Here is a 60,788-nt window from a genome sequence, read left to right as displayed (position 1 = left end):
GAGGCTGTGACCTCGGGGCCTGAGGCCTGCAGACCTGGGAGTCCTTGAAGAGATGCTGAACGGGCACACGTGGGCTGCAACCCTTGTGCCCAGCCCCCCCGCCCAGAAACACCAGGCCTGCCCCAGGCAATTGGTTCCAGTTGAGAGAGCTCACCTGGGCTTGGGGAGGAGCGCTGTGAGGTCAGCAGAGCCAAACCCCGGATGGGGCATTCGCTCTCTCGGGTGATGACGCTGTGGGTCCTTCCACCGCTAGTGCCCCAAGCCTGGTCAGTCTTTGGGGGACACTGACGATGATACCCGAGCATGAGTGTGGGTGGCTTTGGGGTGGGACCTCTGGGTGTGTGAGCTCTGAGTGTGAGGGGCACAGTGTGTGTGTGTGTGTGTGAGCTGTGTGTGCTGCAGGTAGTGTGAACTGAGTGATGCTGCACACGAGTGTGTGACTGAGAGTCTCTAGGAAGTTGGTATGAGAGACCCCTGTGTGTGCATACGTGGGTGGGCTTGGCTCGTGCAAGCCAGCGGTGTCCCAAGGGGCTGCTGTGGTCAGCCGTGCTTGGTATCCACCCTGTTCCTCCTTCTCTCGAGGGATTCCTGCTGCTCCCGGAGGCCGTGGAGGGCACTGTGCCCGTGCTTGATGGCCCGGTGGCACCCCGCACAGACCAGGGTGATGGCCTCAGCTGAGGTCTCCGGTCTGAAGACCTGGGCCCGAGGAGCTGCTCAGCTGCACAAGGTGGAGCAGCTGGGCTGAAGGGCAGCCTCAGACAATGATCCTTGAGAATCTGAGTGCCGTGTGTGATTAATCCACCTCCCTCCCCATTGGCTGACTAACCCTGAGGCAAGCTCCACTCTGGCTCTCGGAGTTGCCAGGGGGACGGAGTGCAGTTGCCCAGAGCGGCGACCAGCTTGACAACACCCTGCCTGGACTTTCCACCCTTCCCAGTTTCACTTCCCACTCCCTGGTGCTGTTTCTGGGGTCACCTTCCTCATCAACCCCTTGCACCCCCATCCTGTCCCAGGGCTGGTCCTGCCCTTCTTCCTGTTCCCACCATCCTGGGAATTTAGCTTCACTTCCATCTTCTTGGGGCCCCGATGAGCCCCACTGCCCAGGGCTCATGCGGGCCCAACCCCTCAGGGCCCACTGGCAGAGAGAGGCATCCAGTCTCCTCCTAGGAGTGTGAGGAACTTGGATGTGGTGCCATACTGTGTCAGAGTGGACACAAGGCATGCTGTGAATGGAGGAGGTGGAGAACACTGAGCTTGATAGCCCCTGGGGGGCTGTGGGATCCTGAGTTTGTTTGCTTTGGAACTGCGTGTGGGTGTGGGGTTGTTCCGGTTGGGATTGCCATGGGTACCAGGTGAGCTGGGCAGCACCACCATGAAGGCTGCCACATTCATTTCCAGAAGGGGCCTCAGGGTACAGAGGTGGCACCTGAACTGTGCACCGTGGTGTTTAGGACAGGGGAGTGGTTATTTTGCACACCGTGAGAGGTGCTGAGCTATCTGGCTGTGCTTAGAGAGATGCTGACGGAGGAGCCTGGTAGGCTGCAGTCCATGGGGTCGCAAAGAGTCGGACACGACTGAGCGACTTCACTTTCACTTTTCACTTTCGTGCATTGAAGAAGGAAATGGCAACCTACTCCAGCATTCTTGCCTGGAGAATCCCAGGGACGGCAGAGCCTGGTGGGCTGCCCTCTATGGGGTCGCAGAGTCGGACACGACTGAAGCGACGCAGCAGCAGCAGCAGCAGCAGAGAGATGCTGCGGGGTGGGGGTGGGGGAGCCGGCAGGAATGATTCCTGTAAATGGAATGCTTGAACGGTTTAAACCTCATGGAACATCCCGAGGGTGGAGGAAAAGCCCAGGACCAAAACAAGTTCTGTTACAACTACGAGTGTCCGAGTGTCCGCAGGCAGTGGGTTAGAAACTAGAAGGGAATTTGCGTCTTTCAGGGGCTGGCTCACTGGCTTTGAACAGTGGCGGCAGGCAGCCAGCAGGTGGCAGTGTGGGCTTGCAGTGGGACCCAGGACAGGGCTGTACCGTCCTTCAGGATCGCACCCCACTTTCAGGGCACTTGGGGGTTTAGGACTATACTAATGGACTCTACCTGAATTCGAGTAGGAGGGAAGAGTGACAGAGAAAGGGAACCTGTCAGACAACGGATCAACAACCAAGAGCAAAGTCTTATAGAAAGCAGAGACAAAATTTCTGAGAGGGGGAGAAAATGACTTATTTCAGTCATTTCAGCCTAATTTCCTCCCCCACACCTTCCCCACCGCTTCCTGATAGTCAAAGCTGTCAGAGTGTGGAGTGAAATGCCAGTCTTCTGGTGTTCCTGGAGCCAAGTCCTGCAAGTTTATGGCTTGTCTTGGCGGCAGTTACACTGGCCAAGTCTTGGAGAATCGATGCCATGTTTTAGAGAGGTTTAAAAGAAATTATGGCTTTTTAAAGAATCCACTAAGAATCCACTTGCCAAGCAGGAAACGTGGATTCAATCCTTGGTTCAGGGAAGTTCCCCTGGAGGAGGACATGGCAACCCACTCCAGGATTCCTTTCTGGAAAATCCCACGGACAGAGGGGCTTGGCAGGCTGCCGGTCCACGGGGTCGCCAGGAGTCAGATACAACTTAACCACTAAACAACAACAAATTAACTGGTGTAAATCACCGACTACCCAAATATCGCTGTCCTAGAAGAATAAAAAGGTTTCAGTGACTGCTGATTTTGAGAAAAGTAACATATTTTCAGTGTGCTGATATAACCCTTTCCTTACAAGTGTCAGATGGTGCCAACCCCAACATGGGCTCCTTATTCAGGTTACTTCTTACAACATTTTTTATTCATATATTTATTTTGAACACAGAAAAGATACACTGTTGCTTATTTAGCGCTTAATCCAGGGACAAGAAAAGCTGCTGGGCTCCATCCCTTCAACACTGATGAGCATGTGGGGGTTTTTGTCTCCCCCGCAACACTGGCACTCTCTAGGGTTGCAGAAGCAAGGTGTGTTTCTTAAAAGAACCTCAGCCCTGGAGTGCATTTTAAAGGCTATACAGTACAACAGACGAGAGATTATTTTTTTGCCTAGAAAACAGTACACCACAAAGGTGGACAGAACAATACACCACAAAGGTGGCGTGTAAACAAGGTCCCTTCCCCGGGCAGAGTTAGGGGCGCCAGGATGCTACAGAACTTCTGGGTGGATTCCTTTCAGTTCTGCACCAGAAGAAACGCTATTTCTACAGAAAATAAGATTCACGATTGCCTTCCTCGCCACCTCTCTTCTTAAGAAAGGGATTACTAAATTGTCTTAGCCCTTTATTGGAGGAATGGAAATGTCAGGGGGAGGCTGGTTGGGGGTGCTGCAGTGTAAGGAGCGGGTGGGGCGGGAGGTGGGGCGGGTTGGGGGGCTGCCGCTGGTGGTGCCGGCGGGGACACTCTTCATGGGCGCAGGGCTGCCACCCTCGTGCAGGCTGGGTCTGCAGGCATCGGCTCTGTTACCTGCGCGGTCTCTGATGGAAATTGCTGGGATTCAGGGGCCAAGGTCTCAGTCTGTTTACAACCAGGCCCATGTACTCCTTTCTGTGGTAGCCCCAGCAGCAAGGCTGAGATGCAACCACTGGTCCTCTCGTGGTGGCACAGTGGGGCCCACATCCCCTTGATTTCATTTGCGCCAGCACCGTGGAGGGCAGACCAGAAGGTGCTGGCTCCCAACTCCCAACCCTGAGCCCCCACCCAGAGAGCCAGCACTGCTCCTGGGGTCCGTCTCCAGCCCACTTGAGCTTAGGCCATGAATGGTCGGCAGGGCATGCACCTAGCGAGGGGCTGCTCCTTTGCCTCAGCGCCTGTCCCCAGGCAGGCCCCACCCCATCTCCTTTGAAGACCCTCAGTCCCAGGCAGTGGTTGGATGGACATGGGCACAGCCGTGACCCACTACCACCACCCCCCCACCACCACCGCGTGCCTGCTGAGGGCCCGGTCCATCACTTGTGGCTTGGAGTGGGGGCTTTGGAGATAACTCCGCTAGCACCACCAGACGGAGGGTGCTGGGCTAGGGATGGGGCAGGGTGAGGCGAGGGTCTCCAGATTGTGCCTGGGCCCCCAGTCCCGTGTCCCTCACCCTATAAGTGGCAGGTGTTGTGGCTCTTCTGGCCTGGGGTGGGGACATAGAGACAGCGTGGAGCTGAGCCTCACTGAGGCCTGTCCCGCCAACTGGGAGGACCAGCTGCCTCCTGGGGGCGGCGGGGGGCGGGGGGGGGGGTGAGTTTGGGCAGGCAGCTGACCTGGGATGGCTGAGCAGCTTCTGGGGCGCAGAGTCAGTGTTGGGGCCCAGCCTGCCCAGCGAGGGCAGGGCAGACGGCCTGGGGAGAGGGCAGAGTGAACCCCAGCCCCTTCTCTGCCCCCTTTCTCCCAGCACTGGCTCCAGGGGCGTCACTGGCAGGCTGGGGAGGAGACTGGAGGTCAGGAGAGCTTCATGTGCAATGAAACCTTCACAGGTGGGATTGTGTATCTGGCGGGGGAGACCTGTGTGCGTGTGCACGCCTGCACACGTGAGGGACATGTCTGGATGTGTGCGTGCACATGGGTGTGTCAGTGTGTGTCTGTCCAAGTTGTGTGTATATGTGTGCATGTGGGGGTGCAATGTGAGCATCTGTGTGTGTGTGTGTGTGTGTGTGTGTGTATATACACGCATCTGTGTGCCTGAAAGATGTGACTCAGCCCTGAGGGGCTGGCAGGACCTGACCACCAGGTTGCTCACATGATCCGCTCTGGGCCCAAGGCCGGGGCCTGGGTTGTGGCAGGCGAACCCTGGGAGCTCTGCAGGCCTGGTTGTGGTCCAGGCAGTGGCAGCCGGCCTGATGGGGGGCTGGGCCCACACACAGCCTCGTAAGGGGGGAGGGTGTCCATGGAGACAGTGCGGAGGCCACTCTGGCCCTGCGGCCTCTGCGCCTGCTGGTGTCGGCCAGGGCTGTGGCCACTGCCCGCATCCAGGGCGCCGTCCAGCTCGGGGCAGGAGTCGGTCAGTGAGTAGGGGGGCGGGGCATCCGTGGGGACATACAGCTGAGTGGCGCCTGGTCCCACACACTCCTCGTAACTGCAAGAGAAGAAGCTCCCTCAGGCCCTGTGTGAGCTGGCATCAGTGGCAGGTAGCGGGTTCTCTCCCCCCAGGGCTAGAGGCCTAGCCACAGTGACAGGCTGCCCTGGAGTGAAGCAGGCCAGGCCTTGGTCCCACTGACTCCAGTGAGACCCCTCCACACCCTGGGGAGGGGCACCAAGCACACTGAGACCTGGATTCTGGCCCTGACTCAGCCCTGGTGTCCCTGTGAACACAAGTGAGTGAGTCACCAAATGCTGGGTCCCAGATCTCTTAGAACAGCAGCTGCCACTGCCGAGGCATCTCCAGGTGGGGCTCCCAGTGTGGGGAGTGCTGGTGGGGGCAGCCAGACACTTCTTGGTCTCAGGTCACCCCAAAGTGCTCCTTCAAGGGTTAGGGAGGACTTCCTGGGGGCCCTCTGAACCTGAAGCTGCAGGGCAGAAAATCACCCATCCTCCGGGAAAGTCCATCCCTCCCAGTGACCCTGGGGTGGGGGAGTGGCGGTGGTGGTAAAGAGTAAAAAGGTGATGGGGAGGATGGGGCTGTGTGCAGGGCGCAAGGGGGTCCCCTGGATGGGAATTACTCTTTCCAGGTCCTAAGTGGTGGGTGGCAATGGCACCCCACTCCAGTACTCTTGCCTGGAAAATCTCATGGACGGAGGAGCCTGGTAGGCTGCAGTCCATGGGGTCACAAAGAGTCAGACACGACTGAGCGACTTCACTTTCGCTTTTCACTTTCATGCATTGGAGAAGGCAATGGCATCCCACTCCAGTATTCTTGCCTGGAGAAGCCCAGGGATGGGGGAGCCGGGTGGGGTGCTGTCTATGGGGTCACACAGAGTCAGACACGACTGAAGCGACTTAGCAGCAGCAAGTGGTGGGTGAGGTGCCTGAGAGTGGCTGCCAGGACAGGACCCAGAAGAGAATCCCCCCAGGACAGGGCCACCTGGTGGGCCATGAGCGCAACTGTAGACAGTGACACCTGTCCCAGCGGGTGTGATCGGGACTTCAGGGGCTCATACTGAGGGTGACAGAGGATGAGATGGCTGGATGGTGTCTCCAGTGCAGTGCACATGAATTTCAGCAAACTCTGGGAGATGGTGAAGGACAGGGAAGCTTGGTGCGCTGTAGGGTGTGCTGTAGTCCACGGGGTCGCAAAGAATCGGACAGGACTGGGCAACTGAGCAGCAACCAAGGGGCTTGGGCTGGACCCTCCACCTCAGCTCCTCACCCATCCTGGAGCAACTGAACTTTCCTTCTTTTCGCCTTTTGGAGTGGCCCTCGGTGACATCTGCTGAGTCACGCCCCACCTCACCCGGTCAGGAGGGTGAGGAGATGGCCACGCCCACTGAGCAGATGTGTTCTGTATTTGTACCATCTGGGGTGTTGCCAGTCCCCGTGGGGGCGGGGCTTCCTGTCCGGAGCCCCGCCCTCTCAGGCCCTCCTGCCGCCCCTGCGTGGCCTCCTTACCCGGGTGGAGAGTCTGGGTACAGCTCTCGGAGCACCATGGCATCCACGTCCCCATCAGAGCTAAGGTCCAAAGGCGGAGGCCAGTCCTCGGCGGGGCTGCAGGCGTAGCGCATCCTGTGGCTCGGGCGGCCGTATGTGTGCCCGTCGGACACTGCAGGGAATGGACGGACATTCGGCCTGGGTCTCAGGCCGGTGCCAGGGAATCTGCCTGTTCTCTCCAGCTCACTATCCTGCCCCTCCCTCACCATGAACAGCTGCCTTCATCCCCTCAGCGAGCCCCAGAATATGAATGCCGGTGCTCTACTGGGTGTGTGTTGGCAGTGGTCACAGAGAGGAAGCAGAGCTGGCCCGGGCCTGGTGGGGCTCCCAGGGTGCCGAGCAGCCTGTCCTGGGGACAGCCAAGTCGTGAGCAAGCACATCATGAGCTTTGATAGGTGTCATACTAGGGCTGTGGGAGCAGAGAAGGGCCCGACCCAGCCTGGAGGTCAGGGAGGGCTTCCTGGAGGAAAGGCTCTCAGAACTGAATCTCGTCTAGAAATTAGCCAGGGGGACGGGGCAAGCCTGGCAGAAGGAACAGAACAGCTCAGGTCAAGGGCGGTGGGGGTGCGGGGAGATGAGAAAGAAGACTGTAGTGTGAACAGGATGCTTTGAGCTGTGGAGAAGGGCTGGGGCATGACAAATGGGGAGGAAGTGTCGGGGAATGAGGACTGCAGAGGTCTCTGGGGTTAGGTCTCCCTCCCTTTAGGTTTCCCAGGGAGAAAATGGGGCTTCTATGATGAATCCTGGTGACTTGACAGACGACGCTGTCTTCTGTTGTTGTTTTTATCGCACAAGTACATCAAAGACTCTTGAAATGTCCTGAAGCTGAGAAACATATTTAACTGTGCTTGTGCAGCAGCTACCAACAGAATCTTATTTTCTTAGACCTAGTAACACTGCTTAGGAAATGCCAAAGGAGTACAGTCTTCTCATTCTACAGCTGGGGTTCAGAGAGGATCAGTGACTTGACAGAGGCCACACAGCAAATTATTGGTAGGGCCAGAGGGTGACTGGATGTCCTGGCTTCTAACCCTAGAAGCTCTCCACCTCCCAGTTTCCAATAGGTCTGGCAGAGGCTGGAGGACAGTGGGAGCTGCAAAGATGGCTGAAATGTGAGGTCTCCAGACGGCCCTGGCCTCCCAGGTAGCTCTTCCCCTCAGAGGGTGGGGCCTGAAGTAGGCGGGGCTTGTCTCCTTTGGGAGGGAGTTGCGACCCTTCTTTGAGGTCAACACCACTGTTGGGTTCCCCTTCCCATTCTATAGCCAAGAGCTCAGGGTCCTGTGGCTGGTAGAGTGTGCAGCTGGAATTCACGCATAGTCTGTACAACCCCAAAGACTGCTCCTTGCATTCTGCAAACTCTCTTTCCACTCTTGACACAATGGTGAGTGGAACAATCTGGATACAAAACTCCATCTGCGGGTACAATCCCAGGATTATCTACAGACATCATGAAAGCTCTCAGAAGAAAACTTTCCAAACAGTGGCTCTGTTTGGAGGACAGGAACAGAACCCTTAATTTTTTATGTTTGCTGTATTTTAAAGGTTTTCCGCAGTGATCACACATTACGCTTCTGCTAGGAAAAAGGACTCCAATAACATGCTGAGAAGATGCTGAAATGAGATTTGTTTCCGTTCAGGTCACAAGCTGAAGAATGAGAATTTGGGGAAGGAGTTGGGGAAGAAACTGAGGAGAGAGGAGAGCATGAAATAACTGGGTGAGAAGAGAAGTGGCACCGTGGCTGGCCACTGGGCTCCGGTGCTGGGTCCCAGTCCCACCAGAGTTGGCGGGCAGGGCCCTACCCACTGTGTGCTGGGGCGGCGGGCAGCCAGGGCTGTCTGGACCTCGGGAAAGCTGAGGCTGTTTCCTGGTGGGCACGCCTGAGGGCCGACGGGGTTGAACCACGCTGCTCTTCACCTCTGTCTCCCTGGGGTTACTTTCCTTGGGCTCCCCACAGGCTGAGCATCTTAGGGAAACTGAGGTCACCCTGAGGCATTCACCTAGCCCAGACCCCAGTCCTGCGATGACCCAGGTCAGCCCCAGACATCCAGGTGGGCAGAGCTCTCAAGGAACAGCTGGAAAGAAACTCCACTCCCCCAACCTGAACTCCCCAAATTCCTTTCTCCTTTACCCTCCTTTGTGTTCTCCTCATTAGCACGCACCCAGATAGTCCAGGGAGACCCAAATCTCTCTCTCTCCTTATTTACCCAAGTTAAGGTATACCTCTGTTCATTATTCAGCCCCAGTCCAAGGTTAGCAACCTTACACAGGCTCCAGAGAGCAGGGAGGAGGAACTTGCATCCATAAGCTTCACTGTGCAGTAGCCTCAGGATCTTATTCACCCTCACAGGTATTTGAGAGAGGGACACAGTGGGTGCCTCCTTCTTGCAGATGAAGAAACAGAGACGTGAAGTCACTTGCTCTAAACCTCCAGCAAGTGAGAGAGGGCCAGATCCATCTCCTGAAGCTCAAACTCAGGATCTTTCCATCTTACGGAAAGAGAACAAATTTCTTTCTCTCTTCCTCTCCCTCTTCTTCCTTCTTTCCTCCCATCTTTCTTCCCCAGTCTCTCTGCCTCATTCCTTCATTCACTCACTCCTTCATTCATTCTCAGACATTCACTGGCGCCTCTCTCTGCACCTGGCCAGCCTGCAGAAGGGCCCTGTGGGCAGGCAGGGGAGGACTGACTTTGCCCCGAGGGCAACGGGGAGCCGCTGCATGGCACTGAGCAGAGGTCACAGTTCAATCATGGTGCTCGTCCCATGGAGAAGGCCTTGGAGGCACTAGGCCGCCGGCTGGCAGCTGTGGGGGCTGCAGCATCAGTGACCCCGGAGCAGGTTGTCTCAAGGGGGAGAGATAATGAAAATAGTTAACATGAACTGGGCACGTACTCATAAACCAGGCGCTGTGCTATTTTAGACCTGACAATAACTTTGGGGCGGGTCCCCATGTACCCATTGTATAGATGACTCACAGAGCTGAGTGACTTTCCTGAGGCTGCTTGGTAAGAAGTGGAGATGAAGGCTGCTGTGGACCCTGGGTCTGAGGTGCCTCTGAGACGTAAGAGCCTTGGGGCATCGGGTGAGGAGGATGGGTGGGGCCTGGAGCTGGAGGGTGTGTGAGATGGAGCAGGGGTGGGTCCTCTCTCAGGACCCAGGGCCCAGGGTGGGGCTCTCAGGAACCTCGAGATTCCTCTTCTCAGGAATCTACCAGCAAGTCTGAGAAGAAGGCACCAGAGCAATGGGAGAGAACCTGGAGAGGCTGAGTCACTGGAGCCAGGGAGGGCATCTGAAGGACAGAGGGTCCCCCACGGCCAGGAGGCTGCTGCTCGTCAGAGCGTCATGGGTCTTGTGTCCCCTCCCCCCTGGCTTCTTTCCAAGCCTCCTGGCAGTCCCTGGTGTACCCCCTGAAGGCCAGGGGATGGCATCAGGGCATCAGCACCTCCAGGCCTCCTGCTGAGGCCCCAAGGAGATGCCAAAGCCAGAGCTGAGAACAGAGGCGAGGGCAGGGAGGCGGGAACCCCACAGCAGGGTCTCCACGGCGACAGGGCCGTGGGGGTGCAGTGAGTCAGCATCAGGCAGCAAAGGCCTGAGCCCAGAGCAGCCTGGCGGCGGCCTGCAGTCACCCCACCTGCTCTGAAGTCAGGGCCGGGGACTTGCTCATGTGACACTGGCCCCATGGCCCCACCACGCACTCAGGACGGACTAGCCTCTCTCTCCCGAGGCCTCTCTCTCTCAAGGCCAAGGTCGACCTCTCCACTCACTCTTGGAAGTTCCCCTGGCCCTCTCCTGAGCTCTAAGTCCCAGGCTCAGGCTCGGGCACATTCGAGCCACTCAACAAGTCCCTCTAGCTCTTGGTCTTTAAAATGGGCTACCACAAATTTTGCTGGGAAAATGGGATGGGGAGGTGACTTCCTCTGCTGTGGAGTAGGTCCCTCTGGGCTAGGCCCGTGCTGGGCTGCGAGCTCAGTGTGAGGAGAGCTACAGCTGCCCAGCGTCAGGGCACTGCTGGGGGTGGGTGCAGTGCTCAGGAGGTCCTGGGAGTGGGGACCACCCCTGCCTGAGGGGAGGGCGTGAGGAGGGGCAGAGAGGCTCTAAAAGGAGGAGGCATTTGTGCCAGCTCTGGAAGGACAAGCAGGCTTCTGTCAGATGGGGAGGTGGTGGGGAATGGCATTCTAGGCACAGGGAAGAGCGCATGCAGAGGCAGGAGGGAGCAGGAAGGAGGCGTCTTAGGTGGGTGAGCAGGAAGAGTAGAGGGTAAGGGTCGGGCTCTGTGAGGTGGGCAGGCTGGCCATCCTGGGCCTGACTGGCTCCGTCCTGGGGTAGGAGAGGCCGAGGGTGGTACTGGGCTCCTTGTTGGAGGTGGGCACGCTCTGGGCAGGAGCCTTGTGCTCCTTAAGGGTCAGGCTGGTGCTTCAAGGGCAGGAACAGGCAGGCCTGGTCTCACGGTGGCCAGGGCTGGGGAGAAGCCCTATACCACCCTTTGACCTTCAGCCTCACCCTTGGCAGACAGCTGGGCTTCCCACGCCACTGAGGCATTATGGTGAGTGCCTCTGGGCTCTTCCTGATCACTCAGGACCTCTAGGATGCAGCCTGACCACCCTGTCCCGCCCATGGCAGAGCCGCCACCTCCCTGCTGCCACCTGGGCGACAATCGGGCAGGGGGCCTGGGGGTGCCCGGGGACGGGCAGCAGCTCACCGTAGCCCTGCTCGTACTCTCGATGGCGCCGGCGGCGGCGGCGGTGGTGGCGATGGTGGTGGCGGCGGTGGCGGTGGTGGCGGCGCTGGAGCCGGGCTTGCCTGTCCCTGCGGATGCTGCCCACGATGATGGTGATGCAGGAGAGGATGATGACCACGCCTATGACTGCACTCGCCACCAGCACGGGGGACACGAGCAGGTGGCTGTGCTCTGAGCTCTCCGAGAACGTGGGGTAGAAGTAACTGGTGCGGTTGTACCGAGCTACTGTGAACAGAGAGAGACACTGAACAAACATTCTGCCCCACACCTTCCTCCTGCCTCCCTGCTGCCCTGCGAGTTATCCCTCCCTCGGTGTGCGTGTTAAGTGACTCCAGTCGTGTCCAACGCTTTGCAACCCTATGGACCATAGCCCACCAGGCTCCTCTGTCTGTGGGATTCTCCAGGCAGGAAAGTGCAGTGGGTGGCTGTGCCCTCCTCCACGAGATCTTCCTGACCCAGGGACCAAACCTGTGTCTCTTGAGTCTCCTGCGTTGGCAGGCAGGCTTTTTACCTCTAGCGCCGCCTGGGAAGCCCTCATCCCTAGGTAAATGGAGGCTATTGTGGCCCATGGACTTTATCCTGACTGCTTCTGCCAGGGAGGAAGGGAGCAGCACCTTGCCCACATCCTGCCCCTCTACATCTACAGGAGCCTCTACTAGTGAGAGTTGACCTCTTCTCCTCTCCCCTGAAGCCTCTGCCCTGGGAGCTCAGCCAACTCACAGATAGGAAAAAGGAAGCTCAGAGAGGGCAGTGGACTTGCTCAAGGTCACACAGCGAATTAGTGGCAGAGCTGAGGCTTGAACCCAAGATCCAGTGCTAGACCAGGACTCTCCTCCAACAAGGCACAAGGTTGGAAGGTCAGTGTGACTTTGCCAAGGTCTTGGGAAGGGATGGAGGATACTCAGGCATTGGAGTTTGAGGACAAACCATACTGGTTGCCTGCTTTGGGGGTGAATCCTACCCATGGGACACCAGGGAAATCAGGCGGGCCTGGGCCTGTGGGCAGTAACTGACCCAGACAAGTCAGGGGGCTGGATCTGATCAGGGAGGACTTCTTGGAGAAGTTTGGAGGTATTCCAGGCAGGGGAAGAGCAAGGGCAAAGGTGCAGAGAGGTAAGAAGGGGCTTCTAGGAAGGGGTGTGACATGGCAGAGTATTGACGATGAAAGAACCTTCTCTAGGGCCAACAGCTGGGTCCCTGAGAGCGCTACTAGAGGGGGCTTCTGGGAGCCATGGTGGCATTGTCCTCCCGCTGGATAAGATGATGGAGCCCCGAGGGCTGGAGCTCCAGGGAGGGGCTAGAGTCAGCCAAGAGCATCCACGGGCCTCTGCCCAGGGAGAAACAAGCACCTCATTAGTGAGTCTCTGAGACTGCCCCTTAATTCCCTCCCACTCAGCTGGGTTGGGGTGTGGATTTCCTCTTTTACAGATGTGTGGACTGATGCTCAGGACTGGTAAGTGACCAGCCCACGGTCATTCTGTTACTCTGTGGTCAAGTCAAGCAACCCAGGCCCCAACTTCGAAGTCCAGAGCTCACTGCCCTCTGTGTCCCTGTCCCTGGCATGCGGGTCCCACCTCCCCAGAGGGAGTGAGCTGCAGACACTCGGTGAGCCACAGGGGCAGGGCAAGCATTCCTGGGCCCTGTTCTGAAAGGGGTCCTTCGGTCTGCCCTCCCAGAGCCAAGGTCCCAGGCCCTGTTCTGCATCTGTCATGTATGATCATGCATGTATGACCATGCACGGTTACCAGGGCTTGTGTCTGAGTGCCCTCTGTATCCTCAAGCTCAGCCCTGGGTCCAAGTTTACCAAAGGTGCCCAAGGCATGTATTGAATGGGTGGCTCCAGCCTTGAGATCAGACAAAGAAGTGGCAGGGAGGCCCTGAGCTCCCTCGGGGGAATGAGGTCTCTGTCTTGGGTGTTTGAGGATACTGTACTGAGGATGCTGTTAGGAGGGCTTTGTTCCCAGGTGAGAGCCTGGACTTAGGCAAATCAGAAGCTGGAAGTTCAGCTGTGGCCATCTGTCCCTTCTTATCCCTTTCCAGCACCATTTCCAAAAGGCTCTCCCACATTCAGCCCATGGCAGGGACAGGTAGGTGAAGCAGGAATTCAGGGTTGCTGCCTGCGCTGTGAAGATGCCCGGCCAGCAGTTCTGCCCATGCTGGTAGCTCTTGAAACTTACTGACATTCATTAGGAGGGGCTGGCTTGAAAGCCTTACTTTCAGCAGCCTTTGCCTGCTGAAGTTCATTGTAAGCTGCTCCCCTGCAGGTGCATTCACTGGGGAGAGGGAGAGACCCTTGATTTTGGCTGGGCATATGTGCTTCTTGACCCCGTGATATGAGAATGTCAGGGTATGTGAATTTCTGGGATTCTTTGGGGGCCAAACACACACCACTGTTTTGAGAGCCCCTGCTATGTGTAGGGTCTGTTTAAAGAGCTTACTTCATCCCTGAAGCTATGTTCTCCCCATTTTGGAGGTGAGGATCCTGAGGCTCAAAAATATTAAATGACCCACCGCAATCATATAGCCAGTATAGGGCTAATTAATAACCATTCTCTTTTTGTTTGGCCCAGGAGCCAGCCTCAGCATCCTTTCCTTTTTTAAAACATCCTTTCCAACATAGCACTTCACACAGTGATTACCCTGGTCATGAAGCGAAGCTTGTGGCCACCTCTCTTCTAGTCCACAGTGCTGCCACTGCTGAGCCAATGATCAGGCTTTGGCTTGGACTAGGTCTGAACCAGTGGCCACTCTGTTACCATATTCTCTCTAATAAAGCGCAAGCCAATTGGCCATCCAACCAATGTCACCATCTTCCCATCTACCATGTGGCCTCTCCCCCTTAGAAGCCAATGGCAGGACTTGGGAATGTCAGACAGGCAGTCCTCCTTGGGGAGCATAGGAGCGTATGGAGTCCACGCTCGACTGGTTCAGTATGTCCCAGCTGCTTCGATGGCTTGGGACATGCTGGCCACCCCATGATCCAAGGCAGATGGGCTACTAGAAAGCTGGCCAAGGCAAGGTTGTGGGTGCCCAGAATAAAAACCTAGGGCAGGATTTGTGTGCATGCATGCCTGCCCTGCTCAGCATGCAGTGCCTTCTGCCGAGGTGCCAGTCCCATGGGGTCACCTTGAAGACGACTTGCTGCCACCTGCTTCAGCTGCTAAGGGGAGCTTCACCCTCCTGGCAGTGCTGGGCTCATTACCAGCCAGGCGTGGAGATGGCAACACCTGCATCTGCATGAAGCCAGTTTGGGAAGGCATCCGCCTGTATGGCTGGTAAGAAATTAATCTTCCAGTCACTGTGACCGGCAGAGGTAGGCGCTGCTTTAAATTATGAGGGAAATTCTTCCAATTTCCAAATTCAGGGTCCACTTCATCAACGAGATAAAAATGACTGCAGAAAAATGACATGATGCTAACACCCCTTCCCACCCCTCTGCCTCTCTGTCCCCCATACTGGCTGCAACAGGACAGAGAATGAGGCAAGCTTTGCCTCTAGCCTAGATTTTCTTCCCAAGTAGCCTCTACAAAGGTGCTGATGACCAAGAGGAAATTGTACCCTGAGATGTGGCCCTTCTTCCACACACCAGCATGACTAGCTAACTTCTGCTGAACACTTACTGTGTGTCCTGCACCATGCTTGGTACTTTTCATGTACTAGTTCATTTAATTCTTATGATGGCCCATGATGGGAACTCCAATTAACAGGTAGAGAAACTGGACCTCAGAGAGGTTAAGTGATTTGTCCAGTGTCACACAGCCCACACAGAGGGACCCAAGTCAGTGGGCAGCCAAAGCCCTGTGCTCTTAGGCAAGATGCTAGTCTGTGGCTAACAGGCACTGTGAGACAGAATTCATGTTTTTGGGATTTTGCTAAAGTGAAAATTTCCTCTCCCTAAAACTGAGCTTTGCTTCCTCCTGGCCACCTTATATGTAGCAACATAGACCATGACCTAAGTCTTATTCAGGGTGAAAGTATATCAACAGCTAAACATTGCATGTCATGGTTAGCTAAACTAAGCCTTTAAATAGCTAAACATCCCTGGGTCAGGAAGATTCCCTGGAGAAGGAAATGGCAACCCACTCCAGTATTCTTGCCTGGAAAATCCCATGGACAGGGAAGCCTGGCGGGCAACAGTTCATGGTGCCGCAGAGTCAGACACGACTGAGCACAAATATTGCTAAGTTTTGAGGGGCTGGCAGGGGTCCACTATTAGAGGATCTAGAAAATCAAAAGACCATTCTTGGGTTTTCCCTGGTGTCCAGTAGTTAAGACTCCATGCTCCCAATGCGGGGTCCCAGAATCCATCCCTGGTCAGGAACTAGATAACACAGCTGAAGATTCCATGTGCGGCAACTAACCAAGCGGATCTAAGTTGGGGGAAAAGGCTGTCCTTTATCTCCAGGGCAAAGAGGAGACGTCCAGGGGCCGGGGTCCAAGTGTTTTAGGGGCGCCCTCTGGCTGAAGAAAGGGATAGTGTATGTGTATGTTTGTCGCTCAATTGTGGCTCTTCGCCACCTCTGTCCATGGAATTCTCCAGGAAAGAGCACTGGAGTGGGTTGCCATTTCCTTCTCCAAGGAATCTTCCCAAGAAAGGGATATGTCATAAACACACGAAGGCTGCTGCCAGGCTCCAAGTGAGCGAGGAGCGAGGGTGGAGCGGCGTGTAGAGCAAAGGGCATGCGTGGAGCATGGAACGTGAGTGGGCGAGTGTGGGGCGTGCGTGGAGCGTGGGGCGTGCGTGGCGTGTAGGTGGAGCGTGGGGCGTGCGTGGAGCGTGGGTGGAGCGTGCAGGAGGTTGAAGCCCAGGCTCCCGGGCTCTGAGTGGAGCCAGGCTCAACTGAAAGCTCTTGACGGTGAGCTGTTCCTGAGAGAGTTCCTCCGCCGCGCCAAGCTGAAGTACTGTGAGCACGCCGCAGAAACAGCCCTGGTGCTCTCCCGACTCTGCGCATGGGGTCCTGAGGCTCCTGTCGGGGCTGGGATGGTGCCTGGGTCCGTGGGCCGCCGCCGGGCCAGGCAGAAGCCAGCGCTTGCGCCTCCGGACTTCTGCTCCAGGCTGCGACTGGGAACCACTGGTGAGTCAGGCCCTTAGTGACCCCGGCCTGGGGTTGGGGCCGAGTCTGGCGCTTGCCTCCTCTCTGTGTGAAATCATGGCCACTCCCATTTACAGGACACTGAATCTTGGTGGGCTGAAGTTTGTCCACCTGGTTTCGTGGCAGAGCTGGGAGAACTGGGCTACATTCCTGGTTCTGCCAGTTACCCTCTGTGTGACCCTGGGCATGTTCTCTGCCCTCTCTGGACCTGCTCACTGTTTGTCTGAAAGATGTTTATTCTTGGATCTTGAATTGTTCTTCCTGAAGGGTGGGTAAAGGGGTAGGGGAGGAGGTGGGAGCCCAGTGAACGCAATGGGGGAGGCAGTGAGATCAGAAGATTGCTCTTGCAGTCTGAAGCCACCTAGGACCACTGGCAAAGGAAGGGCACCGAGGCACCGAAGGTGCTGAGCCACCGTCTTTAGTTCTCCAGTCCTGCCCATATCTTCGGAGATGCTGGCTGGAGGAAGAAGGGGGCTATGGACAGAGTTCTGACTGATGGTCCCCGTCACAGAAAATTCTGAACACATTTGTCATGGGTCCACTTCCCTAAGTCTGGCCTCAGAAGTGCACTTCTTCTCCACTGCTGAAGCCACCAGGGTGAGGCTGTGAAGTCATTGGAGAAAATCTGGGGAAGAGGATTCAGGCGCTTTTCTTTGCTCATCAATGGCTGGTCCCAGCCTCCCAGCTAGGGTAGGGGGACACGGCAGGGCAGGCTCACTACACGTGGGCGCTTCTGAGTCCTATCCCCTTCTTTTTTTGGGCAACTTCTCAGCCCACTTGGCGATACCTATCCTCTTGTCACCAGGAGACTGTGATGGAGAGAGATTAGGGCACTGGGGGCAGGTCAGGAACATCCACACAGGGGCTGGGTCTTGCAGAATGAACCAGCAGAAGGAGAGCAGGGGAGGGAGGAAGGGGCCTGGGCAGGAGTACAGAAGGGTGAGGTCGCAGAAGAGCTCAGGGAAGGAGGAGGTGCTCCTGGGGTGAGGCTGTGGGCTGCCACATGAACACTGGCATTATGAGGCTGGGGAAATGGCTGCTTGGCGTTCAGGATTCTTCTTACAACGGAAATGTATCTCTGCAAGATGTCAAGGCCCTGACATGTTTCACTTGGCTGTTTGAGGCATTACAAGTGGGGCAGGTTATAGTGGAAACTGAGGATTAGAATGTGAAATCATCCACCCCTCCATTAATTCACTCAACCAACCGTTTATCCACCCTCCCATGTATTTATGTATCTAGGCATCTACTCAGGATCCACTTGATCATCCATGCATCCATCCATATATTCAATCATCCATCCACCCATCCATCCATCCACCCACCAGTACTCACTAAGTGCTTCTCTGCTTGGATACACGCTAGGCACTAGGAACATTATGTGAATCAGCTAAAATGAACCTCTCAAACTGTAGAAAGCACAAATACCCCAGTGCTCAGGGGGAAAGTCTTGGTAGATCATGGAGTTCTCTGCTCTCATGTTAGGCAGAGTAGCCCTAGCCCTGCTTCCCTCTGTTTACACATCAGAGTTAATAGGAGAGTGCTCCACTGCCAAGTAGAAGATTTTTAGCCACTGCATTAAAATATAACTGGAAAAATAAAAGTGACCACCCACAGGCCGTTCATGATTCTATAAATATAAGATGAGAATGATTTATTCCACTATTAAGATAGATTCTGCCATTTCAATAAACTCACCAAAATTAACTCACATGTACTTCTACGTATCCAAACTCCATAGCTTACCATCCTGTCATCCTTCACTAAAGTTTTATCTCCAGTTTGATGAACAATTTATTTGTTGGCTGGAAAACTCACTGAAACAGTATCACAGACCACTTTTCCCTGTTTCTGCAGAGGAAGTGGTGAACTGGCTGACATTACAAAATCAAACCACAGCAGAATGAGACTTTCAACTTGAACCCACACCACCAGTCTCTCATTTTCTTGCTAGAGTCATCAGTGGCCTTGAACTCATTATCTCTACTCTTCCATCATCACCTACAGTTGGCTTTTCGGCTGTTTTCCATGGAGGACACAGGCTTTAATAACACTGGCAGTCACTGTGCTTGCTTGATGTGTAGGAAATAGGGGAACTGTGTGGAGAAGCAGCTGGATGGGAGCTGGGGGCTGGCATGGCCCACCCATCAGCTAGGGAATTAGCTGTCACATCCCCATTTGCATCGTGCTGTGCTCAGTCGTGTCTGACTCTTTGCAACCCCATGGACTGTAGCCCACTGGGCTCCTCTCTCCGTGGGAGTCTCCAGGCAAGAATACTGGGGTGGGTTGCCATTTTCCTCTCCCTCATTTGCATTATGAGCCTCAAAATTGTGGCTTCAGAAAATGACCATTTACTACAATGTGGTCTTTCCAGAAAGTTCATGAATAATTGATATATAAATGTTAAATTCATGAATGCTTCAAATTATCATCAACTGTCCCCCAGCCTGGGCCAACCTAGAGAAGTGTTCTTGGGCCAGAATGGCTGAGCCCCCACCCCAAGTACTATCATCCTTGGTTTTGTTCTGGCCTTTTGCGGGTTCTGATTCTGGAACATATCACAGGACTTTGTCCCCTGCTCCGCAGTAGTTCCCTCAACTCCTAGAATTTACAAGGGCATGCGGGAAGCCACCAGGGCAGTGGTGTACTAAAAATAATACATTATGAGGAGAAAGGACCTATTCCAGGAATGCAAGAATGGTTTAAGACCATGAAATCTATTAATGTAACATGTCACTTCAGTAGGTAGAATGAGAAAAACTACTAGACCAGGCAAAGATACATACTTCTTGGCCACAGTAGATACGAATGATCTCAAATGGCTGACAGCATCACACTGAACTGTGGAGCTTTGGAGTAGTTTCTCAGCGTGTGGCTCATGGAACGTAGATTTCTAAAAACATGGAGTGTTTGTGGAGAAGTCCTGAATCCCCCCAGTCCCCAAGGTTGCTTTGCAGCCCTGAGCTGGGGCACCCCAGCCCCGGTCCTAATGCCTTTTATTCACCAGCATTCACTGTCTGAGGTGAATGGCCTTAGTGTCCTCTGGGAGAAGGGTCACTCCTCAGCCTTCTTCCTCAGGGCAGTGGTGGTGTGGGGGGAACCCCAGAGCTCCACCACCAAAGCTGACATGCATCTGGTCCTTGGATCTTGCCAAGTCACAGAGTCCTGGGTTCAGATCTTGGTCCTCCCTCTTGCAGGTGGTCTCTGGGCAGTTTACCCCTCTGAGGTTCTAGCACTTCAATTGCCCAATGGGAACAGCAATTTCTTTGAGCTAATTAAAGCACACTGCTTAGCAGGATGCTTGGAACACAGTAGGTGCTCAATATATGACAATTAAACCTTAAAATCTTAACAAAATATTCCCTAGACATAGTGCTAAATATGAAAGGCAAAACAGTAAAGCTTCAATAGGAAGACACTGTAGAACATCTTTATGACCTTGGATTTCTTAAACAGGATACAAAGGTATTAATATTAACTGTGAAACAATGGGTAAATTGTACTATATTAAAATAAAGATCTTTGGTGGGAGTTTGGGCTTCAAGGTGGGCAAGGGGCATGGGGACTGAGATGTGAACAGGATCAAGGACATAGCTAGAGCAAGGGGAAGATTTTGAAAGAGTTTCTAAATAATTTGTAACCTGCCCTGGGACACTGGTGAATGCTTCTCAGGGAGGAACCTGTCTGTACAGGTGCCTGGAACCACATAATAGATCCCAAGACATAGAAAGCTCCGCCTTCACATTCTTATGGGATCCTCCATTTTTGCACAATTAGCTCTTTCACTCTAATAGTTCTCGGTGGCATACTCAAGAGAGTAGCCACACTGTCACCTACAGGAGTTCAATGTCAAACAGTAGTAACTGAGTATAATGCATCTTGTGATGATAGAGGAAAACTCATTTGGAAACCTTGGTCTCATGTTCAATGAGGGGACCTAAAACAAAACAGCCTTTCTTCAAGTCAGTGAGAAGTAAAAAGCCCCACAGGATTCCTTTTCAGTTCGAAAATGCAAGTCTTCGCAGCAGCTGACAGGAAATGTGCGATATTTACCCGGGCTGTCTTTTGATGGTGACTCATGTCGCCAGAGCCTGTGCTACCTCTGATTACCTATGTTTCAGTATTAGTGTCACTTTAGTACTTTCAATCCTGTAAAGATTTTTGCAGCGGAAGTATAACTCTTGATTACCTACTAAACTTGGAAACAGTTTAGTTTCTTACCTACTAAACATGATCTTCATTCAGTTTTTATGATATGTTTTTGCATTCTCCTCTTCTCTAAATCAAAGCCAGTGTTGAACAAAGGGATGATGGTGGGCATGTCTTTCTCCTCTTGTGTGTGCTCCATGGGCGCACCCTCCCTGTGGCTCTTGTAATAAGACTATGGTATATAGCTGGGCCTTTCATTCTTGAGCAGTTAAACATAAATGCCACTGCAGAAGTGCTGGCTGTGCTAGGATTGGGCAGAAATTGATTTTGAAATGGTAGGTAAACATTTGTTAAATCAGACACTGAATTTCAGCCACTGTGGTGGTTGGACTACTTAGTTCAGTGTTTTTAATGCTCAGTATAATTCCTATTTTACAAGAATTTAAGGAAGACGCCATAGGTTTCTGAATATACGGACTCAGAAATTCCATACTGGCTGGGAATTTGATAGTCGTGTTGTCCTAGATAATTGGATTTTACGCTTGGTAGATATGGCAGTGTGCTAGCATCGCTCAGGTGTAATTGATCATTGTGCTTTCTGGCAAGGAAAATGTGAGAGCCGTGCCCCAGTGTGACTGTTCTTATTGTTTAGAGAGTGTTGGTGACTTGCTGTGCAAGTATACAGCCGCATGTACTGTAATTGTCCTTAAACTGTTGGGCTCACAGTCATTATTTTAGTGTTAGAGGTACTTTTGTATCTTGGAAAAAATAAGGAAAAATTTTAAAAGTTTAAGTTATTTCACAAGCAGTCTCTTTAAATTTCATTTAACCTAACACCTAAAATTTCAATAATAGACAAAAACTCGTTATTACTATCTGCCATCCAACTTAAAAGGTGCCCACCTTGGCTTTCACATTTATAAAGATGTATTCTTTGAAGTGCATCAGCAGGATCCTCTGCTCCTAAGAAGTCCAAGAGGGTATCCCCTAACTGTATGCTCTATATCATTTTATTTTCTATAAATTTTAAAGTTAAATATGAATAAAGCAAACAGTTATATGTAAGACTTGATAAATACTCTATATAAAAATTTGAGAATATCTTTGAATGCAAAGACATGGTTATAAGAGTCAAAAAATCTTCCAGGGACGTCCCTGGCAGTCCAGTGGACTTTGCCTTCCAATGCTGGGGGTGCGGGTTTGATCCCTGTTTGGGCAGCTAAGATCCCACGTGCTTCTCAGCCAAAAACACTAAACATAAAACAGAAGTAATATAGGAACAAATTCAAAAAAATCTTAAAAAAGCAGTCCACAAAGAGGAAGAAGATTTTTGCAATAATATATCCAACACAGGTCTGGTATTCAGAATATATAAAGACCACCTAAAAATTAATACTAAAAAGACCCAATTAAAAAAAAGTGGGCAAAAGGCTTAAATAATCACTTCACAAAAGAGGATATCCAGGGTGCTAGTACACTGTACTTAATAACTAGAGAAATTCAAAGGAAAACCACAAGGTGATATTTCTACTATTTTCCAGAATGGCTGAAGTGAAAAAATTCAGAGCAAGCACTGGTGACGATGGAGGGCAACTAGAACTCATATATTGATGACAGGAGAGTGGACTGGTACTGCCCTTCTGGAAAAGTATTTAGCCCTATCTATTAAAGCCAAACATATGGATGTCCCATAACGCAGAAATTCCATTCCTGGGCAGAATGAATCCTCCAACAGAAATGCATCAATATGTTCACATACTAGAACAGTGCTGTCCAATATGGTAGTCACTAACCACATGTAGCTGCTTAAATTAATGAAAATTAAATTAAAAATTCAATTCCTCAAAATTGGAGATGATTCAAAGAAACTGAAAGATGTCCCATGCTCCTAGATTGGAATAAATAATATTATTAAAATGCCGTAGTATCCAAAGCAATCTACAGATTTAGTGTATTCCATACCAAAATAGCCATGATACTTTTTTTAGAACTAGAACAAATAATCCTAATATTTATATGGAACCACAAAAGACCCTAAATTGCCAAAACAGTCCTGAGGAAAAAGAACAAAGCTGGCAGTACACACAGATTAAGACAGATAACTGACAAGGACCTTCTGTATAGCACAGGGAACTCTACTGAGCGTTCTGGGATAATCCAGATGAGAAAAGAATCTGAAAAAGAATGAATGTGTATGTATAATTGAATCACTTTGCTGTACACCTGAAACTAACAGAACATTGTAAATCAACTATACTCCAATAAATAAAAAAAGAACAAAGCTGGAAGTATAACTCTGCCAAATTCAGACTCTCCTACAAAGTTACAGTAAGCAAAGTAGTATGGTATTGGGACAAAAACAGATACATAGATCCATGAAACAGAATAGAGAACCTGGAAATAAACCCCCACACCTATGGTCAGTTAATCTACGACAAAGGAGGCAAGAATATACAAAGGAGAAGAGACAGTCTCTTCAACAAGTGGTGCTGGGAAAACTGGACAGTTTCTTGTAAAACAATGAGATTAGAACATTCCTTCACACTATATACAAAAATAAACTTTAAAAGAGTTTAAAGATCTAAAGGTAAGACCTGAAACCATAAAACTCCTGGAAGAGAACATAGGCAGAACACTTTTTGACATAAATTGTAGCAATATTTCCTTGGCTTAGTCTCCTAAAACAAAATAAATAAAAATAAAAATAAACAAATGGGACCTAATTAAACTTAAAAGCTTTTGTACAGCCAAAGGAACCATCAACAAAACGAAAAAACAGCCTACAGAATGGGAGAAAATATTTGCAAATGATGAGCCCCAAAAGAGATTAATGTTCAAAATATATAAACAGCTCATACTGTTCAATTAAAAAAACAATAGAAAAATGGTCAGAAGACTTGAATAGGCATTTATCCAAAGAAGACATACAGATGGCTAACAGTCACATGAAGAGATGCTCCACATTGCTAATTATTAGAGAAATGCAAATCAAAACCACAATGAGGTATCACTTCACACTTGTCAGAATGGCTGTCATCAAAAGGAAACTCAAATAACTAATGTTGGAGAGGATTTGGAGAAAAGGGAACTCTAGTTCAGTGCTGGTGGGCATGTCAATTGGTGCAGGCACTGTGGAAAACAGTATGGAGAGTCCTTAAGAAACTACGAATGAAACTACCATATGATTCCACTTCTAGGTATTTATCTGACGAAAATGAAAACACTAATTATAAGAGATACGTGCACCACAAAAACCCCATGGACTATACACTCCATGGATTTCTCTAGGCCAGAATAGCCTTTCCCTTCTCCAGGGGATCTTCCCAACCCAGGTATTAAACCCAGCTCTCCCACATTGCAGGCAGATTCTTTACCAGCTGAGCCACAAGGGAAGCCCAAGAATACTGGGGTGGGTAGCCTATCCTTTCTCCAGTGGATCTTCCCAACTCAGGGGTCTCGAACTGGGGTCTTCTGCATTGCAAGCAGCTTCTTTACCAAATGAGCTATCAGGGAAGCTCCCCAATGTTCATAGCAGCACTATTCACTATTACCAAGATTTGGAAGCAACACAAGTGTCCATCAACAGACAATTGGATTAAAAAGGGTATGGAATGGAATACTGTTCTGCTATAAAAAGGAATGAAATAATGCCACTTGTAGCAACATGGGTGGGACCTAGAGAATATTATTCTTAGTGAAATAAGACAAGGAAGGCAAATACTATATGAAGTCACTTATATGTAGAATCTTAAAAATGATACAAATGAATGTCTATACAAAATAGAAATAGACTCACAGATATAGAGAGCAAACTTGTGGTTACCAAAGGGGAGGAGGAAGGAACTAATTAGGGATGTGGGATTAATAGATACAAACTACCATACACAAGAGAGATCAGCAACAAGGATATACTGTATAACACAGGCAGTTGTGCCCATTATCTTGTAATAACCTGTAATGGAGTATAAACTGCAAAAATGCTGAATCAGTAAGCTGTACACCTGAAACTACCTGTACTGTAAATCAGCTGTACTTCAGTTAAAAAATTTAGTCTTCAGTTGCACTAGTCACATTTCAAGGGTTCAGTGGCTGCAAGTGGCTAGTGGCTATCATACTGGGCAGTGAAGATATAGAACATTTTCATTATTGCAGAAAGCTCTGTTGGGCAGCATTCTACTAGAACGTTCACTATTCATCGCCTCAACCTGAAGAGTACTCAGATGTCCACTAAAGTAGAATGGCTAAGTTATTTGTGGTGTATTGACACAATGGAATAGTATACATTCCATTGTGTCAATATACACAATGTGATGAGAATAAGTGATCGACATTTATACACAATAGTGTCATTGAATCTCATGACAGAATATTGAGCAAAAAAAGCCAGACCAAAAGAGAATATCCTGTATGCTTCCAAACATATAAAGGTCAAAACCTAGAAAACTTATAGTGACAGTTGTCAAGACAGTGGTTGAGCTGGGCATGGCGCAGGGGCTGGGGGAGCACATGGCCGGAGCTGTGGGCTGCAGCTCATGATGTATTTCTCGATCTGAGTGTGCTGCGTTTGTGAAGAGTCAGCTGCACACTAATGATCTGTGCATATTTCTGTATGTGTGTTTTATACAGTGGTGTGCTGGCAAACCAGCTTTTCAGGAAAAAAAAAGAAAAAAATTCCTGATTTGTAGTGTTGTTTGCCAATTCTACAGTGTAGAACTCCCATCAGGATGGATTTCAGGCTGGCTACCAATGATTAAATGGGTCATTAATCTCCTGAATATTTAGCTACTCACTCTTGTGAGCTGGTATTTCTCTACTACACAAACAAACAAAACTAACCCTAGAGAATCCCCATAAAAGGGACTCCTCAGTTCAGTTCAGTTCTTACTTCAGATATTTAGAGCTCCTCCTGAAGACTTGAGGCCCAGAGAACAAGGACTGAGCAGGCCAAAGGGGAAGGTTTTGTAGGCCTGACTGTCCACTGCCTCCATTTTAGACTGAGGGGGAACCAGGTTCTAACAACCTTTGTCCTTTTAAAGACTAGCTTGGTAAGCCAGCCCTGGTATTACCATTCCCTGATGGACAGGGAGGCCTGGTGTGCTGCAATTCATGGGGTTGCAAAGAGTCGGACACTACTGAGCGACTAAACTGAACTAAACTGTGATTGGCTTAGGGGTGGACATGCAACTAAATTCTGGCCAGTAAGACATGAGGGTGGTCTTCTGGGAACTTCATGCTGGGGAACTTCTGGGAAAAGTTGTGTCACTGCCTGGGTTGATGTTGGCCATCTTACAATGCAGCAGTCTTACAATGGAGCCATCTTACAATGGCCATTTTACAGTGGAGTAAGAAGATGGAAAGAACCTGGGTCCTCAGTGATGTTCATTTCTGACCACTGAAACTAAAGCCCTACAGCTGCTCCATCTCAGGATTTCCCTCCCCATGTAGAAATAAGGTCTTAATTTTTTTTTTTTAAAGACATGGCTTGGATCATAGTTACACTGTTTGTCTTCCCTGGGAACAGAGGAGAGCAGGCTCCTCATGGAAAGAGCGCTTCATGTGGAGTCATGCTGGGAGCATCAGCGTTTCAGCTGCAAACACGCTAGGCGACCTGGTCCAGTCCCCAGTATGCATCTCAGTTTCTGCATCTCTGGTGAGAGGCAGTTGGGGTCGAGTCCCTGGGTAAGTCCCATACGGTCAGCAGAGGATCTCTTACATCCAGTCTAGAAGGTCGGGAGAACCCATTTTCTTGCATTGCCTTGTTATGTGCCTGTGATGGGGTCTGATGAAAGGCTGGCACCTGGCTAGCCCCTGATGAGAGCCTGTCAGATGAAGTATGGCCCAGTATGCCATGCTGCATCTGCATGCCCAGCTGGAAACGGAGAGGGAAGATGTGATCTCCCCTTGGAACAGTCTTGGGAGGACCCTGCAGGAAGATCTCCTCTCACTGTGGGATAGAGGAGCCAGAGGAGAAGGATAGAACACAGCCTTCCTGACTGACTGTGTGCTCACTATCTCTCAGTCACCCTGGAAAGCGGGTCTCATGATCCCATTTCATAGCTGAATAGCAGAGGCTTGGACGATTTAAATACATTTGCTTCAATGGTTTCTGAACCTGTGTCATTCAGCTCTTGCTGTTTTTACTGTAATCGGCTATATCTCTAGCCCTAGCCCCATTCCTAGGGGAGACAAGTATTATCCGGGGGCTGAAGGGCCTGGTGGATGGGCAGAGGAAAGCTCTGGAATGACTCTTTTTTCAAACAAGGCCTGGAGGTCACCTACAGATATGGAGTCCAGGTAGGAAGAGGGAGCAGCCCTTAGAAGCTGATGAAACCAGAGCTAATAGAGGACATGGTACTTCAAATGCAGAGAGAAGCAGACAGAAGGAACTCTAGGAGGTGAAAATGTATCAGGCTCTCAGAGGGACTAGTGTGGCCAGTGCCCTGAGCTTGGGCCTGGAAGTTTCTGCTTTTAAATGCTGCCACCTCCTCTAGTGGTCCCTGGGCCCACAGGGCATGTGACTTCGCTCCTGGGGCTTCTTTCTCCTGACTGGGAAGCACGTGGTCCTGCACACTTCTGTGGTGATGTCACAGAGGATGACCAGCCTTTCCTAATCACCCTAGGCACGGTTCCAGGTACAGGAGGATAGCTAAGGTAGTATAGTCCTTGGCAGAGAAATGGCAGTGTCCTTACTCATTCCTGTTTGCAGGTAATCCTCCCCAGTGTACTTGGCTTTGGGGCGCCTTGGGTGACAACTCCAGGGATCATGCTTGCTTGGCAAGATTTCTCGATACAGAAACCAACTGAAGGCTCAGTCTCTAGATCTTTCCCTTTCCCACACTCCCAGGGTTGTGGCAGAATAGGCTGGAGTGGGGCAAGAAGGTGACAGAGAGGTCAGTTAGGAGGCCAGAACAGTGGTGCAGGTAATGACAATGGTGTCCTTGGTCCTGGGGCTTAGTGGTGGAGATGGCAAGATGGAGTCAGATTTCAAAGTGAAACTGTTAGGATTTTCAGATTGATTGGTTTGGGGTAGATGAGAAAGGAGAGCAGTAGAGACTCAGAAAGTTAGGGGCTTGAGTACATGGAAGAACTGAGCTGCCATTTACTGAGATGGGGAAGATGATGGGTAGCTTAGGTGGGGGACTAGAAGTCAAGATTTAAGGTTTTGACTTGTTCCATCTGAGATGCTCTGTAGACACCTGAGTGGACATCTGAGTGAAGATACGGGGTGGACAGTTGAATGTATGAGTCTGGAGTTCAGGGAGAGTCTGGAGCTGGAGACGTAAATTTGGGGACTGACAGTGTATGGAAACGTCTCAGTACCATGAGGTGGATGAGGTCACCCTGAGAACCCACTGCCAGGGGAGGGGGAGACAAAAACTCTGCCAGCTGGGAGTGCTCGGCAAAAGCTGGGGTACTGCTGCTGTTACCAGTACTACATTAAGAGCTCAAGCTGAGGCTGATGCCCTCTTGTCAAGTGAAGTGAAGTCGCTCAGTCGTGTCTGACTCTTTGCGACCCCATGGACGGTAGCCTACCAGGCTCCTCCCTCCATGGGATTCTCCAGGCGAGAGAATCGGCACTGGAGGGGATTGCCGTTTCCTTCTCCAGGGGGTCTTCCCAACCCAGGGACCGAACCTGGGTCTCCCTCATTCTAGGCAGATGCTTTAACCTCTGAACCACCAGGGCAGCCCACTCTAATATTAATATAAAATGATTGTGCACTTAAAACTGAGATTAGCTGTCAGATGCTGAGCACTTGCTACAGTCAGACTCTGGGATCAACCAGAGAACTGAGAGGAGGGGTAGCCAGGATGTTCATGGGGCCACAGAGTGGACTCTCTATTCAAGGGCTGGGGGTTCACGAGCTAGCTCTCAAGTTCTTCATTCTGTTGACAGTGAAGTCTCTTCAGAGGTAATACAGTAAGCAGAGCAGAAAACAATAGTATCTGGTCCACACCCCAGGTTCATCTCCAGAGTCCCAATCTCTCTCCATTTTCACCAATCTGTTGCCAAAGACTTGGGTCATGTTAAGCACTGTAGAGAGAGGGTGGTCAAAAGGCTATGACTGTCAAGTTCTCAAGCATCTTCTCAGTGTCTGGCACCAACCTAGATTCTTCTTGTGGCATGTCAAATCTGGGCATCAAACCTAAAGGCTATTATGACTGCTTACATTTTATAGATGAGCAGATTGAGGTTTCTAGATGTGAAGAAGCTTGCTCTAGATCTCACAGCTGACAAGTGTCAATGCTATGTTGTCCTTGAACCCCAGCATTGTTGACCACATCACACCACTCTGAGGGAGGCCCAAGCCCAGAGGCTTTTCCAGGCTATGAGTCCTTCTGGCCTGCTGGCAGCCTGTGCACTTAGCAGAGACAAGCCCCATCCAGGTCCTCTCTGGACCAGTGGTTGCTGCCCTCTACTCTTAGCCCTGCTTCGCTGCATCCTCAGTCTCCCCTGGAGCCCCAAAGCCCCTCCTCCCCCAGGTCTGTCCCTTGAGGCCACCCCCACTTCACAGCAGAGGAAGCTCTGTGGAGCTGCCATGTGCTCGTTGTGAAGAAGTAGTTACGAAGCATCTGTTCTTGAAGCCTGGATCCTGGGGGAATCCTGGGCTGCCCTGCCCAGCTGGGGCCAGATGGAGGAGGCTCCCACGCGTCCAGCCTCTCTGAGGAGCTGGGCTGGTCCTTCTTGCTCAGTGCTTAAGGCTGGAAATGGCTCACAGGTCTGCACTTGCAGGGAGGAGACCAGATTTCCCTCCTGCAGCCTTGTAGCCAAATCCCTCAGGGCTTCCCCTCTCCTGTTCTTGCCTCCTCTCCCTGCCTTAGTTTTTTCATCTGCCTAACTGAGACGGAGGGACATGGAGGTTTACTGGGGCTGTCTCTGTGAGAGGCTGAGATGAGCTAAGGTCCTTGCCATGTAACAGGGGTTGGGGGAGCCCAGGAAGTGGGCAGGGCCTGGGAGAAGTCGGCCCAGCCTGGTCTGATCCATGGCTGCCCAGCTCCTGAGAGGCCAGTGGATGGTCCCACTTCACCCGGTATCCAGAGCTGTGGATGCCAGCCAGACCTGTGCCCACTGCCCTGCCCCAGGTTCACATTCCCTGTTGACTCACCCTGACTTCCCTGAACTCTTAACTCCTAGCAGCCAGGTCTTGCTAGGGAAACTTTGGTGTTTGTTTTTCCTTCTGGGGACTTTCCTCTTTGCCCCTCTCAATTGGCAGGATGTAGGGGTGTGGAAACCCAAACAAGAACAAGCTATGGTTCCTGTCCTAAGTTTTCCAGATTTTAATGGGCTTTGGCATCTTCACATGTACCAAGCAAGATAACTTTGTGAGCCAAGACAGTTCAAGTGATTCCCTGTTAGGTGTCCAAATTCACAGAGCAGGAGAGGAGGTGCTAAGGGTGTGTGTCTGTGGCCGGATGATGAAGCCTGAGACGTCCGGCTTTGCCCCTCAGAGTTCCCCGGCCAGGTGAATCAGGGCATCAGGGGCTCTTGCGGTTCTGCATCCCTCCTAGAAAACCACCTGAGGGCCTCTGGTCTGTGAGCCCAGGAGGCCAACCGCGAGGAGTCCGCTTCACTCTGTTTGTTCACTTGTCTGGTTGTCTGGTTCCATGAATATCTACTGAGGCAGTGATTTCCAGGATGGGGTCTGAGGAGGGGGTTGGACTGTGGGGGAAGTCAGGAGAGAGATCTGTTGACCTACTTTGGAGACCCTAGGGTCTCCCTGGGCATCTGGTAGTGATGCAGGTGTTGGAGGGAAACTGAGGGTCACTTGTAGATTTCTGGCCTGTGGGACTGGATGGTGGTGATGGTGGTACCCTAAACCAAGACAGCAAAATCAAGCAAGCTGGCATGGAGGAGAGGGCAAGGAGTTCAGTACTTGAGCAGTGGGCTGTACTTGAGCAGTGGAGGTGGGGCTGCCCAGGGAGCCAGGCAGTGGAAGGCAGAAGGAATCAGCTCAGGCAGAAACGGGTGGAAGAGAGTCATGGGAACTGCTGGCCTATAGGTTGCAGTTGAAAGAAGAGTGAGGATGAAATGGTCTGGGGTGTACAGGGCAAGAAGGCCAGTGGGGTTGGAGTCCTGGGGGACCTGGCATCCCCGGGCGGGTGTGGGAAGAATGCACCCTCCTCTTGCACTAAAGGAGACCATGAATGGATGATCAGAGCCCAGAGAGCCAGAAAGGCTGGAGGAAAACCCCAGGGTTCAGAGTCCAGAACCCGGTGGAGGAGCCACCAGCAGGGTTGATGTGACCAACAGGGTCAGATGCAGCTGAGAACTGAAAACTCTGGGATGGACTTGGTGACACAGCCACTGATGTCATATCAGGGTGAGGGTGCAGGAGCCAGGTTGAAGCAGACTAGGGGTGCTGAAAGGGAGGATGGTGAGCACTTCTTAGCTCAGAAAAAAGGTAAAGAGTCTGACTGGACACTGTGAGGAGTAGAGAAGAATCCTGCAGAGAAGAGACGAGATGATAGAGGAAGAAGTGGGCCTGGATACCGTCATGGGACCTGGCCTACCATTGCCTGGGACGTCTTTCTTTAAGCAAAATCTGAACAGACCCCCAACCCAGAGATGTAAACAGAGCTGCTCTGGCTGAAGCAGAGGGTGGTGGGGCATCTGGGTTCTCCCCAGCTGGTCTCCCCTCACCCTCCAAGGAGCCTCACAGCTGCTCTGAGCTCCTGGAATGCACTGGCCTCAGATAACTGCTTCATTTCAGAGATGAGGATGGGCTGGCCAGAGCCACGGAGAGAGTCTGGCGGCAGAGTCAGGAGCTTCGGCTTCTCCACCTCCAGGGCCTCATCCACAGTGGGCTGCATTTATTCATTCAGCAAACATTTATTGAGTGCCTACTGCATGCCAGGCGCTGAGCCTGTGTGGGGAGAGGGGGATTCAGACAAGCTCAGTAACTGCTCCTGACCAGCCTGGGATACCTGTGACCACACCCTGGAGTCCTCAGGAGCTGCTCGCACAGAGCCTGTCCTGGGGTGATGGCCCCTGTTAGTGCAGACGGCAGGGCTCCAAAGGGCCTGGCTCAACCCTGGAAGGTTCTGGAAAATCCTCCACACTCAGCAGCCCCAGCCTTCTGCACTGCCAGCTCCTCCTGGGGGTGACAACACAATCACCCTGACCCTTTGTGGGGCAGGTGTCCCTGGGCTGACCTGCTCCCATGGTAGCCTTCTCCCCAGGCCTGAGGCTTTGACAGCTGATCAGTCCACAACAGCAGACATGGTGGTAACAGTAGCAGTAATTTACTGAGCTTGTCCTATGTATCAGAAAGCTCATTGTTCTTGACCTGTGCCCTCCTCGGTACCCATGGCAGCCAGCAGCCAGGCTGTGCTCCCCTACCTCCTGAAAACCAATCCCTGCACAATGAACGCACTGCCACCTTACTCCCCCGGCATGCCTGGTGATGGTCGCTCCCGGACAGGATAGGCCAGCTCTCCTTACCTCCGCTACAGCAGCCCCTTGATGCTCGCAGAGTTGACAGTTGGCGATTTGACTCTCTGCAGGAGAGGTTCCCCAACCCCAGGATGTAGAACATTAACCAGTGGTACAGATTTGAACAGACACTGGTGAGCAGGGTGAGGGGAGTTGACAGGCAGACAGGGAGCCTCAGCTGGGGGCCCCGATCTCACACAGACTCACAGTCCCAGCCTCACCAGGGAGATGGGATGGGGAGGTTATGCACATCCTTCCAAAATGCAGCAAATGATGGTGGCTTGGAGGGGGCTCAGGGGACATCATGGGAGGAAGCAGGTGGCTGCCAGGGAGAGAGGCAACTCTGGGGTCAGGGTGACAGCATGAGTCGTGAAGGCAGGGTTGACGATGAGTAGGGGAATAAGCCACAGGGGCTGCAGCCTTGAGCCCCAGGGTATACCTGATTGAGTTCATTGTCTAGATCCGTGGGCAATCAGGGAGCCATGAGAAGAATGTTACGGGCAAAATCATCTAGTAGCTTCATTAGATGAAAAAATGAATTATTAATAGCAAACAAGGGACTGCCTGGTGAGGCTGCTCTAGGAAGGGTTTCCTTAGACACTGAACCCCAAGGAGTGTGTTCTATGAAGCACCCATCTCAGGAGACATTCCTTGTTGTCAGCTAAGTTTGGGTAGAGCCCTGGGCTTTCTCTTTCCTATGGAGCCTCACTACACAGCACCACCTTAACGGCTCTGAAGAGTCCAGCAAAACTGACTTGTGTCACTCCGCATTTCCCACACTCATTTGACTATGGAATTAAAAAAAAAAAGTAACCTCATTAATATCCTTTGGAAGAACCCTGACCCACAGTCTGGGAAGTACTGATATGGAGGGGTTGGCACGGTGAGACATCTCCTGCAGATGGTCAGGGGTCTTCTGTGTTGCCCTCCCCCATCCGTCATATCACATCGAACCCCAGTCAGACCCCTGGAACTCTTTGGCCAAACACCCTAAAAACATTCTCTGCATCCTGACTCTGCCATGCTGGCCCCGGTCCATGGGAGGAGGTGGGGAGGAGACTTACAGGGGCAGGGGCGTTTGAAGGACATGTAATCCTTGGAGCAGAACAGTGGAGCCAGCCTGCCCACTTGTAGAGCTCTGACTTCTCGCAGGGAAGGACCCTCCGCTCACCTGCAGAGACACAAACAGGCAGGTGATGGGGGCGCCCGCATGGTACCTGCTGACCCTGCTGGCTGGGGGCTTGTGTACCCGGGGCTGTCAACCTCTGGGGAGAGGACTGTGACTTTGACGGCATGTGCCTAGTCCGTGGGGAGGGAGTGCTGGGGGCCTCTGGGCTGTGGAATATGAGGGTTCCAGGGCAGAGGTGGCACAAATGTGTGCTGGCATCTCAGTGGTCAGTGGAAGGGGGCGAATATCTCTCCTGGGTTGACCTCTGAGAATCCTGTAACTGTTAGGGCTGAAAAGACCCTTACAGATCAGCTCAATGTCCTCATTTCACAGAAGGGGAAACTGAGACCTGGAGAAAGCGAGAAGCTAGTTCAGGGTTCCACAGCTGGCTCTGGAAGGGTATTCATAGATGCCTAGCTCAAACATTATTATTATCATCATTATCATCACAACAGTTTTAAGAGAAAGATGCTTTTTTCATTCTCATTTTATAAATACGGCAGTTGAGGCTCAGAGAGGTTATGAAGCTTTCCAGGGTCACACAACTTCTAATTACAGGCTGGGACTGGAACCCAGGTTTGTGTGACTCCAAAGCCCACACTGTCAGCCAGTACACTTCCTTAGAAGGTACCTACTAGATTAAATTACCAATTCAGAAATAAAGAGCTAGAGAATACAATTGTCTCTTTACCAACACCTCCCCCCCCACACACCCCTATGTGAATATCAAGGTGTCAAGATGTCTGTGCAGTAAAGGACTGCCACGTCACTCTAGTACCTGTTTGCGATGGAGGAAACATTTTCAGAAAGTAATTCATCCTCTCATGCTGCTGGAGATCAGAGCTGATTCAGGCTCTCCTGGTAGGTCCCCAAGTGATAGGAGGCCATGGGAATATTAGGGAGTTAGGGTTCTTATTTCCTAGGGAGTGTGGTCACTCGACTTGGGAGAAACCAAACCGTGCCTTTGGATGGATGTGGAGCCCAGCAGGCACTTGCAGGGGAAGTTGCCAGTCGCAAGCCAGTGGGCAGAGCACCTGGCCTCTCTACATCCCAGGGGGAGCAGGCTTCCTTGATCCCGGGGATGATATCATTGTGGACAGAGCTTTTCCGTAAGAGGCAGTTCCAAGGTTCCCACTTGTCTTCTCCAGGGATCCTTTTTATTATATATATGTATATATCCTCTAAATGGGTTCTGTGTTTTGATGGAGCCAATTGGCTAAACTATACTAAGAATTCATTTTTTTTACTTCGTAAATAAACACCTATCTTTGGAGAGCCCAAGCTCAGAAATCCAGTTCCTGAGTGCTAATATTGACTCTCCCACTTCCTGGCAGTGTAGCTTTGGGCAAAGCACTTCACCTCTCTGAACTTCAGTGTCTTCCTGGGGAAAGCAGAGTAAGAACACTTTACCTGCCATGAGGACTGGGGTTATGTACAGACAGTCCCTGGCATGAGGTATGTGGCTGCAAAATGTTCATTCTGCTGCCTGAGGCAGGTGGAAGGGAGGGGCCATCACTGCTGCTGACCTCGGAATCCCTCTCCAGGTGACTTTTTCCAGCTCAGCCTGTCCTGGTGTGAACCCCATGCTGGCCTGACACCCACTCCCAGTCCCCATAGAAACCAAGTCAAGAGTTCTGATGGGGGAAGTGAAGGTAGATGTGATCTCCCCAGGCCTCTAGAACTGGCATGGCAGGTTGCTTGGGGAACTGTGATTTCACACCAGAAAATTCACAGAGCATCTCAGGGCCTGGGATCTGTGCTTTCTAAAAATACATGTGTGTACGTGTGTCTGTGTTCGTTTCTGCGGGTGTGCAGTGTGGCTGCGTGTGAGTTGGGAGGAGGATACACTGCTCTGACAGGCCATCTCTTGTGCCACTTCCAGAGAGGCAGAATGGATCAGGGCATCTGCTGAAATGTCTTTGGTAGCTCCAGTACCCTCAGGAAAATGCCCAAGCTTCTGCCCCAACCTCCACAGGTCCAGCCTCCATTTCCTTTTCTAGTGAGCTGGCATACAGTTGGCAGTTAGTAAATGCACAATGAATGTATACATCCTATATGGCTATCCTATATGATGCCACAAAGGGTGCTGGCCACCCCCAATGCTTCAAGGAATCATCCCCAAGGTCACACTATTAGAGGTCCCCGGTACCCCCTTTTTCCTCTCACTGGGCACTGTGACTCTGAGATTAAGATGGGTTTTCGCAGGGCACGGGGAGGTGGGAGATGAACTCCCGGGGCAGGGACCACAGAGAATCCCTGCATTACATATGGTTTTCCATGGTCAGTTTGGGTGGGTAGTGGAGATTGTGTAAGTTCCCAGGTGGCTAGGAGATTGGCAAGGGGCTGGCAGGTTTGGCCACCGGTCAAGTAGACATTTCTGTAAATGGAGATAATCTGGGCACTCCAGCTTTCAGGGTGGCTCATGTTCACCAGGCACCTCCATGTGCCAGTTAATATCACCGAAATTAAAGCAACAGGTCTCCTGAAGTAGGTAACATTTTCATATTGCAAATAAGAAAAACTCATAGGCTCATGACATAACCCACCCAAAGTCCCAGAGAAGAGATGGAGAGAGAGAAATGCAGAGAGGGACCTTGTTACCTCGCGGTTACTGCCAGGGACACCCCACACCACAGATCTGACACCCAGGTCACGTCTTCCCTCACGCCCGTCTCACTCAGCGCCCAGCATCTGAGGAGAAGCGCATCCCTCCCTGTGACTCATCTCCGACTGGATCGCGGGCAGACGGGCGGCCGGCAGACTGCAGTTTTCCAGGTTCTGAAGTGGCTGAATGGTGGGCGGTAAGTCCACGTCACTCCCACTTCGCTTCGCGTCCCTGCTCCCAGAATCCCTCCGCTCCGTGGCTCACCGTGACACTCCGATCTCGATCAGTGAGCTTGTGGTTAAGGGGACCGGCTCCGTATCCCGGGCAGAAGCAGCCGGGTAACTGCGCGAGACAGGATGGTTCGCGCATGCGCAGCAGAGGCAGCCATACTGGAGGGTTGCGCTTCGCCAGGGTCCGTGGCGAACTGGGCAGGGCCGCACAGTGGCTGGCCTGGGGGATGGGCCACGTCTTTGCGATGCGTGCTCAAACCACGGCATCTCAAAACAAATCCCCATTTTACACAGAAAGGAGCCTCAGAAATGAGGGAGGCTGGTCTTGAAGTGTGAGAACCAGCTGATGGTCCCTCTAATGGAGAAAAAAATCCCATGGCAAGTGCAGATAGATGTCATTACAGGTAATACCTCAGAGATAACTGTGGTTTGGTGGTCCGCGAGATTCCAGACCACCACAGTAAAGCGAGTCATTCAATTTTTTTGGTGTTCTAGTGCATATCAAAATTAGGTTTACATTATCCTGCACTCTATGAAGTTTGCAGTAGCCGTTTGTGTAAAATGCAGTGTACATACCTTTAAAAATACCTTATTGCTAAGCGGCGGTAGCCATCCATTGAGCCTTGAGTGAGTAGTAATCTCACTGTGATGTGTGCTCACTTACTCAGTGATGTCTGTCTGTCTGCAACAGGGATTGTAGCTCGCCAGGCTCCTTTGTCTATGGAATCTTCCAGGCAAGAATACTGGAGTGGGTTGCCATTTCCTCCTCCAGGGCATCTTCCCCACCCAGAGATCGAATCCACGTCCCTTGTGTTTCCTGCGTTGGTCGGCAGATTCTTTACCACTGCGCCACCTGGGAAGCCCCTTATTGCAATAGCAACATCAAAAATCACTGATCACAGGTCACTATAGCAAATATAACAATAAGAAAACAAAATTGAAATGTGAGAATTACCATAATGTGACACAAGACACATGAAGTGAGCAAATGCAGTTGGAAAAATGGCGCTGATAGACTTGCTTGGTTCAAGACTGTCCCAAACCTTCAGTTGGTAAAAATAATTAATATCTGTGAAGAGCCATAAAACAAGGTGTGCCTGTAAACATTTGTCGTGTGATCAAATGAAGACACAGATGAACTCATGAGCGGAGGACAGAAAGAGTGAGAGGATGATAGCAGAGAGGCTGGCAGAGGACACATAGATTTGCCAGCAAGTAACTTGGTACTGATTTTAGAAAAGGAATCCAGGTTGTTTGGCAGCCCTGGCAGCAAAGAGGCCTTCTGCCCCCATGCAGCATCTGGCCACATGTGTGCTATCCTGGGTTGGTCAGGAAATGCCTGAAGCTTCCTGGGTCTCCACGTTGCCTTAGTTTACTTGGAGCAGCGCTCTGTTAGATCAGCTGCTGTCCCCACTGCCACCAGCACCCAACCTCTAAGAATGGATTTACTAACTACATAAACCAGTCCATTTGCAAACCAGCAAGTAGGTCATGACTGAGGATGTAGAGAAGACTCATTCAAGGCCTAGACAACACCAGTAAGGATATAGAAAACATTACAGCAGAGACCCCAGTGTCCAATAAGAGAGGACAGGCTGAGAAAATTTTAGCACATGCTTATAATGGAATATTATATAGCCATGGAGTCATGTTTTAAAGAAATTTTAATAATATGCTTTCACTTTAATGTCAATGGTGGGGGGATGTCACCAAGTAAGCTGGTTATATAACTCTGCTGACAACATGATCCCTTATTTTCTAAGGAAAAAAATGAGAGAAAATATTCACACACAGAAAAAGATGAAAAGGCAATAGACTGAAGTATCCAGGCATGTGGGTATCCACACTCTGGGCAGTGGTGGGATTGAGGAGGCTTGTTATGTTCTTTTGTTTTTTGACAAATGATTTTCTGTAACAAAGAGTAAGTGAATAAATCAATGACAGTTAACTCATTGGAAATTTTAAATGCTAATTTAATTGCCTTTGAGCATGCCATTTGTTGTTGCAAAAATTAAAAAAAATTAACTTGTCTTTCAACTTAACTGATAAGGAGCTTTATTAACATGTTAGGAAAGTAATCTCCAACTGGTTTTAACCTTCATCACATTTTCCCTGGCACTTGAGCAGGTCCTATTTGCCAGAATTTTGAGGGAAGTTTCTGCCATGAACCTTAAGGTTTTATTTTCAGGCAAGCTATACACTTGGCAAAAATAATAACAATAACAGACCTTATGTTTGTAAAATACTTTACAATTTGCAAAGCATATGAAGTGCTGGTGGTTGTTTTTGTCTCTGGGGATACAAGAGTAAGCAAAATGGTTAAAAGTCCCTGCCTTTGGGGAGTTTACATTATATGGATGAGGGCAGACAATAAACAGATGAATAAGATATATAAATGTTGGGGGTGATAGGGCTATGGAGAAAAATGGAGAGGAAGGATAGGGAATAAATGGGGAAAGCTGCTCTTTTAAATCAGTTTGATACTGTTTGAATAGAAAAACATGAAGGTGTCTCAAAAAATTGCCCATGGGCAATTAACACAGATGCCCAATGATTGGAGATACCCATGGAGGAAACATTCCAGTAACTAATTACATATCATCTAAAATACAGTGTGCTAATTACCAATTTTACAAACTCATAAAATTATGATGAGTCACAGTGATGTTTGAAGTTTCCTGAAGCTAGCAAAGTTAGTCTTTAACCTTTCTAAGCCTCAGTGTTCTCATCTATAAAATAGGGACAATTATAGTACCTAGATCAGAGGGCTATTGTCAGAATCCAGAGAGAAAATACTTATGCTTGGGAAACAGCATGTGTTCAATGCATGTTCTTAATGCAGACATAGCAAGGCCATTGCAAGGGGTCTATTCGACACTGCTGTGTGATTCCTATATATTTTTCTTCAGTCCTCACAACTATACTGGGAGGTGTGGAGTATTTGTTCCCATTTTCAAGAGGAAATGGAGGCTCTAAAGGGTGAATCTCCTGCCTAGAATCACATGCCATAAACCCAGGTAGTCCAGCTGCAAGAAGCTGTGCTCTCAGACACAGCTCTGAAGCCCCTTGACACAGCTCCTTTGGTTTCCAGGAAGCTTCAGGAGGGTGAAAGCCCTCTCCCTTTAGGAGGCTGAGAGCCAACTGCCACCTTCCCACACCTTGTGCTCTGAGCACTTCCAGGGCACAGGCTTCAGGTAACAGGCGTCTGAATGTGTGTAACTAACGATTCCCCAAGACTGAAGGAGGTGCCTGTATCCCCATCACATTGATGCCTGGCTGTGCTCCAAATACTGTGTGAACTAGGAGACACAAACCTCCTAATGAGTTTCTGATTAATTCCTTTGGGAAGAAGAGGTGAGAGTTACGGAAGATGCAAGGGTGTGACACCCTGGTGGGTGAACGGGGGAGGGAAGTAGGCTGCAGAGGAAGAAGAGGACAGAGGGGGTTTCTGTGTAGAAAGAGCTTCGAGGAGGCAGCCCATTCTGTGTGTCCCACCAGGCAACATGTGGACAGACTGCCCCCCAACCCCCAACATTCCCTTCTGTTGTGGCAGCTGGGGCACAGGTGAGTAGGACTAATACAGGTGTCCACAAGTGGTGGAATTTGTTTTCTTCCCAACACCTGGGACACCTTCAAGCTGCCATGCCACCCCAGGGATTCCAACATCCTCCCCTAGCTCCTGGCCCTCCCGGGTTCTGCTCTGGGTCTGAAGCCTCCACTGCACAGACTGGGCAGATCTCTTCCTGGGGAACCTTCCAGCTCTGAACTTCTAACCGCTCAAAGTCATTCACGGGCCCCACTTCCTCCCCAAGACTCATCATTTCTGGTGCCTCGTGGCTCAGTCGCCTGGATGAACATACGGTCCACGTAGCTTCAGGGTTGGGACCCCCTCCAACTTTCCGCTGTCTCCTTGCCCTAGTAGCTGCTCCCTCTGCTGCTCTTCGCTGCCTGTCTGAGCTGTCACCACTGGAACATCCAAGCCACCTGACTGTGATTGCTCCTCAGGGAAAGCAGTCTTCCCTAGGCCCAAATCCAGGAGTGGAGGGAGGTGTGAATTCCCTTGCACAGAGTGTGAGAAGGATGTGGGGAGCCCTCTGCCTGGGGAACAGACATCAATCTAGGGCCAGAGAAAGAGTGGGTTAGACAGTCTTTCTCAACGGGGATGGAGATGATAGGTAGGGGAGGCCAGCGCTGCTGGGAAGCAGAATGCCCAGGGAGGAGGGAACAGAGAGAAAGGGCTGGCCCTAAGGAGAGGGTTCAGCCATTGCAGTATGTGTCAACAAGACCCTAGGGGATTCAAGACTTCCTCAGAGTGGGGTTTAGAAGGGGTGGGGTCCCTCCCACCTCAGAGGACCTTGCTTTGCCTTAGCATCCACTGATGTTGGACACTTCACAGAATGTCACCTGTAGTCAGCCTAAACTGAGTGCTAGCTGTGTGCCAAGCACCAGGCTAGCCCTGCCCCCGTCCCCAGGCATCACCTCATTTATTCCCTCCAACCCATCCACCTTTCCCATGTTTCAGATAGGGAAACTGAGGCTCAGAGTTGTTAAGTATCTCGCCTAACGCCGCACAGCTAGGAGGTCAGCCAAGCCCACCCTCTGGGTCGGAAGCCCTTTAACACGTTGCTCACAACAGAATCCTACCTACGTGTCAGTAGAGCAACTGAGGCACAAAGAAGTGAAGCCACTTGTTCCAGTGAGCAGTCAGGATGTTTGAGGAGAGTCAGGAGGGCTTCCTCAAATGCAGGCGCCTGTGGGACTGTGTGAAATCAAGACCAAGGACCAAGCTCCTGGAGCCCCCGCGGCTGACACCTGTCACTCGTGCCCTCCCCCTCCCCTTCCCAGCCTGGGCCTGGCTATCCCCACCCCCACCCACCTCGGCACGGCGCGTGGGATCAGGAGGGCAGCCCTGGATCCTCTTCGAGCCAGCCTCAGGACCGCCTGGCCGATGGGGAGAGGGGAAGGGCTGTGCGAGTCAGCCGTGGAGCAGGTAGGCACTAACCAACTTCCGATGGCGCGTGGGGAGGGGCGGCTATACCGCTCGGCGCTGCGCAGCCGGCCAGAGCAGCCGCCTCGGACTCAGCCTCACTTACCGCGCCAGGGAAAGTCTGACCCAGAGCTGGAGAAGGTGCAGTGTGGACACCTCCTCTCCCACCGATGGTATTGAGATAGACCAGCGCGGCAGGCGGGCACTGAAGCGGGGGCATGGCCGAGGTGACCCGCCCGTTGGAGGGTCAAACTTCCCTGCTCGAGGGTCGAGGGTGGCTTCTAGCTTCAAACTCTTCAAGTCCGGGGCCCCTATCCTCTTCCACCCCAGCGATAAGTGCGTCCTGGTTCCCTCTTCTTGGGTGGGTTGTTTAGGGGTCCGGGAAACCAAGAGCGCGGGGTCGTGGACATTGCCCCCTACATAGGGTGGATATTCGTGTGGGACTCCAGTCAGGCAAGAATCGGGGAGTGCTCTCCATCCCGGGGCCCGATGGCATGTTTAGGGGCAGCCACGGTCCGCGCGGGTCCCGGTGGCCCGCCCGGGGGCGCGGGGGTCGGGGCAGGGATCCGCGGGAGAGCGGGGATCCCGTTCGAAGCGCGCTGCGGTTCCGCCCCGGGACAGCGTTGAGCGCCCCCGGGGTGTGTGCGTGCGCTGGGGCCGCCGCAGAGCGCGGGGGAGGGGGCCGGGACCCCCTCCCCGCCCCTCCCCAGCGCCGCCCCCAGCCCCACGCCCCTTACTCGGCTTGGCTGCCTCGCTCCACTCCGTGCGCCGCACTGCCGGCTCCAGTTTCGGCTCCAGCTCGGGTTCCCGCTCTGGCTCCGCTCCCGCTCGCGTTCCGGTTCCCGCTCGGATGCCGCTGCGCTCTGGCTCGGGCGTCGCGGGGGGGCGCTCCTTTCCGCCACGGCCTGCTCGGCGTGCAGGGGCGGGGCGGGGCGGGGCCCGGCCAAGCCGACCCGGGGCCCGCGATCCCCGGCCGAGGCGGCGGCGGCGGCAGCGGCTTCCCGGTGCCGGCCCTGCCCTGCCGCAGCCTCGCCCGGCCCTCCGCCGGCCCCTCGCAGCCGCCCACGCCACGGCCGCCCGTTCCCGCCGCCCTGCGCCGCGACTCTGGGGCCTCAACAGCGCCGGGCCGCCGCCCGGGTCATTCCTGAGCTGGCGGGAAGCGGCGGAGGGGGAGGGCCGAGCCGCGCCCCTCTGCGCACTGCCAGCCCGACACCCACACAGCGGCAGGCGGGGCGCACGGCCAGGAGGCCGAGAGAAGCTGGGAGGCCAGCGCGCCAGCCAGACGTGTGAGGACAGACGGACAGGCGTGTGTAGAGTGTGACATACAGACAGGCGGGAGCAGAGGCGCAGACGTACAAACCTGCAGAAGAGAGCAGACAACCAATATGAGCAGAGAACATCAGACAGGCTTCTCAGAGGCCGGCCTGGGCACCGGGCAAGGGGACCCCTGTCATGGCCACTGGGCGAAGCAGACAAGCCTGGCAGAGCCTCCTGCTCCCAACTGCCCGCCGGTGATTCTTGGGTGTTCTGGAATGTCGGCTAGGCCTGGCTGAAGCCTTTCTCTCATTAGCGACCAGCTTGCCTATTTCCTATTCCCCTCGCCCAACCCTGTGCCCTCTCACTCCGCCGTACCCAAACCTTGGGCATAGAGCTTGACCCCGGCCCTGGTGCTTGACTCAGGGAGGGGCTCCTGGCTTTCCTGCTCTGTCCCAACTCTACTTAGGGGCCGTGGACCAGCCATGTCCGCCAAACCTTCCTTTCTTTATTGCAATAGATCTCCTGATTATTGCACCCCTGCTAGTCTTGGTGCTTCCCAGTTATTTGTGGAATCATTTAATCTCCTCTACTTAGTTGGGAGGGCTTCCCAGGTGGTTCAGTGGGTAAAGAACCTGCCTGCAGTGCAGGAGATGCAGGAGATACGGGTTCGATCCTTGGGTCAGGAAGATCCCCTGGAGGAGGGCATGGCAACCCAGTATTCTTGCCTGTAGAATCCCATGGACAGAAAAGCCTGGTGGGCTACAGTCCATGGGGTTGCAAAGTCCTGAACATGACTGCAGTGACAGCACTCATACAGTTAACTGGGAGCCTCAGGAGGGAGACCCTTGGGGCCTGCCCAGAGCATGTACTCTAGATTTGATGAATTAATTGATGAAATACTTTATTGACAGTTCTCCTAACCCCCATTTCCTTGATGGTCATGTTACCAAAAATAAAACATGAGGATAAGGAGCTGCACATGTTGATGATAAAATGTGGGGAAGGAGAGGAGCCAGAGGGATGGGGTGAGGAGAGGCCAGGCAGCCATTGGCACTGAGTGGAGGGTAGGGGCAGAGCAGGCTCTGGTTGAGAAAACAAACCTCCGTCCACCCCAGCTCTGCCAGTCACCATATCTTGGGCTTCCCTGGGTGGAGGCAGAGGGACCTGCGTGGTCTACAGCCTTGGTGAGTGAGGCTCTTCCCAGCTCTCTTTGCTGTTTATTCTGGGCTCTGCCTCCTGCACTGTCTACCTTATCGCCCAAGACTGAAGGAGATGAAGGGACCCCAGCTGGAGGATTCCACCTCCATCCAGAACTGTCGGGGAGGTGGGGCACATGAACTACGTCGGGGATGGGGCCAGAATATAGGGAAACATCTCCCAGTCCTAAGAAATGGAACCTGAGAGGTCTTTTGTCCAACCTCACACATTTCTTTTATGGATGAACAATTAAAGGACTAGAGAAAGGAGGGGACAGACCAGCTAGGGTTGGTTTTTCTAGGGTTCCCAGGCCATGGCTCTGCCCCCTGTACCACCCTGCTAAAGATGACCTTGACCTTCTTCAGCAGACACCTGCTGATCCGTGCAGGATGGATATTCTGGTTGTTGAGTGGTTTTTACCTTTAATCTGTCCCCTTTGGCAAGACTGTGCTGCTGCTGCTGCTGCTAAGTCGCTTCAGTCGTGTCCAATTCTGTGCGACCCCATAGATGGCAGCCCAGCAGGCTCCTCTGTCCCTGGGATTCTCCAGGCAAGAATACTGGAGTGAGTTGCCATTTCCTTTTCCAATGCATGCATGCATGCATGCTAAGTCACTTCAGTTGTTTCCGACTTTGTGCGACCCTGTGGACAGCAGCCCACCAGGCTCCTCTGTCCACGGATTCTCTAGGCAAGAATACTGGAATGGGTTGTCATTTCTTTCTCCCGTTGGCAAGACTGTGTCTATGTGTATTTTGTGGGGTCCTTGTGGAAGGCCCTAGCTGAAAAAGAGTTCACCCCCTTCCACCCAATTTGAACGTTGCTGAGCTGACAGATCTGACTTGTTCTTTGCGCTGGAACGCCGAATGGTTTCCACTGGGCATGTGGTGTTGCGGTTTAGATTCAGGCTTATGTTTATCTGCCTATGTATCTATCCATACACATATTAGTTGAAAAAGTGAAAAAAGAACACAAATACAGATCACTATTAATGTTGAGGTTTCTTTTTCTTCCTTTTTAATCTCACAACTCTACAAGTGTCCTTAATGGAGTGAGCTTGCTCACCCTCTTCTCCGACATCATGGTTTCCATGGCTGCCTAGTGCTGTGTCAGATGGCTTTACTGTATTTTATTGGGTTGTCCAAAAGGTTCACTTGGGTTTTCCTATAAGATGTTACGGAAGTACCAATCCAGTATTTAATCAGTTCTCTACTGCTGGTGTTCAGTTTTGAGATTTTCACACTTCCACGCAACACCGCAGTGAAGATCCTCGTGGGTAAGTTTGTGCGGGTCTGTGATTGTTCTTGACTTCAGTGGGTATGTCCATATATTCTTGAGGCTTTCTTCTGTATGGGGTCAGAGTCATAGGAGGGACATCTTTTTTTTTTTTTTTTTTAGGAGGGACATCTTTTGGACACCAGGGAAGCACACTGATGTTCAGTGTCTGTTACACCAAAGGCGGAGTAGCGAGGCTGGAGGAAGGAGCTGGGAGGGGTCATGCAGTTCCATCTCAGGACAGTGAGGTGCCCCGAGAGTCCAGTGCCAGGCTGTGGGGACCTGCCTTAGGGTGTGCTCTCTTATGTCACTCCTAGGTTTGGCCAACTTATCAATTCTAATGTTGGGAGGAGTCTTCTGATATTTAATACTAAGGGTCAGTTCAGTTCAGCCCCTCAGTCACGTCCAAATCTTTGCAACCCCATGGACTGCAGCACACTAGGCCTCCCTGTCCATCACCAACTCCCGAAGTCACAGGCTCAGTAGTTGTGGCACACAGGCTTAGTTGCTTCGAGGCATGTGGGATCTTGCTGGATCATGGATGGAACCCGTGTCTCTTGCATTGGCAGGCAGATTCTTTACTACTGAGCCACTAGGGAAGCAGCCTCCTCCCCCGCCACCCCTGCCACCAGCTTTAAAAAGACCTTTTTCTCTCCCTCGGATTTTTCTAATAGTCTCCTTGAACATGTTAAGGGAGATGAAGGAAAAGAAGAGGGCTTGATTCTTGCTTGGTGGGGTATGGGACCCAGGAGTGCAGCGCCCCCAAGGCTGACTAGCTCAGAAGTGCTAAAGCAGAGGGTGGAAGCTGAGGCGGGGCAGACGGGCACAGAAGCACCTGTGGAGCCCTAGGCAGCGCTCCCTGGAGCTGCTCTCTGCTGAGAGCATGGAGGATTTTGTGCTCACACCCCACTTTACCGGTGAGGAGACTGAGAACCACCAAATGTAAGTGATTTTCCAGAGATGCACACTTGGTTAAGCCGTGCCAGGTAAGACAATGAGACACTTTGAAACAGCAGAAAAGATCACCAGGTGTCCTTCTAATTGACTCTTACGTGTTACCTGGCACATGATTGTTTCTCTAGGGCTTCCCTGGTGGCTCAGCGGTGAAGAATCTGCTGGGTTTGACCCTGGCTTGGGAAGGTCCCCTGGAGAAGGAAATGGCAACCTGCTCCTGTATTCTTGCCTGGAAAATCCCATGGACAGAGGAGCCTGGTGGGCTAATCCATGGGATCACAAAGACTTAGCGACTGAACAACAACAAACAGCAATAGGAATTTGTAGCTTTCATGGTCTCTGAGCTGTTTAATTACTTGGAAGTTGTAGGAACCTGACTCTGATGGGAAACTGTTCCTGTCTCTTGAGATGCAAATACATTTTATCAGGTGAGGTCAATGGAGATCTTGTGAGAGGAGGCTAAGAGAGATGCTTGTGGCTGTGCTTCAGATTTTCCTTTAAATTGTGTAAAATGTCTTATTTTTCCCTCGTTAATTAATGAGTTAAAAATGAAATCTTTGACGTGCAGTTCATTTTATATTTGTATAACAGTCGTGATTTTATTTTTTAAGAAATGCAAACAGTAGTAAGCTTGCAACTGTATCCAGATGGGTCTGTTTTACATCAGAGCTTAGCCTTTCTTTGGAGATTTCAGACCCAAGGCCCTCAGAAGAGAAGGAGGTTAGTGTGGGCTGGGTGAGTCCTAGAGGGCTTTCTGGAAGACGGAGGAGGGGAGTATAGGGGTAGGCAAGGATTTAGAGAGGAACACCCAAAGACTGAAGGCTTTCCAGAATGGGGGGCGGCAGGGCCTGCAGTCGGGAAGGGGTATGGAGGCTTGGTGAGGAGGCCTTTCTGGATGAAGGGTGGGCTCTGGGGAGCCAGGTGCCCAATGGAGAATGGAGATGAGATTCCGGGTAAAGGAGGCTGCCTCTGATGCTCTAGGCAGCAGGGAGCCACTGTGACTCTTGAGGGAGGAGGGGACTTGATGAAATGGACCTATTAAGAGGGCCGGCCTCAGGGGTCCTAAACCCTTCTGGACCCCACACCCTTTCTCCCAGGTGGAGGGCTGGGGCAGGCTGCCCCTCACTGGCCCCTGTTAGCAGGGAGCCCACCCTTTCAGGACCCTGGGAGAGGTCCCTAGAGGCCTATCTCGGGGAGCCTACTTCTGGGCCTGCTTGAAGATCTGTATTCGGGACAGGGCTTATTTCAGGGTCAGCTGGTTGAGAGGTGAGCAGGGTCTATATGCAAACCTTTCTGCCGCTGTTTCCAACCAGTCATGACATGTCCTCCCAGCGACCAGAGCCTCTGTCATCCGCTCTACGTGCATTGTTTATTTCCATCCTCATGGCATCCTGTAGAGGGGGTGATACTTTCTCCATTTTCCTTTGTGCAGCAAGGAGTATGTGGAGGCTGAATAACTTGCTCATTGTCACATGGCTAATTGCAGAACCCAGATTTACACACGGTCCTGTTGATCCCAAGACAAAGCCAGAATAGTCATGGTCTCTCCTTTGTGGGGCTCACTGTGTAGAGGAGGTGTCAGACCTTAACCAAGGAGTGGCAGATAAATGTAAACTTGCCATGATGAGACATGCTGCAAGTTTGGGAAGCATGTGAGTGAGTGTTACAGGAGGTCTGACCTTGTCAGGAGACAGGAGAAGTGGGCTGGGGCCAGGACTGCTTTTGATCTTGAGAACTGTGGAGGGCATAAGAGTGTTTCAAACAACGTTGGACTTATTGTTGTGGTTGTTTAGTTGCTAAATAGTGTCTGACTCTTCGCGACCCTGTGGACTGTAGCATGCCAGGCTTCCCTTCTCTGTCCTTCCCTGCATTCTGGAGTTTGCTAAAACTCATGTCCATTGAGTTGGTGATGCCATCTAACCATCTCATTCTATGTTGGGCCCTTCTGCTCCTGCCCTCAGTCTTTTCTAGCATTAAGATCTTTTCCAGTGAGTTGGCTCTTTGCATCAGGTAGGCAAAGTATTGAAGCTTCAGCTTCAGCATCAGTCCTTTAATGAATATTCAGGGTTGATTTCCTTTAAGACTATTTTGATCTCCTTGCAGTCTGAGGGGCTCTCAAGATTCTTCTCTAGTGACACAATTCGAAAAGGTCAATCTTTGGCGCTCAGGGTTTTTTATGGTCCAGCTTTCTCACATCTGTACATGACTACTGGAAAAACCATAGCTTTTATTAGGCAGACCTTTGTCAGCGAAGTGATGTCTCTGCTTGGATGAGTGGTGGTAGCATAATCAGACCTGGTTTTGAAGAGTTTTGCTGGTAGTGCTGAGATGGTTGAGGGCAGGCCATAATGGAGGCTAGGAGGCTGAGAAGTGGTGGTCGCACTATCCCAGGAGAGGAGTGATGGTGCCCCGGGAGGTGGAGAGAGATAGATGTGGAAGGTAAAATCAGTAAGGCTTGGTGATGTCTTGGGTGTGGGGGTTGAGGGAGCAGGTGGAGTCAGGATGATGCCTAGATTTCTGTTTGGTGCAGCAGGGTAGATAGATTTACTAGGAGTGGAACACTGGAAGGGAATCAAGTCTGGGGAAGAATAATATGAGTTTGATTTTATACATGTTGAATTTCAGGAGTTGCTGGCATGCAGCAGAACTCTGAGGGGAGTCCAGATGGAAAGATACCCTAAGGACTTAGATGTGCAGGCATTAGAATTGATTGATTCATCCATCTATCCATCCAGTCATCTATCCTCCCGTGAGTTCATGTGTTCTTTCTCCCATCCTGCGGTCATCTGTTGATGCACTCATTTGCCCATCTGCCCTCTCACTGTTCCACCTCTCCTGACTCCTGTCTTCCAGTCCATCTACCCATCCATCCCCTGAACATGTCTTGGTAATGTTAAGGAGAGATGAAGAAAGTGGCCTTGGTTCATGCTTGTTGAGGTGTGGGGACAGTGTCAGGGCCCTCCTAAGGCCAACAGGCTCAGAGGCGGTGCTGAAGTAGAGGGAGGAAGCTCAGAAGGTGGAGAAATATCTATTAAACCTACAGCAAGACCTTCTGAAGCTGTTCTCTGCTAAAAGCATGGAGGGGTTTGTGCTTTCATCCCACTTTGCTGATGAGGAGACTGAGGCCCTCTGAAATGAAGTGGTTTTCCAGAGATGCACACCTGGTTAAGCCATGCCAGGTAAGATGATGAGACACTTTGAAATAGGCAGAAAAGATTACCAGATGTCCTTCTCATTGACTGTTGGGTGTTAACCGGTCACATGTTTATCTGTTTCTGTAGGAGTTTGTAGCTTTCATGGTCTCTGAGCTGTTTTGTTATTTTGGAAATACTAGAAAACTGATTGTGATGAAAACTATTGTGGTCCCTGTGATGCAAGTGAATTTCTTTAGGTGAGGCCAGTTGGTATCTTGTTGGGAGTGGGTGGGCTAAAAGCTGTAGTTGTGGCTGCACTTTGGATTTGACTTTAAATTGTGTATAATGTCTTACTGGTTCCCTCATTAGTTAATAAGTTAAATCATTGACATGTATTCATGAGTTAAATGAAATCTTTGACATCTGTCCATCCATCTAACCTTCCTGTCATTGATCTACCTCCCACACATGCACTTATTTTTCCTCAAGTCCATTTACCCATCCCTTTGTTCTTACAGACTCCATTTATTCACTCATCTATTCATCTGTTTACCCCATTTGCACCCATCATCCATACTTACTGTTGCCTCCTCCAGGCCCGACATGTTGAAACAAAATAATATAGGAAACCAGTTCCCTGCTCTTAAGGAGCCTACAGTCCATCAGGAGAGGCAGGACAGTGGTCGCAGAACAATATATTTTCTGTGCCAAATGTGCCCAGAGAAAGGGCATTTAACCCAATGTGAGGAAGTTAGAAATGCCTGCACTGTGCTCTTTGAATTGAGCTTAAAGTTTAATTAAGATTTTGCAAGATGGACAGGATTGGTTGATGTTCCAGGAGAGAGAGTAGCTTGCGTGTACAATGGTGGTATAGCTGTCAAGAGACCAAGGTAATTTCAGAAACACAGGTAATTTGGAATATTGGGAGCGCAGTTGAGTGTGAATGACTCATGTACTATTTGAGAAGATTGGAATGCAGGTCTGGAGTGTTTCCCACACCAAAAATTGATTCTCCAACTCTCCGCACATCAAGTGGTTATCCAACAACTTGGTTCAATTCTTCAACTCCCCAGAGTTAGCACAGATCCCACAGCTTAAAGGCACAGCACAGCAAGACTGCTCCCCACATTAGTTATCAGTTGCAAAACTACCCTTTGATTATAAAGAGAAAGTTCCCATGATCCTTTCCTTGGGTTCAGTAGTTTGCTAGAATGGCTTGAAGAACTCAGGGAAACACTTTACTTAGGTTTATCAGTTTCTTACAGAATATACAACTCAGGAACAGCCAGAGGGGAGAGATGTATAGGAAAAGGTGTGAAGGTGTGGAGTGGTGTGTGAAACCTCTGTAACCTCTCTGGGAGTACTACCTCCCTGCACCTCTATGTGTTTGCCCACCAGGAAGTTCATTAAGTCTCATCGTTATTCAGCTGAATCTCCAACCCCCATCCACTCCATCCCCTTCCTATAGGACAGTGAGTAGGGCTGGAAGTTCCATCCCTGTAATCACTTGGTATTTCTGGTGACCCTAACCATCCTGAGCTGTGTTAGGGCCCTACTCGAAGTCACCCTACTAGCAAAAACTCAGGTGTGATCGAAGGGCTTGGTATGATTAATAAAAGACACTCCTATCACTTAGGAAATTTCAAGAGTCTTAGGGGTTCTATATAAAAACCAAGTATTATAACAAAAGATGCTCATATCACCCTTCACATTCAAGAAATTATGTGGTTTTCACTTGCTCTGTGCCAGGAAGCCAGGATAGAGACCAAATATATTTCTCATTATACTGCAGCAGGTCGTAAAGGCCTTGGATGACAGACTAATGCCTTGAATAACAGGCTGAGGTCCTTGGGGGGCATGTAAGAGCTATATGGAGGGAGTGACATTGTCAGGTATGTGTTTTAAAAAGATCTCTCTGGCTGCCTTGTAGAAGATGGGGTTGGGTATGTGTGTGCTTAGGAGATCAGATGGTCCAGTCTGTGTAGAATGAGGACTTTGCCCATGATGGGCTCTTGATCCAGCCCTCGAGGTTGGCCTAACCACCATGTTTGGCCTGGCCCCAAACCTGATTCTCATTCCACTTACTCTGCCAAGGCTGAAGTCAAGGTAGCCAGGCTGAGGCTTGTGGCATGAGGAAGATTTAGATGTTCTGCATTTTCGAGGGTGGCATGCAGAACCCCCCACCAGGGTCTTCAGTCTTATTGTGGTCCATCTCCAGCTTTAGAGCTGCCATGGACTTTTGTGAATTGCTCACTGGCTGACCTGTCAAGGTTACTAGGATCTCAGTTCCATGCGTCACTTTTTTGCCTCTACAATTTACATCCACAAAACCTATTAACTTCCCATCAGTCACACCATGATGTTTCCTCTGGTCCCATGAAATCTCCATCCCACCATGCTTGCTAGTGACACCTGACAGTGTTTAGCCCAAGTAGAGCTACTACTGGGAGTCAGACATGGCCCTAGCCCTCAAAAACTTGCCAGTGGGATGAAAGACTGGTCTGGGGGTCCCGTTGATTTGGGCCGAGAAACACCGGCATATGGAATGGGAAACAGCTCAGGCTGCAGAATTGGGTGGACTTGCGTTTGTATCTTTACCATTCACTGGATTGTGCCCTTAGGGAAGTCACTTCATTTCCTCTGAGCTTCAATTTCTTCATATGTAGTCAGGGAAAAATAATATTTACTTTATCTTAGTCTGGATTTTTTTAGGTAGCAACTAATACAACTGATGAGAACCAACTTGAGTCTTTTTAAGCCAGAAAGGAAATTTACTAGAACCCAAGTCTGGGCTTTTTGAGTGGAGTGGAGTGGAGACCAGAGAAGCTGATGGGAACCTTGGTGAGACTTTGCCTCTTTGTGTCTGCATCTGTCTGCTCACTGTCCTAATTTTTCTCACCTTGCAGACCCTCTTTCTCCATTATTCCATATAAAAAATCCATACCGCAGCTTAGGAGTGAGTTCACAGCAGCTCATTTTAACTGCAAGCAGATCTGACTGACCCTCTTTCAGACATAAGTCCAAATACCCAAGAGATGATCTGATTGGCTGAGTTGTATTAGGTGTTCACATCTGATCCAGTCAGCTGTGATGGGGTTGGGGAGGGAGCATGTGGCACAGATGTGGCAGCTGGTGGCCATATGCATAAGCAGGGGGTAATTCTTTGTTTATTGAGGTACAGTTGATTTACAGTGTTATTAATGTATTAGTTCCAGGTGTACAGCATAGTGATTCAAAATTTTTAGTTTATACTTCTTTTGAAGTTATTACAAAAATCGACTATATTGCCTTTGCTGTATAAGATATCCTCATAGTTTACTTATTTTATACATAGTAGTTTGTTCCTGTTAATCTTCTACCTGAATATTGTTCCTTCTCCCTTCGCCTGTCCTCACTAGTCACCATTAGTTTGTCCTCAATTACCTGTGAGTCTGTTTAAGTTTTATTACATGCTTCCATTTGTTTTTATTTTTAAGATTCCACAAATGAATGATAACATGCAGTATTTTTCTTTCTCTGACTTACTTTACTAAACACAATATCATCCAGGTTGAGCCATGCTGTTACAAATGGCAGAATTTTCTTCTTTTTATGGTCGAGTAATATTCCATTGTGTATATGAAGCACGTCTTCTCCATCCATTCAACTGTTGATGGACACTTAGGTTGCTTCTGTATCTTGGCTATAGTAAACAGTGCTTCTGTGAACATTGGGATGCATGTACCTTTTGGAATTAATGTTTTTGTTTTCTTCGGATATATATCCAGGAGTGGAATTGCTGGATCATATAGGAGTTTTATTTTTAGTTCTTAAAGAACCCTCCATACTGTTTTCAGTAGTGGCTTCATCAGTTTACATTCCCACCAAGAGTGAACTAAGATTCCCTTTTCTCCACATCCTCACCAACATTTGTTATTCGTGGTCTTTTTGGTGATGGCCATTCTGACAGGTGTGAGGGAATATCTCCTTGTGGTTTTGATTTGCGTTTCTCTGATAACTAACAATGTTGAGCATCCAAAAATGGTGACTGTTAGCACATCTGTCCCACTCCAGTATTCTTGCCTGGAGAATCCCAGGGACAGAGGAGCCTGGTGGGCTGCCGTCTATGGGATCGCCCAGAGTCGCACACGACTGATGTGGCGTAGCAGCAGCAGCAGCACATATGGATGTCTTCTTTGGAAAAGTGTCTACTCAAGTCTTCTGTGCATTTTTAATTGTTTTTTGTATTGAATTGTATGAGCTGCATATATATTCTGAATATTAAGCCTGTATTGGTCATATCATTTGACCAGTGTTTTCTCCCATCAAATATTTCCTTCCTTTCCATTGGTTGTCTTTTTATTTTGTTGAGGTTTCGTGTGTTATGCAAAAGCTTTTAAGTTTAATTAGATCCCATTTGTTTATTTTTTTTCTTTTATTTCTTTTGCCTTAGGACTCAGGTCCAAAGATTTTTACTGTAATTTATATCAAAGAGTGTTCTGCCTATGATTTCTTCTATGAGTCTTATGGTTCCCAGCCTTACATTTAGGCCTTTAATATATTTGGGGTTTATTTTTGTATACAATATGAGACAATATTTTCGTTCTTTCACATGTAGCTTTCCAGTGTCCCCAGCACCGGTACTGAAGACACTGTGTTTTCCCCATTGTGTATTTTTGCTTCCTTTGTTGTAGATTAATTGATCACAAGTGTGGGAGTTTATTTCTGGGGTCTCTATTTTGATCCGTTACTCTATGTGTCTGTTTCTTAGGTCTGTACCATACTGTTTTGATTATCATATAGTCTGAAGTCAGGAAATGTGATACCTCCAGCTCTATTCTTCTTTCTCAAGATGATTTTGGCTATTCTGTATCTTTTGTGTTTCTATATAAATTTTAAGATTATTTGTTCTACTTCTGTGAAAAATGCCTTTGATGTTTTGGTAGAGATTGCACCGAGTCTGTAAATTGCCTTGGGTAATATGGTCATTTTAACAATGTTCTTCCAGTCCATGAAGATGGATTCCCATCCTTCCGTCTGTGTAGTCTTCAGTTTCTATCCTCAGTGTCTTTTAGTTTCTGAGTATATATCCTTTGGGACTTCCCAGGTGGCTCAGTGGTAGAGAATCCACCTACCAAGTAGGAGACACAGGTTCAATCCCTGGGTCGGGAAGATCCCCTGGAGGAGAAAATGGCAGTCCACTCCAGCATTATTGCCTGGGGAATCCCATGGATAGAGGAGTCCGTCAGGCTACAGTCTGTGGGGTCTCGGGAGTTGGATGTGATGGAGCACACGTGAGACATGTGTCGTTTACCTTTTTAGCTGTATTTATTCCTAGGAATTTTATTTTTTCTCATGAGCTCCTGTGTTGGATGCGTATGTATTTATAATTGTTATATCTTTTCCTCAGATTGATCCTCGGATCACTATGTAATGTCCTTCTTTATCTCTTGTTACAGTCTTTGTTTTAAAGTCTATTTTGTCTGATACAAGTATTGCTACCCTGGCTTTCTTTTGACTTCCATGTGCATAGAATACCTTTTCCGTTCCCTCACTTTTAGTCTGTCTGTGTCTTAAGATCTGAAGTGATTCTCTTATAGGCACCATATATATGGGTCTTGTTTTTGTATTCATTCAGCCAATCTGTGTCTTTTGATTACAGCATTTAGCCCATTTACATTTAAAGAAGTCGTTGATAGGTAATGTTCTTGTTGCCATTTTGTTCACTGTTTTGGGCTTGTTTCTGTAGGTTCTTTTTTGTTCCTTTTTTCTTCGTTTGTTCTCTTCCTTGTGAATTGATGACTATCTTTAGTGTTATGTTTGGATTCCTCTGGCTTCCTTAGTGGCTCAGTTGATAAAGAATCTGCCTGCAATGCAGGAGACCCAGGGTAGGGAAGATCCCCTGGAGAAGGAAATGACAACCCCCTCCAGTGCTCTTGCCTGGAGAATTCCATGGACAGAGTAGTGGGGCAGGCTACAATCTATGGGATCCCAGTGAGTCGGTTACAACTGAGCGAGACTTTCTTTTCTTTCTTTGGATTCCTTTCTCTCTATCTCTCTCTTTTTTTGGTGTGTGTATTTCTTATAGATTTGTGGTTTGTGGTTATCACGAGTTCTATCTATCTATCTACGTATGATTGTTTTAAGATGCTGATCTCTTAATTTCAAATGCATTTTAACATCCCTGAATTTTTAAACTCTCCTCCCCTCATGATGACTTTTTGACATCGTATTTTGCATCTTTTTGTGTTGTGTATCCCTTAACTGGTTATTGTAGAAGTAGATGATTTTGCTGTTTTTGCCTTTTTACCTTCTCACTAGCTTTGTACATGATTGATTTACTACCTTTACTGTATGTTTGCCTTTACTGATGAGTTTTTTCCTTTTATAATTTTCGTGTTTCTGGTTGTGGCCTTTTCTTTTTCAGTTAGAAATCCCTTTAACATTTCTTGTAAAGCTGGTTTGGTGGTGGTAAACTCCTTCAGCTTTTGCCTGTATGTAGAACTTTATATCTCTCCATCAAATCTGAATGAAAGCCATGCTGGGTCCAGTATTCTAGGTAGTATGTTTCTCCCTTTTATCACTCTAAGTATATCATGCCACTCCCTTGTGACCTTTTAATATTTTCTCTTTTTAAAAAATTCTTACCAGTTTAATTACAGTGTGTCTTGGTGTGGTCTTCTTTGGGCTGATTCTGTTTGGGACACTGTGCTTCCTAAATCTGGATGTCTGTTTCCTTTTCTTGGTTAGGGAAGTTTTCAGGTATTATGTCTTCAGATATGTTCTCTTTCCTGTTCTTTCTCTCTTCTTTTTCAGGCTCTTATAATGTGAATATTAGTGTGCTTGATGTTGTCCCAGAGGTCTCTTAAACTGTCCTCATCTTTTTTTTTTTTTCTCCTGTTCAGCTTCAGTGATTTCCATTTTTGTCCAGCTCACTGATTCATTCCTCTGTATAATTTAATCTACTGTTGATACCATCTAGTGTATTTTTCATTTCAATTATTATATTCTTCATCTCTCTTTAGTTCTTCTTTATATGTTTTCTAACTCTTTGTTAAAAACTTCTAGCTTCTCACTCTGTTTATTGTTCATTCTTTTCCTGAGTTCTCTGATCATCTTAATGATCATTACCTTGAACTCTTTATTGGATAGATTGCCTGTCTCTGCCTCACTTGATTCTTCTCCTGAGGTTTTATTGTTCCTTCATTTGGAACTTGTTCCTCTGTCAGCTCACATTGCCTAAGTTGATGTTTTTATTTCTTTGTGTCTGGTAGTTGGCTATGCTTCCTGACGTTGGTGAAGTGGCCATTTGTACAAGACATCCTGTGCTTCCCAGTAGCACACAGAGCTGATACTCTAGGTGTGGGGCCTGCTGCTGTGGCAGGTTGATAGCCGTGGGTGGTCTGGTCGGCGCGGTTGGTCCCCAGTCTAGTTGTCGACCAAGACCCTGCCTGAAGCAGGGGGTGACTTTCGGAGAGAGTGGGGACTTGTGAGGTGGGCGACACCCCCGAGGTTGTCTCCTAGATTATCTTAGGTAAGTTGAGGAGGCTAAATAGGACAGTGAATGTAGGCAGTTGGCACAGTTCCTGGCATATACTTTGGGCTCTATGAATGGCATCTGCTATTATTCATTCATTGCCTTATTTAATAAGGACCCTTTAAGAGTGTGGTTTCTTAGATCCTATGCTAGGTGCTTAGGACAAAGCTGTAAGGTCCTGTTGAGGTTTTTGTCAGGATTGAAAGAAATGATACATGCAAAATATTTAGTGTAGTTCCTAACTCACAATAATGTTTCAGTAAATGTTGTCTATAAGTATTGAGTCTAATTGAAAAGGAGTGAGAAAAATTCTTACGTTTTTTTCTATATGTCTTTTGATCACTTGGCTACAGGACTGAGCCATGTTTGGTTACAAAAAATAGATTTTATTGATCAAAGTAATGTCAGCTGCCAGACTGATAGTTTTCAGATGTTGTTTTTAAGTCAGAATTAAAAGTTTAGGAATAACTGGCAAATGAAATAACACTGGCATCTTCTGAACGCAGGCACTTAAATCATTAAGAGTTAGCTAAGTTAAAAATACCCATGTGCAACGTGTGATTGTCTTTATTTTCCTGACCAAGAATGGACAGATCTGCCCATCTGCAGGAGACTTAAGTTGTGGTATAGCCACACGACAGAATTCTGCAATGAAGATGAACATACTTCAACCGCAAGCTATGTATGGGCAACTCACAAACACGGGGTTGAGTGAAAGAAGCCAGACACTGAATGATTCTATTTATATGAGTTACAAAACAGGAAAAGCACATCTATGGTATTATAAGTCTGGGCAGTGTTTGCTTTTGAAAAGGCATTGATTGGGAGGGGGCTCCAGGCATGTTGGTAATGTTTCTCGAGCTGAGTGCTGGGAACACAGGTATATTTTGTAAAATTTTACCAGACAGCACACTTGTGTGCATTTTAATGTATGCTTGATATAGTTTGATTAAAAAGTTTTGAAAACTGATTGAGTGCCCCTTCGTTCTGTACCTGCACAGCCCAGGCAGGAGAGGCAGGCTCCCTACTTGGTGACTGAGAAGGAGCTAGATTTCCAGGCAGGGGGATAAAGGGAAAGGAAGTCATATTTATTCTGTCTGTGGAGAACTTTGTTTTGAGGCTCAGTAACAAAAATAGTTTCACATCTTCTGAACAATAATTTTCTCTTTTTGTTTATTTTAAAATATCTCTTGAATATTATAAATGTTGCAACAGGGGGCGCTTTCCTCTGTAGTGGCTGCTACTGAAAGTTTTGGGGTCAGCCTCTGGCAAGTGCAGGAATTGTATCTTTAGATGTCATCCTGAGTTTTTTATTTCCTGTCTTTATTTTTCCCTTCCTAGTTCACTCATTTGTTTAAAAAAAATTGTAATGCGTGCGTTTCCTTTGTCCAGATTCACTCACTTATTTTTTAGAAGTTGAGGTGTGTGTTTCCTTTACCCCTAGTCACTCATTTGTTAGAGAAAACATGATAGTATGTGTGTGTCTTTTTTTTTTTTTTAATTCAGTTGTGCTGTGTATCATGTGGGTTCTTAGTTCTACAACCAGGGATTGAACCTGAGGTCCTTGCATTTAAAAGTGTAGAGTCTTAACCACTGGATCACCAGGGAAGTCCCAGTATATGTGTGCCTTTTAGTAGCTTTGATGCTTTTTGGAGAAAAATGGTGTACAAATAAACAAACCAGTGCAGAAAACATGGATAGCAACCTTATGTGTGTTGAGCATCTCTACCACTTATTTCAGAGGATGTTACAGGGGAAAAGTGTGGTTTGGAGGGGCTGACTTGGCACATAGGAGGTGCCCAATACACTGGTGAGGCATTGGCCAGCGGGGCAAGGATGAAACACAGAGGACCACATGGGGCCTCTGCTTTCTCCAACTGCCAGAAAGCAGAGAGAAGTTCACTCTGGTCTGGTTCAGGACTCTGGACTTGGAGCCAGAAAATCTGGGTTCCATTCACCCTCTTTTTCATGGGCTGTGAGTCCTGTGACAAATCCCTTGTCCTTTAAGAAACTTTGTCCAGCAGAAGGTCTCCATCAGGCACTGCCTGGGCCCTGGGTCTCCTGTCCAGACTGTGGTCCCTCCCCTGGGACAGCAACCAAATATGAAGGGGACTCTTCATTTTTTTAAAGTTAAAATATGGTTGACTTTATGGGCTTCTCTAGTTGGTATGTGGTAAAGAATCCATTTGCCAATCAGAGAGACCTGGGTTCAATCCCTGGGTCAGGAAGATCCCCTGGAGAAGGAAATGGCAACCCACTCCAGTATTCTTACCTGGGAAATCCTATGGACAGGGGGCATGGCGGGCTACAGTCTATGGGGTTGTAAAGAGTTGAACACAACTTAGTGACTGAAAAAACAACATTGTTGATTTACAGTGTTGTGTTAATTACTGCTGTGCAGAAGAGTGATTCAATTATACCTATATATACACATTCTTTTTTAATATTCTTTTCCATTATGGTTTATCATAGGCTATTGAGTATAGTTCTCAGTGCCATACAGTAGGACCGTGTTGTTTATCCATTCTGTATATAAAAACTTACATCTGCTAACCCCAACCCCCTCCCCACCCCTCCCCCAAGCCCACTCCCCCTTGGCAACCAGCAGTCTGTTCTCTGTGTCTCATAAATAGCTTCATTTGTGTCATATTTTGGATTTCACATGCAAGTGATCATATGGTATTTGTCTTTCTTGACTTACTTCACTTAGTATGATAATCTCTGCATCCATGTTGCTGCAGAGGGCATTGTTTCATTTTTTTATATCAGTCAGTTCAGTCATTCAGTTGTGTCTGACTCTTGGTGACCCCATGGACTGCAGCACACCAGGCTTCCCTGTCCATCACCAACCCCTGGAGCTTTTTCAAATTCATGTCCATATCGAGTCAGTGATGCCATCCAACTATCTCATCTTCTGTCGTCCCCTTTACCTCTCACCTTCAATCCTTCCCAGCATCAGAGCCTTTTCCAATGATTCAGCTCTTCACATCAGGGTGGCCAAAGTATTGGAGTTTCAGCTTCAGCGTCAGTCCTTCCAATGAATATTCAGGACTGATTTCCTTTAGGATGCACTGGTTGGATCTCCTTGGATTCCAAGGGACTGAGTAGTATTCCACTGGATGTATATGCACCACATCTTCTTTATTCATCTATTGATGGACATTTCTGTTGTTCCCATGTCTTGGCTGTTGTGAATAGTGCTGCTGTGAACGTAGGGGTGCATGTATTTTTTTGAATTAGAGTTTTGTCCGGATATATGCCCAGGAGTGGGATTGCTGGCTCATATGGTAATTCTATATTTAGTTTTCCCAGGAGCCTCCATACTGTTTTCCACAGTGGTTGCACCAGCTTACATTCCCACCAACAGTGTATGAGGGTTCCGAAGGGGACTCTTAACCCTGCCTCCTCTTTCTGTCTTGGCTCTCTTCACCAGAGTTCCTGGGGACGCTTGGTAACTTGGGAACGTTCAGTGCCACCTATTCACATTCATAGGACTCAGAAGAACAGGCAGTCGTGGAACCCAGCAAGACGGTTGGGGGTGCTTCAGTGTGCCTGCGCCTGCACCTGCGCCTGCTCCCTTTAAGCAGGCTCAGCAGCTCAGGAGCCAAGGGAGCTGGCAACCCAGGCAGGCAGACACAGACTAGCCCCCTCTCTTGCCCTCTTATTTGAGGAGTCTGTCTGCTCTTTGTTTTGAGCCGACCAGGGTGGACTTGAAATGCTGCTCGGAGAACTCATCTCCCAGAATTATGCTAAGCATGTCCCCCAGATGCAGTACAGAAAGATTTACACCCCCAGCCTTGAGTAGCTGAGCCTTTGCCCTTGGGGGAGGCAGGGCAGAGGTCCTGCAGAGTCTTGTGAGTTTGACCCTCTGGGGAATAAGTTGTTTCTTAGCTTCTCTGTTTGGACTATATTGCCTTGTTCCTTTTAACAATATCATGAGAAATGCTGGGCTGGATGAAGCACAAACTGGAATCAAGATTGCCGGGAGAAATATCAGTAACCTCAGATATGCAGATGTTACCACCCTTATGGCTGAAAGTTACCATCCTTATGGCTAAAGAGCCTCTTGATGAGAATGAAAGAGGAGAGTGAAAAAGTTGGCTTAAAGCTCAACCTTCAGAAAACGAAGATCATGGCATCTGGTCCCATCACTTCATGGCAAATAGATATGGAAACAGTAGCAGACTTTATTTTTCTGGGCTCCAAAATCACTGCAGATGGTGACTGCAGCCATGAAATTAAAAGATGCTTGCTCCTTGGCAGGAAAGTTATGACCAACCTAGACAGCATATTAAAAAGCAGAGACATTACTTTGCCAACAAATGTCCATCTAGTCAAGGCTATGGTTTTTCCAGTGGTTATGTATGGATGTGAGAGGTGGACTATAAAGAAAGCTGAGTGCTGAAGAATTGATGTTTTTGAACTGTGGTGTTGGAGAAGACTCTTGAGAGTCCCTTGGACTACAAG

The 60,788-nt window shown here is 49.7% G+C and overlaps 1 protein-coding gene across 1 annotated transcript; it reads right to left on the bottom strand.

Moving 5' to 3' along the window:
• Positions 1–4,496: 4,496 nt before the first annotated feature.
• BEAN1 (brain expressed associated with NEDD4 1) lies at positions 4,497–41,744 on the bottom strand. The gene is made up of 5 exons (XM_052656482.1): positions 41,731–41,744; positions 33,068–33,174; positions 11,292–11,555; positions 6,557–6,707; positions 4,497–5,087 (listed from the first exon to the last, which is right to left on the bottom strand). Exons 2-5 carry the CDS (start codon positions 33,090–33,092, stop codon positions 4,748–4,750), a joined length of 780 nt encoding a protein of 259 aa, XP_052512442.1. The 5' UTR covers positions 33,093–33,174; positions 41,731–41,744; the 3' UTR covers positions 4,497–4,747.
• Between the last annotated feature and the right edge of the window lie 19,044 nt (positions 41,745–60,788).

The sequence above is a fragment of the Budorcas taxicolor genome, chromosome 18, assembly GCF_023091745.1.
Source record: "Budorcas taxicolor isolate Tak-1 chromosome 18, Takin1.1, whole genome shotgun sequence".
In the NCBI taxonomy this organism is placed as follows: domain Eukaryota; kingdom Metazoa; phylum Chordata; class Mammalia; order Artiodactyla; family Bovidae; genus Budorcas; species Budorcas taxicolor.
The sequence above is the reverse complement of the archived record's forward strand: the minus strand, read 5'-3'. Positions and strand labels throughout refer to the sequence as shown.

What these genes read in the sequence shown, in the direction of transcription:
- BEAN1 (XM_052656482.1), bottom strand. Translation starts at nt 33,092, where the DNA reads ATGTCCTTCAAACGCCCCTGCCCCT. An exon ending in CTTCAAACGCCCCTGCCCCT is followed by an intron (nt 11,556 to 33,067) that starts GTAAGTCTCCTC and finishes CTCTGTTCACAG; the next exon opens with TAGCTCGGTACAACCGCACC. An exon ending in TACCCAGACTCTCCACCCGG is followed by an intron (nt 5,088 to 6,556) that starts GTAAGGAGGCCA and finishes CTTCTCTTGCAG; the next exon opens with TTACGAGGAGTGTGTGGGAC.